The 72,089-nt window shown below is 35.0% G+C and overlaps 3 protein-coding genes across 11 annotated transcripts; all 3 read right to left on the bottom strand.

The window, feature by feature from the left end:
* Positions 1-18,179: 18,179 nt before the first annotated feature.
* Positions 18,180-30,430, bottom strand: LOC127423546 (basement membrane-specific heparan sulfate proteoglycan core protein-like). 7 transcript variants are annotated; one of them, XM_051667966.1, is made up of 7 exons: positions 30,086-30,212; positions 25,757-25,792; positions 22,333-22,608; positions 21,590-21,850; positions 21,401-21,495; positions 18,778-18,891; positions 18,180-18,650 (listed from the first exon to the last, which is right to left on the bottom strand). In XM_051667966.1, the coding sequence occupies exons 1-6, from the start codon at positions 30,114-30,116 to the stop codon at positions 18,820-18,822; spliced, it is 771 nt and encodes a 256-aa protein (XP_051523926.1). In that variant the 5' UTR covers positions 30,117-30,212; the 3' UTR covers positions 18,180-18,650; positions 18,778-18,819. The 7 variants fall into 7 exon arrangements, with proteins under 7 accessions (XP_051523926.1, XP_051523925.1, XP_051523924.1 ...); XM_051667965.1 differs by having other exon boundaries at positions 18,180-18,891; XM_051667964.1 differs by lacking the exon at positions 21,401-21,495.
* Positions 30,431-33,311: 2,881 nt separating this feature from the next.
* LOC127423540 (voltage-dependent anion-selective channel protein 2-like) lies at positions 33,312-44,839 on the bottom strand. 2 transcript variants are annotated; one of them, XM_051667931.1, is made up of 9 exons: positions 44,751-44,839; positions 41,859-41,930; positions 41,707-41,756; positions 39,988-40,140; positions 39,813-39,865; positions 39,499-39,726; positions 37,512-37,662; positions 35,826-35,883; positions 33,312-35,694 (listed from the first exon to the last, which is right to left on the bottom strand). In XM_051667931.1, exons 2-9 carry the CDS (start codon positions 41,923-41,925, stop codon positions 35,603-35,605), a joined length of 852 nt encoding a protein of 283 aa, XP_051523891.1. In that variant the 5' UTR covers positions 41,926-41,930; positions 44,751-44,839; the 3' UTR covers positions 33,312-35,602. The 2 variants fall into 2 exon arrangements, with proteins under 2 accessions (XP_051523891.1, XP_051523892.1); XM_051667932.1 differs by lacking the exon at positions 44,751-44,839 and adding an exon at positions 42,055-42,198.
* A 2,334-nt stretch (positions 44,840-47,173) lies between these two features.
* Positions 47,174-71,733, bottom strand: LOC127423530 (sphingomyelin synthase-related protein 1-like). 2 transcript variants are annotated; one of them, XM_051667916.1, is made up of 7 exons: positions 71,576-71,733; positions 66,381-66,719; positions 62,636-62,903; positions 60,226-60,321; positions 52,290-52,407; positions 52,033-52,183; positions 47,174-50,226 (listed from the first exon to the last, which is right to left on the bottom strand). In XM_051667916.1, exons 2-7 carry the CDS (start codon positions 66,679-66,681, stop codon positions 49,922-49,924), a joined length of 1,239 nt encoding a protein of 412 aa, XP_051523876.1. In that variant the 5' UTR covers positions 66,682-66,719; positions 71,576-71,733; the 3' UTR covers positions 47,174-49,921. The 2 variants fall into 2 exon arrangements, 1 of the variants encoding a protein (XP_051523876.1); XR_007894331.1 differs by having other exon boundaries at positions 50,081-50,226; positions 51,878-52,183.
* Between the last annotated feature and the right edge of the window lie 356 nt (positions 71,734-72,089).

The raw sequence follows: 72,089 nt of genomic DNA, 5'->3' as shown, positions 1-72,089 counted from the left end.
AAAAAAGTCAGAATTATGAGATAGTATCTCATAAATATGAATCCAAGTCAATTATGAGATAAGTCATAATTATGAGATGATGAGTCATATTTATGAGATACTAAGTCAATTATGAGATAAGTTAAATATGAGTTAAAAAGTCAGAATTATGAGATGAGTCATATTTATGAGATACTAAATCAATTATGAGGTAAGTCATAATTATGAGATGATGAGTCATATTTATGAGATACTAAGTCAATTATGAGGTAAGTCATAATTATGAGATAAAAAGTCAGAATTATGAGATAGTATCTCATAAATATGAATCTAAGTCAATTATGAGATAAGTCATAATTATGAGTTAAAAAGTCATAATTATGAGATGAGTCATATTTATGAGATACTAAGTCAATTATGAGGTAAGTCATAATTATGAGATGATGAGTCATATTTATGAGATACTAAGTCAATTATGAGATAATTCATAATTATGAGATGTCATATTTATGAGATACTAAGTCAATTATGAGATATGTCATAATTTTGAGGTAAAAAGTCAGAATTATGAGATAGATTCATATTTATGAGATACTAAGTCAATTATGAGATAAGTCATAATTATGAGATAAAAAAGTCGGAATTATGAGATAGATTCATATTTATGAGATACTAAGTCAATTATGAGATAAGTCATAATTATGAGATAAAAAGTCAGAATTATGTGATAATGAGTCATATTTATGAGATACTAAGTCAATTATGAGGTAAGTCATAATTATGAGATGATGAGTCATATTTATGAGATACTAAGTCAATTATGAGGTAAGTCATAATTATGAGATAAAAAGTCAGAATTATGAGATAGATTCATATTTATGAGATACTAAGTCAATTATGAGATAAGTTAATTATGAGTTAAAAAGTCAGAATTATGAGATGAGTCATATTTATGAGATACTAAGTCAATTATGAGATAAGTCATAATTATGAGATAAAAAGTCAGAATTATGAGATAGATTCATATTTATGAGATACTATGTCAATTATGAGATAAGTTAATTATGAGTTAAAAAGTCAGAATTATGAGATGAGTCATATTTATGAGATACTAAGTCAATTATGAGATAAGTCATAATTTTGAGATAAAAAGTCAGAATTATGAGATAGATTCATATTTATGAGATACTAAGTCAATTATGAGATAAGTCATAATTATGAGATAAAAAAGTCAGAATTATGAGATAGTATCTCATAAATATGAATCTAAGTCAATTATGAGATAAGTCATAATTATGAGATGATGAGTCATATTTATGAGAAACTAAGTCAATTATGAGATAAGTTAATTATGAGTTAAAAAGTCAGAATTATGAGATGAGTCATATTTATGAGATACTAAGTCAATTATGAGGTAAGTCATAATTATGAGATAAAAAGTCAGAATTATGAGATAGATTCATATTTATGAGATACTAAGTCAATTATGAGATAAGTCATAATTATGAGATAAATAAGTCAGAATTATGTGATAATGAGTCATATTTATGAGATACTAAGTCAATTATAGGTAAGTCATAATTATGAGATGATGAGTCATTTATGAGATACTAAGTCAATTATGAGATAAGTCATAATTATGAGATAAAAAGTCAGATTTATGAGATAGATTCATATTTATGAGATACTATGTCAATTATGAGATAAGTTAATTATGAGATAAAAAAGTCAGAATTATGAGATAGTATCTCATAAATATGAATCTAAGTCAATTATGAGATAAGTCATAATTATGAGATAAAAAGTCAGAATTATGAGATAGATTCATATTTATGAGATACTATGTCAATTATGAGATAAGTTAATTATGAGTTAAAAAGTCAGAATTATGAGATGAGTCATATTTATGAGATACTAAGTCAATTATGAGATAAGTCATAATTTTGAGATAAAAAGTCAGAATTATGAGATAGATTCATATTTATGAGATACTAAGTCAATTATGAGATAAGTCATAATTATGAGATAAAAAAGTCAGAATTATGAGATAGTATCTCATAAATATGAATCTAAGTCAATTATGAGATAAGTCATAATTATGAGATGATGAGTCATATTTATGAGATACTAAGTCAATTATGAGATAAGTTAATTATGAGTTAAAAAGTCAGAATTATGAGATGAGTCATATTTATGAGATACTAAGTCAATTATGAGGTAAGTCATAATTATGAGATAAAAAGTCAGAATTATGAGATAGATTCATATTTATGAGATACTAAGTCAATTATGAGATAAGTCATAATTATGAGATAAAAAAGTCAGAATTATGTGATAATGAGTCATATTTATGAGATACTAAGTCAATTATAGGTAAGTCATAATTATGAGATGATGAGTCATTTATGAGATACTAAGTCAATTATGAGATAAGTCATAATTATGAGATAAAAAGTCAGAATTATGAGATAGATTCATATTTATGAGATACTATGTCAATTATGAGATAAGTTAATTATGAGATAAAAAAGTCAGAATTATGAGATAGTATCTCATAAATATGAATCTAAGTCAATTATGAGATAAGTCATAATTATGAGATAAAAAGTCAGAATTATGAGATAGATTCATATTTATGAGATACTATGTCAATTATGAGATAAGTTAATTATGAGTTAAAAAGTCAGAATTATGAGATGAGTCATATTTATGAGATACTAAGTCAATTATGAGATGTCATAATTATGAGATAAAAAGTCAGAATTATGAGATAGATTCATATTTATGAGATACTAAGTCAATTATGAGATAAGTCATAATTTTGAGATAAAAAGTCAGAATTATGAGATAGATTCATATTTATGAGATACTATGTCAATTATGAGATAAGTTAATTATGAGATAAAAAAGTCAGAATTATGAGATAGTATCTCATAAATATGAATCTAAGTCAATTATGAGATAAGTCATAATTATGAGATGATGAGTCATATTTATGAGATACTAAGTCAATTATGAGGTAAGTCATAATTATGAGATAAAAAGTCAGAATTATGAGATAGTATCTCATAAATATGAATCTAAGTCAATTATGAGATAAGTCATAATTATGAGATTAAAAAGTCAGAATTATGAGATAGTATCTCATAAATATGAATCCAAGTCAATTATGAGATAAGTCATAATTATGAGATGATGAGTCATATTTATGAGATACTAAGTCAATTATGAGATAAGTTAATTATGAGTTAAAAAGTCAGAATTATGAGATGAGTCATATTTATGAGATACTAAATCAATTATGAGGTAAGTCATAATTATGAGATGATGAGTCATATTTATGAGATACTAAGTCAATTATGAGGTAAGTCATAATTATGAGATAAAAAGTCAGAATTATGAGATAGTATCTCATAAATATGAATCTAAGTCAATTATGAGATAAGTCATAATTATGAGTTAAAAAGTCATAATTATGAGATGAGTCATATTTATGAGATACTAAGTCAATTATGAGGTAAGTCATAATTATGAGATGATGAGTCATATTTATGAGATACTAAGTCAATTATGAGATAATTCATAATTATGAGATGTCATATTTATGAGATACTAAGTCAATTATGAGATATGTCATAATTTTGAGTTAAAAAGTCAGAATTATGAGATGAGTCATATTTATGAGATACTAAGTCAATTATGAGGTAAGTCATAATTATGAGATAAAAAGTCAGAATTATGAGATAGATTCATATTTATGAGATACTAAGTCAATTATGAGATAAGTCATAATTATGAGATAAATAAGTCAGAATTATGTGATAATGAGTCATATTTATGAGATACTAAGTCAATTATAGGTAAGTCATAATTATGAGATGATGAGTCATTTATGAGATACTAAGTCAATTATGAGATAAGTCATAATTATGAGATAAAAAGTCAGATTTATGAGATAGATTCATATTTATGAGATACTATGTCAATTATGAGATAAGTTAATTATGAGATAAAAAAGTCAGAATTATGAGATAGTATCTCATAAATATGAATCTAAGTCAATTATGAGATAAGTCATAATTATGAGATAAAAAGTCAGAATTATGAGATAGATTCATATTTATGAGATACTATGTCAATTATGAGATAAGTTAATTATGAGTTAAAAAGTCAGAATTATGAGATGAGTCATATTTATGAGATACTAAGTCAATTATGAGATAAGTCATAATTTTGAGATAAAAAGTCAGAATTATGAGATAGATTCATATTTATGAGATACTAAGTCAATTATGAGATAAGTCATAATTATGAGATAAAAAAGTCAGAATTATGAGATAGTATCTCATAAATATGAATCTAAGTCAATTATGAGATAAGTCATAATTATGAGATGATGAGTCATATTTATGAGATACTAAGTCAATTATGAGATAAGTTAATTATGAGTTAAAAAGTCAGAATTATGAGATGAGTCATATTTATGAGATACTAAGTCAATTATGAGGTAAGTCATAATTATGAGATAAAAAGTCAGAATTATGAGATAGATTCATATTTATGAGATACTAAGTCAATTATGAGATAAGTCATAATTATGAGATAAAAAAGTCAGAATTATGTGATAATGAGTCATATTTATGAGATACTAAGTCAATTATAGGTAAGTCATAATTATGAGATGATGAGTCATTTATGAGATACTAAGTCAATTATGAGATAAGTCATAATTATGAGATAAAAAGTCAGAATTATGAGATAGATTCATATTTATGAGATACTATGTCAATTATGAGATAAGTTAATTATGAGATAAAAAAGTCAGAATTATGAGATAGTATCTCATAAATATGAATCTAAGTCAATTATGAGATAAGTCATAATTATGAGATAAAAAGTCAGAATTATGAGATAGATTCATATTTATGAGATACTATGTCAATTATGAGATAAGTTAATTATGAGTTAAAAAGTCAGAATTATGAGATGAGTCATATTTATGAGATACTAAGTCAATTATGAGATGTCATAATTATGAGATAAAAAGTCAGAATTATGAGATAGATTCATATTTATGAGATACTAAGTCAATTATGAGATAAGTCATAATTTTGAGATAAAAAGTCAGAATTATGAGATAGATTCATATTTATGAGATACTATGTCAATTATGAGATAAGTTAATTATGAGATAAAAAAGTCAGAATTATGAGATAGTATCTCATAAATATGAATCTAAGTCAATTATGAGATAAGTCATAATTATGAGATGATGAGTCATATTTATGAGATACTAAGTCAATTATGAGGTAAGTCATAATTATGAGATAAAAAGTCAGAATTATGAGATAGTATCTCATAAATATGAATCTAAGTCAATTATGAGATAAGTCATAATTATGAGATTAAAAAGTCAGAATTATGAGATAGTATCTCATAAATATGAATCCAAGTCAATTATGAGATAAGTCATAATTATGAGATGATGAGTCATATTTATGAGATACTAAGTCAATTATGAGATAAGTTAATTATGAGTTAAAAAGTCAGAATTATGAGATGAGTCATATTTATGAGATACTAAATCAATTATGAGGTAAGTCATAATTATGAGATGATGAGTCATATTTATGAGATACTAAGTCAATTATGAGGTAAGTCATAATTATGAGATAAAAAGTCAGAATTATGAGATAGTATCTCATAAATATGAATCTAAGTCAATTATGAGATAAGTCATAATTATGAGTTAAAAAGTCATAATTATGAGATGAGTCATATTTATGAGATACTAAGTCAATTATGAGGTAAGTCATAATTATGAGATGATGAGTCATATTTATGAGATACTAAGTCAATTATGAGATAATTCATAATTATGAGATGTCATATTTATGAGATACTAAGTCAATTATGAGATATGTCATAATTTTGAGGTAAAAAGTCAGAATTATGAGATAGATTCATATTTATGAGATACTAAGTCAATTATGAGATAAGTCATAATTATGAGATAAAAAAGTCGGAATTATGAGATAGATTCATATTTATGAGATACTAAGTCAATTATGAGATAAGTCATAATTATGAGATAAAAAGTCAGAATTATGTGATAATGAGTCATATTTATGAGATACTAAGTCAATTATGAGGTAAGTCATAATTATGAGATGATGAGTCATATTTATGAGATACTAAGTCAATTATGAGGTAAGTCATAATTATGAGATAAAAAGTCAGATTTATGAGATAGATTCATATTTATGAGATACTAAGTCAATTATGAGATAAGTTAATTATGAGTTAAAAAGTCAGAATTATGAGATGAGTCATATTTATGAGATACTAAGTCAATTATGAGATAAGTCATAATTATGAGATAAAAAGTCAGAATTATGAGATAGATTCATATTTATGAGATACTATGTCAATTATGAGATAAGTTAATTATGAGTTAAAAAGTCAGAATTATGAGATGAGTCATATTTATGAGATACTAAGTCAATTATGAGATAAGTCATAATTTTGAGATAAAAAGTCAGAATTATGAGATAGATTCATATTTATGAGATACTAAGTCAATTATGAGATAAGTCATAATTATGAGATAAAAAAGTCAGAATTATGAGATAGTATCTCATAAATATGAATCTAAGTCAATTATGAGATAAGTCAGAATTATGAGATAGTATCTCATAAATATGAATCTAAGTCAATTATGAGGTAAGTCATAATTATGAGATGATGAGTCATATTTATGAGATACTAAGTCAATTATGAGGTAAGTCATAATTATGAGATAAAAAGTCAGAATTATGAGATAGTATCTCATAAATATGAATCTAAGTCAATTATGAGATAAGTCATAATTATGAATTAAAAAGTCATAATTATGAGATGAGTCATATTTATGAGATACTAAGTCAATTATGAGGTAAGTCATAATTATGAGATGATGAGTCATATTTATGAGATACTAAGTCAATTATGAGATAATTCATAATTATGAGATGTCATATTTATGAGATACTAAGTCAATTATGAGATAAGTCATAATTTTGAGGTAAAAAGTCAGAATTATGAGATAGATTCATATTTATGAGATACTAAGTCAATTATGAGATAAGTCATAATTATGAGATAAAAAAGTCGGAATTATGAGATAGATTCATATTTATGAGATACTAAGTCAATTATGAGATAAGTCATAATTATGAGATAAAAAGTCAGAATTATGTGATAATGAGTCATATTTATGAGATACTAAGTCAATTATGAGGTAAGTCATAATTATGAGATGATGAGTCATATTTATGAGATACTAAGTCAATTATGAGGTAAGTCATATTTATGAGATAAAAAGTCAGAATTATGAGATAGATTCATATTTATGAGATACTAAGTCAATTATGAGATAAGTTAATTATGAGTTAAAAAGTCAGAATTATGAGATGAGTCATATTTATGAGATACTAAGTCAATTATGAGATAAGTCATAATTATGAGATAAAAAGTCAGAATTATGAGATAGATTCATATTTATGAGATACTATGTCAATTATGAGATAAGTTAATTATGAGTTAAAAAGTCAGAATTATGAGATGAGTCATATTTATGAGATACTAAGTCAATTATGAGATAAGTCATAATTTTGAGATAAAAAGTCAGAATTATGAGATAGATTCATATTTATGAGATACTAAGTCAATTATGAGATAAGTCATAATTTTGAGATAAAAAGTCAGAATTATGAGATAGATTCATATTTATGAGATACTAAGTCAATTATGAGATAAGTCATAATTATGAGATAAAAAAGTCAGAATTATGTGATAATGAGTCATATTTATGAGATACTAAGTCAATTATGAGATAAGTCATAATTATGAGATGATGAGTCATATTTATGAGATACTAAGTCAATTATGAGATAATTCATAATTATGAGATGATGAGTCATATTTATGAGATACTAAGTCAATTATGAGGTAAGTCATAATTATGAGATGATGAGTCATATTTATGAGATACTAAGTCAATTATGAGGTAAGTCATAATTATGAGATGATGAGTCATATTTATGAGATACTAAGTCAATTATGAGGTAAGTCATAATTATGAGATGATGAGTCATATTTATGAGATACTAAGTCAATTATGAGGTGTCATAATTATGAGATAAAAAGTCATAATTATGAGATAGATTCATATTTATGATACTAAGTCAATTATGAGATAAGTTAATTATGAGTTAAAAAGTCAGAATTATGAGATGAGTCATATTTATGAGATACTAAGTCAATTATGAGATAAGTCATAATTATGAGATAAAAAGTCAGAATTATGAGATAGATTCATATTTATGAGATACTATGTCAATTATGAGATAAATTAATTATGAGATAAAAAAGTCAGAATTATGAGATAGTATCTCATAAATATGAATCTAAGTCAATTATGAGATAAGTCATAATTATGAGATAGATTCATATTTATGAGATACTAAGTCAATTATGAGGTAAGTTATAATTATGAGATAAAAAGTCAGAATTATGAGATAGTATCTCATAAATATGAATCTAAGTCAATTATGAGATAAGTCATAATTATGAGATGAGTCATATTTATGAGATACTAAGTCAATTATGAGGTAAGTTAATTATGAGTTAAAAAGTCAGAATTATGAGATGAGTCATATTTATGAGATACTAAGTCAATTATGAGGTAAGTCATAATTATGAGATAAAAGTCAGAATTATGAGATAGTATCTCATAAATATGAATCTAAGTCAATTATGAGATAAGTCATAATTATGAGTTAAAAAGTCATAATTATGAGATGAGTCATATTTATGAGATACTAAGTCAATTATGAGGTAAGTTAATTATGAGTTAAAAAGTCAGAATTATGAGATGAGTCATATTTATGAGATACTAAGTCAATTATGAGGTAAGTCATAATTATGAGATAAAAGTCAGAATTATGAGATAGTATCTCATAAATATGAATCTAAGTCAATTATGAGATAAGTCATAATTATGAGATGATGAGTCATATTTATGAGATACTAAGTCAATTATGAGGTAAGTCATAATTATGAGATAAAAAGTCAGAATTATGAGATAGATTCATATTTATGAGATACTAAGTCAATTATGAGATAAGTTAATTATGAGTTAAAAAGTCATAATTATGAGATGAGTCATATTTATGAGATACTAAGTCAATTATGAGGTAAGTCATAATTATGAGATGATGAGTCATATTTATGAGATACTAAGTCAATTATGAGGTAAGTCATAATTATGAGATAAAAAGTCAGAATTATGAGATAGTAGCTCATAAATATGAATCTAAGTCAATTATGAGATAAAAGTCAAAATTTTGAATGGAAATTTTGAGATATAAAATGATTAAATGATTAGGTTCCTGTGAGATTTAATTGAGATGCAGTACCAACAAAGACCATTGGGTGACACACAAATTCCATTATTGATCATGATTAGTATTTTATTTGTTTGTAATTAGACAAAATTTGGTTTGTATTTCATTGTAATATAGTGCTGTAAATTTAATACAACAAAAAGGCCCACTGGTAGGTTAGTGCAAGTTCACAGGCTAAACTTTCACTTGCACCTAATTGGGTTATGTTAACGTTATTTACACTGGCGTTATTCAACAAGGAATAGAAAGTGTGAAAACTAAGTTTCCTCTATTTTGTTTACAGGAAGTTTTTCAATCTCAGTGGTGATCATGACTGTTCTTACTGCCGCACAACAGTTACAGCCTCTGAAGATCATTTTTCTGTAAGGCATCTGAGATTTGCTATATACTTTCTTGAGGCTAGCACAAGTAAATAATTGTGCCAAGTTATTGTCACTGATTTTGAAAACACATTCTTGTCTTAATAGGCAAGTTTGCCATATCATGCTACAATAATAAACAGATCTATGGATTTCAAATCCCTCTCACAAAATCATGTTATGTTCATGCAAACAATTAAAATATTAGGCTTCTGACCTATTTGTAAGTTATTCTGCATTTTTCCAGTTAATAATTAAATTTCTGTGCAACAACAGGTCTGATTGTGACAATGAAACTTTCTGGTCAGTATAGAAAATTTTAACCTAACTTAAGTGGCAATACATCAATAATTAATAAATTGAAATGGTAATAAAGTCATAATGGAATGTGGCATTTATTTCTCATATTTGGAAGAAAAATCCCTACCCACTGTTGCAGATATACCAATTCAAAAATAATTAAGAATATGATTCATTTCACCACCACCTCCAACTTGAAAAGACATGAAAGAGACAAGTATGATGGACAGGAACCCATGGTGTGCATTGATTAAAAAAATGGAATATATGTGACAACAAAAGAAAGTCATGGTGTGAGAAAAATGTTTTTCAGCTCGACTTTTGATTGTGAAGTGGAGGCATATAGGGATTTTATGAATATAGCTACCCAAAGTGGGAACCCTGGTAAAGAATGCTATCACCTAGAGAGGACCAGGAAAAGCAAAAGCATACATTGCACCAGCAGCACGAAGCAATGAGTCTATAAAGAAGATGCTAGAAAAAGGTCAATGTTTGACACTCTACAATCAGGTTTACTCTGAGGAGGTAGACTGTGTGTTTCCAATTGTTTTGGGGGAAAACAGTTTGCCGGACAGATACATCTACTTCTCTGTGTACACAGGACAGAAGGACAACTGGTGTAAGTTTGGGAGGACATTTCCCACATTTGACACTGTCAGTGCAGAGGCACAAAGAACAAAATAAGCTTTGTAGTTTTGAGGTAAGTTGCCCTTACTGTCCTGGGCCGTGTCCTCCTGATCTACAGAAATGTCTCATTACCACACAAGCAACAGTGTACGGGACCTTTTTGCAGAATAAAGGTAAGATGCATTCTGAATCTGAACCAGTTTAACACTTATTATTCTTATAAGTTAAATGTATAACATTTAAGATGCCTAATCATTTCTGTTGATGTGTTTTTCATAAATATTTCTGTGTATGGAAAGGAGTGTCCAGTCTGCAAAAACACTGTCCGTTTTCAGGACTACAAATCAGACTTTCATAATTATAACAACACAGTCTTTCTTTCCATTCCCTTATGCTCTCTTTTGACAACAGGTCTTTTGATGAGTATGTACAAAAATGTCAGTACTGTGCAAAAGTTTTGGGCACTTAAGATGTTTAACAAAAGCATTTGTCTTAAGATGGTTATTTATAATTTCAGCTTTAGTGTGTCAATAGGAAATATACATTTTATACTCCCAAACATTACTTTTGCAAATAGAATAGAAGAACAGGGAGCCCTGCAACAGATGGCATGGCCCCCACAGAGTTCACCACTGAACATCGTGTCAGTCTGAGATTACATGAAGAGACAGAAGCAATTGAGACAGCCTAAATAGATAGAAGAACTGTGACGAATTCTCCAAGAAGCTTGGAACATCCTATCTGCCAACAACCAAGAAAAACTGTGTCCAGGTGTACCTAAGTCAATTAGTGCTATCTTGAAGGCAAAGGTGGTCACACCAAATATTGATTTAACTTTTTTATGTTTACTGGACTTTGCATGATGTTAATTGATAAATGAAAACTATTTATGAATCCTCAATATGCATTTTTTTTAAAGTGCATAAAACATTTGCACAGTTCTGTATATTGTAACAATCGGACATGTCTTAACCAAATTAAGCAAACATGAAAACATGTAAAATCAGTATACATAGGATCATATTGCCATAGGATGACTGTTGCAAACAATTGGATCACATTCTGGAATTACAGTGCCATACAACTTTCTCAGGAAAGCGTTTGACCACTTCTGCACTCTCAGGGACTACTCCTACAACTATTATCACTGTGGATACCACCCATCTATTGTCATTGCCGACACCAATTGGAAAATAGCTTTTGATTTACCTGGTGAGTTTAAAATCTGAAAGCTAATGCTTTTTTTAAATAAAGTACAAAACTTTGCATTTTATAGGGCAAAAATAAACCAACAATGTCACTATCACTTTTTATCCCACTCTACTACCAGTCCATCTCATGAGACGTCCAGAGATCCATGGTAAACATGACATACTGTATATGAGGACGAGTACACTGTGAAAATCTTAAGTTATTTGATCAAATTAAAAATGATTTTCATTATGATTATAATGCAATTATTAAATGTCTTTTGGTACAATTTGGTAATATGGGTAAAGCCATGTTGTGCTATTGTACTTCCGGAGCCTAAATAACACAATCGTAACCTTAATAATTCTGTACTTTAGCTGCATCTAGCAATCCATTTAGAAGCACCCTGTCATATTCACGATTTGCTCCACGGATTGGACAACACACACAAACCAGTGATTCACTTCCGATAAACAGAGGTTTTTAAAGGTCTATCTCAGAGTGACAGGGTGAGCACTGTAAGGCATGATGGCAAGGAAATCGACGAGGACCAGATTTTACAAATACTTGACTCAAGATCGGTACAGTCAAAAACTCATATTCTTCTGACTTTCACTTTAACATGAAACACATTGCCATTAACTTCTGTTTTCCTGAAAATAATAAATCTATAGTCATTTTTCCTGTGTGGATCAAACACAGACATGATAAACAGGCTTGAGGAACATCTGCTATACAAGGATGTTTACAATGAAACTAAAAAAGCTGGAGGTAAGATGGGTTCTGTTATTCAATGGAATGTGTTTTGCTTACAGTCGAGAACCAAGTATAAACCTGAAATGTTTGTACCTTCACTTGCATCTTTGGAGTACCACTAAGTGTTTTGTAACACTCATCCAAATGGTTTAACAAATGAAAATATTTGTTACAACATAGGTGGGGTGTTACTTATGGGCTGCACCCATGGAGTGGTCTACTATGCATCACCATTATGGTGGCAGGAGTCTGCACGGGATCATGGGGATGCACTCTTGAGTTTAAAACATCCTCCCACTGTATACATATCAGACATTGCTGGACGTGTTGCCAGACATGTTAACAACCGAACACAGCAAAGGTTCTTCCATCCCAATGATGTGCTCCAACCGAGGAAAACATATAATTTTGTATTTATTATTTTGTATGATTTTCTCCCTTTTTCTCCCCAAATTGGAATGCCCAATTCCCAATGCGCTCTAAGTCTTCGTGGTGGCATAGTGACTCGCCTCAATCCGGGTGGCGAATCTCAGTTGCCTCCATGTCTGAGACCGTCAATCCACGCATCTTATCACATGGCTTGTTGAGCGCGTTACCGCGGAGACATAGCGCGTATGGAGGCTTCACGCTATTCTCTACGGCATCCACGCACAACTCACCACGCGCCCCACCGAGAGCAAGAACCACATTATAGCGACCACGAGGAGGTTACCCCATGTGACTCTACCCTCCCTAGCAACCAGGCCAATTTGGTTGCTTAGGAGACCTGGCTGGAGTCACTCAGCACGCCCTGGATTCAAACTCATGACTCCAGGGGTGATAGTCAGCGTCAATACTCGCTGAGATACCCAGGCCACCGGTGGAATATTTTTTAAACAAATACTACATCTTGTTTGAAAGTTCAAAGTTATAATCTCACATTTAACTTACGCACCCCCTATATCCTTGATGTTTTGACCCCTGAGGTAAATGTACAGACACTGTTTACACTTTGATTCAACACATGGGACACTTACATTAAAAGATAATCACACTCTTTACACACTGTCTTCTTTTTGTCTTGAAAAGGTAACTATCTTAATTTTAAAAAAGACTGATTTAAATATTTGTTAAGGGCTTAAACATTTGTTAATCTTTAAACAAGTGTTCTCTTTGTCTTTTAAAGGATTAAAAGTTGCAGTCCAAAATGGTTCTGATGACTACTGATATCTGCCTTGTAGCAGCATGGTTCATCTGATGGCATCATCTATACAAGCTAAACAGGACTATATGCCAGCAAATTATACAATCCTCCTATTGATTCAGCTCACTCATTTGATTGGCTATCGATAGTTGGCATGTTCTCTTTTTACTTAAATTCAATATTTTTATGCTTTTTTATGCAAAATTCACAACAAGAGAGTATTTTTGAAGGAGACTTATTAAAGCAAGTGATGGTGACATACAGCAAAACTAGTAAACATATTATTTTCTACATATACTGCTTTTTGTGTTATTATTAGTGGAGATCAGCACAGAATCTTATAGACAAATAAAACAGGCTAAATAAATAGTGGTGGAGTGGCACACACACAAACACATAAAAACATGTCAGTGCTTTTGCAAACCACAAACACTTTGCCCACGAATATGTTTAATGTTTTATACGCTGTGATACACAATGACTGGGGTTTTTAAAAAGGAGTGAAAAACATTAGGTTACTGTCATAACAAAAGCTATATATTTTCACTATACAACACTGTAGATTTTAGATAAAGCCTGTCATATTGCACTGAGCCTCTGTAACTGAATATGGAAAGACCATAATGATTTTAATTCAAAACTTTTCTCAGATCTAGCCAATTGAATGTTAGATTTTGATTTATGTTATGTTATATTAAGGTTCGTGAAGCACATTGCATTAATTATGCATAGATTATTGTGAACATTGTGAGAGTGTATTTGTAATCCGGCCCCTTGGTAGAAAGGAGAAAAAAACGTTGGCCCTCGCCACCTTCAAAGTCGCCCATCCCTGGCCTACACTAACCCCTACCCCTAAACCTAACCATACCTTACAAAAATTAACCATGGTTAATTGTATCAAAACTATAGTTTCCACAAAAAACCTGGTTACTACAATATTACTTAAGTAAAACCATGGTTAATTTTATCTAGATTAAACCCTTCTCCCAACTCCCCAAACTTCACTGTGACTAAATCACTGGATAAACTTTTATTGATTATTTTAAGTAGTATTATAGGAAGTATTAAGAGTGGAGACATGGGAAAAAGTATGACAAATGGCAGGATTCGAACCCTGATCGCCAGCATGACAATACATCCTCAACACCTTTTTAACACTCTGAGCTACTACAGCAACATTTGGGGAGTGCAATTTGTTGTAAACTTGTGTGTTTCCGCCAGACTATTGGAGTACAAATAGTCACTCAGTTCTCTTAACCCACTTAAAGTCTGACCCATTAACCAATTCAAAGTCTCTGCCCCATCGTGAAAAATTCAAATGCCCGCCTTCATTTGACAAGCAGTTGACCCCTAAGAAATTTGTTGTGGCTGTCTTCAGCTTGGTCTCAGCAATGGTGGGTGGAGTTAGTGTAAAGAGCCTTTGCCAACAAGATGACACAAAAATGAAAATATTATAATGATGAAATCTACAGTTGTCGCTTAACAGTTGCAGGGCTGTTAAGCAACAGATTTGACAATGCAATCAATAAGTTCCAATTGAGTTTCAAATATGGCTGTATTGGAGGGGCTGCACGATGGGTGTGTCTAAATCAGCTCCCTAACACCCTATGTCATGAATCAGTATATCAAGAACACGAATTTGGGCACTTGCAAAGGTGTTCATCCACTAAACATTGGGACATTATGACTCAATCACCTGCAACACGTTAACAAGCTCGCACATCCAAGAGCAGCTGTTATTATTTGGCTGTCGGACATCGCTGTATAAATGGACACTATCATTAATTTGCATTTAAGATATTCAAATATACAGTGTTATAACAGATACATGACATAAAGAAATAAAAAAATAAAGGAGTGAAGTTTTGTAATGTTTGCAGAAACAAAAGGTGAAAGGGACTGGATCTAAGTACAGGCTTTTAATTACAACTAAATTAGGTAATTTTTCTTCTACTTTGGCTCAATTACAGTGTGGTGTCCCTCAAGGGTCAGTCTTAGGACCCTTGTTATTTTCACTGTATATGCTTCCTTTGAGCTCTATTTTTAATAAGTACGGCATATCACTGTTATGCTGACGATTCCCTATTTTATTCCCAGTGAGTGTAGACAAGAATTGTTCATCTGAGAACGCCCCAAAATTGCTTCAAAAATATTAAACATTGGATGGCAAACAATTTCTTACAATTAAATGTAAGCAAAACCGAAGTCCTGATTTTAGGTTCCTCCATGTGCTACTTACCTGGCCTGGTTGCCCAGTTAGGTCCTCTGTCGTCAAATGTACAAGATCATGTGAGGAGTCTTGGAGTGATTTTAGACTCCAGATTAGTGCTGTTGTTTTTTTTCCACCTTAGATCTGTCGCTAAAATAAAAAAAATTCGTTCCCATAAAGACTTGGAAATTGTGATCCACTCACTTATTACATCAAGGTTAGACTACTGCAACTCATTGTACATTTGTCTGCCCCAAACTGCGTTATCCCGCCTACAGCTTGTTCAAAACATGGCAGCTAGGCTTTTTACAGGGTCAAGAATGAGAGATCACATTTTCCCCGGTTTTAGCATCTCTACACTGGCTTCCGTTGAAATTCAGGGTCTATTTTAAAATTCTGATTTTTGTCTACAAGGTACTATCTGGTCTTGCACCCCAATATATTAGTGACCTTCTACACCTTTACTCCCCACCAGGGCGCTCCGGTCTTCTGATCAACTTTTGAGGGTTCCTCGTTGCTGCTATAGATCTAAGGGTGACCGTGCCTTTTCTGTGATAGGTCCTGATCTATGGAATAGTCTCCCTTTCCATGTGAGGTCAACTTCATCATTAGCCATTTTTTAATCTTCTTTAAAAACATATTTTTATTCTGTAGCTTTTGAATAGATCATTGAATAGGCTGAAATGGATTAATAGATGATGTTGTATTTAAATGTTTTTATATATTTTGTTTGTTTGATCTGTATAGCACTTTGGGTCAACTTCTGTTGTTTTTAAATGTGCTCTATAAATAAAGGTTGACTTGACTTTGACTTGACAAGAAACCACAAACATGAGAACAGAACAAACCATTTCAACCATGAATGGTTAAGAACTGACAAAGAACACAGGGACTAAATACACAGAGAACTAATGATGAAACGAGGGACACTTGACACTAATGAACACAAAGACCAATGAACAAAGACAATGAAAAAGAACTACAAAACCCATAAACCAACTAAAGACAAGGAAACAATGTGGTGACCTCTGGTGGTCGTCCGGGTAATCTTTCCAATTTTAAACCTTCTTTTAACAGCTCTAATACTTAAAAGATTGTTTCCCTTTCATTGTGGATGACAGATAAACAACCTCTCTTTTAAAGCAAAAATAAGGCTTTGACATCATATACACTTATGCTTGTCTTCTAACGATTTGAGAGGCTTCAGAAGACATGACAATGTTTCTGGTAAGGAAACATAGCGAGCAATGATGCTCCCTGGTTTTTATGGTGCATTGTGGGATTTTTTAGGTAGCGAACGTTTCAGTGCACAGGAACGATTTTGGGAATGAGACAGCCCTAAAAATGGACTCACTGATCAGTGCCCTGACGACTGAACTAGGGAACTGATGCGCCCGATGTTAGCCAATCAGAACAGTGGGCATTTACATTGAATACTTAAAAGGCCAGAGAGCTTAAAACTGAGCATTTCAGACAGAGGGCCAGAGACAGGGTGGAAAATTACTATATATTACTAAATTATGACTGTTTTGGTGCAAAAACTATTATAAGCGGACCTCAGGGAAGATGATAAAATTATAAAACAAGAATATGTCATGAACCTTTTAAAGTTCAATTTTCCTAAAGACGCTGACTACAACACCTGGAGTCGAAGTTCGAATCCAGGGCGCACTGAGTGACTCCAGTCAGGCTTCCTAAGCAACCAATTGGCCTGGTTGCTAGGGTGGGTAGAGTCACATGGGGTAACCTCCTCGTGATCGTTATAATGTGTGATTCTCGCTCTCGGTGGAGCGCGTGGTGAGTTGTGCATGGATGCCGCGGAGAATATAGCATGAAGCCTCCACACACGCTATGTCTCCGCGGTAACGCGCTCAACAAGCCACGTGATAAGATGCGCGGATTGACGGTCTCAGATGTGGAGGCAACTGAGATTCGTCCTCCACCACCCGGATTGAGGCGGGTCACTACGCCACCATGAGGACTTAGAGCGCATTGGGAATTGGGCATTCCATATTGGGGAGAATTCGGGAAATGACTATTTATTTATTTATTTATTTATTAAGATGATTATTCACATGGAAACCATCAACTATGAATGATACAAATGTGATACAAGTTTCTCAGAAAAATAACACTAGTTTATTGATTTCAAAACCCAGATAAGAAAGTAAAATAAAAGCAACATCTGTTACTAATAATGCTATTAGCATCCTTAATCTCTTCCTTATATTCTATTATCAAAACGAATATTGAAACAAAAACAACAATGCTGCAAAATGTTTAAGCAAGCATAAAGTCCAGAATATTTTAAAACCCAAAGGTACGCTTATTATTATTATTATTATTATTTTATTTTTTAAGAAACACAAGATCACACACATAATAAAACCTATATGTCTTACTAATTATATGAACAAGAAACAGGTTCAAACATGTAATAAATCACAAAAATAATTCTATGAAAGCAGGCTAACAAAATAACACCATTTTAAAACCATTTTTATGATAAATCAATAATAAAATAAACATGTAAAAAGAATTTCAGATTGAAGTCTCTTCCTCTGTTACTGCATACTGACTTTGGTCTTCAACAGATATAACTATAAAATACACACAAAAACAGTACTATAAACATGTCATTGAACTAGACGTTCATATTGCTCTTCTCTGCTGTTATTGTCTTTGTGAACAAACATTTCATCTGTGGATTATATTGATCTCTTTCACCTCTCGCTCTGTAGTATTTGAAAACCAGCATGACTGTCACAATCAGATATGGACAAACTGCCAGAAGAGAACTGAGAGTGTGTAAGACAGAAATCTGATCTGCTGAATGTGACACTGTAAAAGAGACACACAAGCACATGATGATGCAGTATATCTGAGCATGTGCACATGAATGTATTGAACATCCCAATCATTGCATTTTGAAAGTGATTGTTATACCTTGAAAGAGAAGGTGAAATTAAATTGTACAAAGTAATTTTACAAACAGGGCACAAAATCAAAATACATGTAACAGCAAATAAAGATTAAATAAAGAAAATATTTTCACAAAGGTCCAAAGCCTGTCAAATGTGTTTTTACTGATGGTACTGTGGTGCAAAATGCAATGCATTCCTAAAAATAGATTGAAATAAAAAATTGGAAAAAAATATTCATATTACTGTAACACTATATAAGAGAAAGGAGAACTCAGTTTGGATAATAATGAGCTGGATTTGCTTAAAATGCCTAACCCTATACATAGCATTTTTGCATCATGCATTTTAGCTGGAACACCTTTTTTAGATAACCATAAATGGCCAAAAGTTTGGAATAATGTACAGATTTTGCTCTTATGGAAAGCAATTGGTACTTTTATTCACCAAAGTGGCATTCAACTGATCACAATGTATAGTCAGGACATTAATAATGTGAAAAATTACGATTACAATTTGAACTTAAACTACTTCAAAGAGTTCTCATCAAAAAATCCTCCATGTGCAGCAATGACAGCTTTGCAGATCCTTGTTATTCTAGCTGTCAGTTTGTCCAGATACTCAGGTGACATTTCACCCCACACTTCCTGTAGCACTTGCCATAGATGTGACTGTCTTGTCGGGGACTGTCTTTCCTAATATTGTGTAGATCCCGTTTGTGCCACCAAAACAGCACTAACCCGTGTCTCAGAATAGCATTCTGAGATGATATTCTTCTCACCACAATTGTACAGAGCGGTTATCTGAGTTACTGTAGACTTTGTCAGTTCGAACCAGTCTGGCCATTCTCTGTTGACCTCTCTCAACAACAAGGCGTTTCCATCCACAGAACTGCCGCTCACTGGATGTTTTTTGTTTTTGGCACCATTCTGAGTAAATTCTAGAGACTCAAACCAGCCCATCTGGCACCAACAATCATCCATGCGATTATCTAATCAGCCAATCGTGTGGCAGCAGTGTAATGTACAAAATCATGCAGATACGGGTCAGGAGCTTCAGTTAATGTTCACATCATCCATCACAATGGTGAAAAAATTTGATGTCAGTGATTTAGACCGTGGCTTGATTGTTGGTGCCAGACAGGCTGTTTACTGCTAGACGTGCTAGTAACATTTTTGAACTACTAACAGAGGCTTGGATGCATCATTTGGTTTGAACCAGCAACGGCAGATTCTGATCCATCGCATAAGAAAGTAGTTCCATACACAAATGTGTTTTTTGTGACCATTCTCAGTTTTTCCTAATTTTTTAAAAACTTGTTCATTGAACTGTTGTATATAAGCAATATCTCACTCCTGCGGCCGAATCACAGCAGTGCTGATGCAGGCCCATATCGAACTCTTGCTTGTGTGATATTGCTTAAATATATATATATATATATATATATATATATATATATGTTCAGGATACAAAGTAAAACCCACAGGTAACCTCAGGAGAAATACAGGCTGCTCTGGAAAAAGACGGTGTGGTTGTTTCAAGAAGCACGATACTTGTTGACCCCTCTCCAAACATAGCGCTTATGTTTGTGACCATAAAGCTCTATTTTGGTCTCGTCACTCCAAATTACAGTGTGCCAGAAGCTGTGAGGCGTGTCAAGGTGTTGTCGGGCATATTGTAACCGGGCTTTTTTGTGGCATTGCCGCAGTAAAGGCTTCTTTCTGGCAACTCAACCATGCAGCTCATTTTTGTTCAAGTATCGTCGTGTTGTGCTCCTTGAAACATGCGTAAAATGTAGGGGCAAGGGCATATATTGGGTTTGAACACCATCACCCCTAGAATCTACGCCCCTATGATGCTGAAACATCAGCACATCGATTATGGCTATTTAATAATTTTGATGACTATAATAATATCCAATGTGTTACAGAGGCCGTCTTCGATTACATCTCGCAACAGGAGCAAATCACAAAACAAACACACACTTAATGTCCAAGTCTACTATGCATAGATGGTCTACTTACTGTTAGGTTGTTAGTTTGCATCAAGTCAGATATGACAATAACCATTATTCATTGCGGCTCAATAATTAACGTAAAATTACTATTATTGCTTTGCTTACTTTTGGCTGACACAAATGAACAAAACTTCCCCGTACGCATGTTTCTTATCCAAACTTAAGCTTCCAGGTCCGTGAATGTGAAACCCGGTGTATTTTTGTCCATATTTGTATCGTGCAAATTGTCCCTCCTTTTATATGTGTCTTCAACATATTTTGGAAATTAACTCTTAAGTTAGTTTAATGACTAAATATCAAGCCTAATATTTGGATACATTATCAGGCCTACCTACTCTGTTGATAAAAGTTTCATTGATTTAAGTCATTATAATGTAACATAATGGTAAAAAAATAAATAGTTCTTGCACACCCAGTTTTCCTGTGGCACACCCAAGCCTGGTTTCTGGCTGCCATTGTTCTGAATATGTTCATCGGGCTGTAAATGCACATCAGGTTTGAGTCTCTCTGTGCAAAGATCACAGAACACAATCTACATGTTTGTATATCATCATTGTTGTTGCATGACAGGGTTAGACAACAAAAGTAAAACAGCACTTACCAGTTACTGTTATCATAACTGTGTGACTGTAATGTGTGTAGTAGTTTCCTCTTTGAGCCCTGCAGTGATACTTTCCTCCATCAGAGACTTTCACATCACTCAATGTTTCAGTTTGTGCAGAATAAGCTTTTATGTGTTTTACGTTTTTATACCAGTGAATCTTCCATCCAGTTGAGTGTGTGAACTCACAGCTCAGATTAACTGTGTCTCCAATGAACACTGAACTCTGGGGCATCACAGTCAGAACTGGTTTTGGTGTGGCTGTGAGTATATAATGATATAGTGTAAACAATAAATGACATACAATAACTGGCATTCATGTCTGTATCCTAGCATTCATCAATGGGGTTTAAAGAAACGTTCGTTTCTTTAGAACCTCTGGTCATCCTACACAAAAAGTAGCATTTTCTTTACTGTAACTTTGTTTTGAGCTTAACTAATAATTGTAATCATTACTAATAGTTTTAACAGACAAAATAATGTAAAAATGGGTTGTGTTCCTGTGCAAGACGCTGAAAACATAGTGATATAAGGATGAACGGTGTCCATCTGGCCAGCACGTTTACACAGAAAAACACCACAGACTGTCGCAAAAACGCGTTTGTTGGGAACGGCCCTTTTTTGCTCCTGCAACAGATTTTCTCTACATCAGTGTCCTGATTCTACACTAATAGTAGAATGCGATGAACAGTGCACATCTTGTTAACAGAGTGACTGTGTTAAATCTGAATGTGAACACTCACCTGATACAGTCAGTGTAACAGCATCACTGATGACTGATATTGGTGGGTCACTTGATTTCTCTCCTCTACAGCTGTATTTACCAATGTCAGACTCATAAACAGTACTGATCCTGAACTCTTGAGTTGATGTGTTTGAGGAGCGAATGTCTCCATTCTTAATATAGCTGTATGTCCACTCAGTGTCTGTTTCTGTCTGTATGTCACATGTGAATGTGACAGTCTCTCCTCTGAACACATGTTCATCAGGCTGTACGTGCAATACAGGTTTGGCTCCTGCTGTATAAAAAACACACACAAGTAAACATATTTTGTTTAGGGGACTAAGACTTAATGTTTTTAATTTCGGTTCGTTCTGAGCAAAAAACATATTTTTTCATTCCAGTTCAGAACGTCCGCAGCCTCCTTTCCAAATGGTAACCAGTTAGAACAAAATAAAACAACGGTTAAAAGTAACTTATCATCATAAGTTCCTTAACAAATATAATATGATATAACATATGCCAGATCTTCCAATCTTGCTAATTCCGATCTGGCTAACTCTCTTCTTGGAGAGCACTTTCAAGTTTTGATATGATATAGGTTTGGTACCTTTGTTATTGAAAAGAGGAACACAAATCAATGCTAGAAACTATGATCAGGCATGCAGTGATTGGTAAAAAAAAAGTGGCCTCCACTAATATTGGCACCCTTGGTAAATATGAGCAAAGAAGGCTGTAAAAATATGTCTTTATTGTTTATCCTTTTGATCTTTCATTCAAAATATTCACAAAAATCTATACTCTAATGGATATCAAACGATTGCAAACACAACACAAGTTTAATAAAAAAAAAAAAATATTTTTGTCAAATATATATGTGGCACAGTTATTGGCAACCTTTTATTCAATACTTTGTGCAACCTCACTTTGCCAAGATAAAAGCTCTGAGTCTTCTCCTATAATGCCTAATGAGGTTGGAGAACACATGGCAAGGGATCTGAGACTTTCCTCCATACAGAATCTCTCCAGATCCTTCAAATTCTGAGGTCCAAGCTGGTGGACTCTCCTCTTCAGTTCACCACACAGGTTTTCTATGGGGTTCAGGTCAGGAGATTGGGATGGCCATGGCAGAACCTTGATTTTGTGGTCAGTGAACCATTTTTGTGTTGATTCTGATCTTTGTTTGGATCATTGTCCTGCTGGATGATCCAACCAGGGCCCATATTAAGCTTTCTGGCAGAGGCAGTCAGGTTTAGATTTTTTATCTGTTGGTTTTTGATAGAGTCCTTGATGCCATGTATCCGAACAAGATGTCCAGGAACTCTGACATAAAAACAGCCCCACAACATTAAAGATCCACCACCATATTTAACCGTGGGCATGAGGTACGTATCCATATGGCTACCTCTCTGTGTGCACCAGACCAATCTCTGGTGTTTGCTGTCAAAAAGCTCTATTTTGGTTTCATTTGAAGTTCCAATAGTGTCTGGCAAACTGAAGACGCTTGAGTTTGTTGTTGGTTGAGAGCAGAGGCTTTTTTTTTAAACCCTCCCAAACAACTTGTGGTGATGTAGGTGATGTCTGATATTAATTTTGAGACTTTCTGACCCCAAGACCCAACTCATTTCTGCAATTCTCCAGCTGTGATCCTTGGAGATTCTTTGTCCACTCGAACCACCCTCCTCACTGTGTGTGGAGACAATATAGACACACGTCCTCTTCCAGGCCGATTCGTAACATCTGAATATCTGAAGCATATTGCCATTCACATTTTTTATTTTTTAGTGCACCTGGGTGACTAGGAACATGAAATTGTTCAGCCATGACTTCCTGTTTCATATGGGTATAAATATGAGGTATCACACAAACCAAATTCCCTTAGTCATCCATCACAATGTGTAAGACCAAAGAATAAAGTTCTGATGTGCGGCAAAAGGTTGTTGAGCTTCACAAAATGGAAAGTGGCTATAAGAAAATAGCTAAAGCATTGAAAATGCCCATTTCCACCATCAGGGCAATGATTAAGAAGTTCCAGTCAACTGGAGATGTTACGAATCGGCCTGGAAGAGGACGTGTGTCTATATTGTCTCCACACACGGTGAGGAGGATTTTTTCGAGCGGCCAAAAATTCTCCAAGGATCACAGCTGAGAGAATTGCAGAAATTAGTTGGGTCCTGGGGTCAGAAAGCCTCATAAAAAATATCAGACATCACCTACATCACCACAAGTTGTTTGGGAGGGTTTCAAGAACAAAGCCTCTGCTCTAATCCAACAACAAACTCAAGTGTCTTCAGTTTGCCAGACACTACTGGAACTTCAAATGTGACTGGGTTCTATGGTCAGATGAAACAAAAATAGAGCTTTTTGACAGCAAACACCAGAGGTTGGTCTGGTGCACACAGAGAGGTAGCCATATGGATACGTACCTCATGCCCACGGTTACATATGGTGGTGGATCTTTAATGTTGTGGGGCTGTTTTTATGTCAGAGGTCCTGGACATCTTGTTCGGATACATGACATCATGGACTCTGGTTGGATCTTCCAGCAGTACAATGATCCAAAACACACATCAAAATCAACACAAAAATGGTTCACTGACCACAAAATCAAGGTTCTGCCATGGCCATCCCATTCTCCTGACCTGAACCCCATAGGAAACCTGTGGGATGAAATGAAGAGGAGAGTCCACCAGCTTGGACCTCAGAATTTGAAGGATCTGGAGAGATTCTGTATGGAGGAATGGTCTTAGATCCCTTGCCATGTGTTCTCCAACCACATTAGGCATTATAGGAGAAGACTCAGAGCTTTTATCTTGGCAAAGTGAGGTTGCACAAAGTATTGAATAAAAGGGTGCCAATAGTTGTGCCATACATATGTATATCTGACAATAATAATTATTATTATTTTGTATTAATCTTGTGTTGTGTTTGCAATTGTTTGATATCCATTAGAGGATAGATTTTTGTGAATATTTTGAATGAAAGATCAAAAGGATAATCAATAAAGACATATTCTTCACAGCCTTCTTTGCCCATATTTACCAAGGGTGCCAATGTTAGCGGAGGCCACTGTATGTCAATGTGACGATGGCAGATACTCCAATAAAATATATAAAAATCATATGTGTTTGTGTGCCAAGATTTTTAACCATTTAGAATTCAGAATGCCTTCTGAGTTTAGGTAGCAAACAGGATGCAGTATTGTAATTAGTTTATTAATTTACGAAGGTAGAATTAAAATGGACTGAAGTTAATTTAATTGATGTATGTGTCGTTTTTATTATTATTATTATTATTATTATAAATGTCATTTTTAAGTATGATTATCTATAATCATGCTATGGGTATTTTGATTTGCATTAGATGTTAAAAGTAATCCGTTTTTGAAATGCCACCTATATGAACTTATGATTTAGGATGTAATGCATTTATGATTTATGTTTCACCTTGAGTGTGTCCAGGGTAGCTGAGAGACATTAGCACTGAAAGAAAAGAAAAAAACACAGATATAAAGCAATTTATATATTTACTGATGGAGTGAATCATGTTTTTTGTGTCAACTTATGCAATACTTGAACGAGTGAAGATGAATGAACATGCTTTGTGGTTTGCTGACAAGTGAAGTTGCCGAAGTCTACCATGTATTTGCCTACATTCAGCATAGCCTACTGAAGATATGTTTAACACTGTAGCATCAGGTGGCACCACAAAAATCCACAAAACACAATCAAAAATAAAAATAAAAATTAAACCTTTTAATAATTTTTGACGGGCATGGTATGTAGATTATCTGAGTTAAAATGGGGGAAGATCAGATGAAAGTTGTAGGACAAGTTGCAACTTTGGTTACCTGGTTGGAGTGAGATTTTGGGGTGAGTCAATCACACATGCATGTAATTGAAACTAGAACTATGTTTAATTTGTAACACCACAACCTAATCAAACCCTACTATGCAAGTAATGATCAGGGATTTGTATGCTCACTTATGGCAATTAATGTGGCATTTGCTATTTCAAATACACACACACTATTGATTTACCTGGTCCAAAATGTTCTTTGGTGGTGGCAAAAGTACACAATCATCCATACACTCACACTGGCTGCACTTACTAAATAATAAATATAATTATATAAAGGAATATTCTGGGGTAAATACAAGTTAAGCTCCTCCTTTTCTTAAAAAAAAGCAAAAATCTGGGTTAAAGTGAGGCTCTTACAATGGAAGTGAACAGGGGCCAATTTTTGAACGTCAAAATACTCACTTTTTCAAAAGTATAGCCACAAGACATAAGCAATTTGTGTGCAAACATGATTTAGTGTGATAAAATCACTTTCTAAGCTTTTTGTGTAAAGTTATAGCCAATTTTACAACTTCATTGCCATGATTAGGGTGCAGAGTAGGACTTTCTGGCCCAGAGTGGCCCACCAAACCCGGCCCGCAACACACCACACCACACCATAACACTGATTGATAAAACTGGATTCTTTTTTATTTTATTTTATCCTCTTTTCTCCCAATTTGGAATGCCCAATTCCCACTACTTAGTGGGTCCTTGTGGTGGCGCGGTTACTCACCTCAATCCGGGTGGCGGAGGACAAGTCTCAGTTGCCTCCACTTCTGAGACCGTCAGTCCACGCATCTTATCACGTGACTCGTTGTGCATGACACCACGGAGACTCACAGCATGTGGAGGCTCACGCTACTCTCCACGATCCACGCACAACTTACCACACGTCCCAATGAGAGCGAGAACCACTAATCGCGACCACGAGGAGGTTACCCCATGTGACTCTACCCTCCCTAGCAACCGGGCCAATTTGGTTGCTTAGGAGACATGGCTGAAGTCCAGGGCAGCTGCCTATTTCGACTGTAGGATGGGACGGTACTTGTGTAGCAATGCGCCAGACGAAATTACCCCACATGAAAAACTCCCGGTGCTCCCGATGGCCAGTCCACCTCTGGCCATGATGTTGTAATGTCAACAAACCCTAAAACCCTAAAATGACTGTAAAAAATAACAATTTAATCAAGAAGATTTAACAGAAGAATTCATGTAAGTGCTTTTATAAAATTACAAGCTTCACGTTTCTGCCTTTAAACCCTCCAAAAATTGGCCCCATTCACTTCCATTGTAAGTGTCTCACTGGAACCCAGATTGTTTTCTTTTTTTAAAGAAAAAGAGGAACAAGTCAAAATAAATGTTTGTGTTAATCAATATTATGCCACAAATGCTGTCGACTGAGCTTAACTTGTGTTGAACCTGGAATATTCCTTTAATTGCATTACATGTTTACATTGGATTTAATGGAGTTACTTTTCATCACCTGAGCAACTGGGACCTTTTGAAATTATATATATATATATATATATATATATATATATACACACATATATATATATACACACACACATATATATATATACACACACATATATATATATATATATATATATATATATATATATATATATATATATATATATATATTTAAAGTACTAAGGCTATGTCATATGCTAACCTATGCTGTCATCCAGATGCTGTCCAGCAGGCCAGCGCCAAAACACATACTGGCTGAAAAACAAGTTAATGGCTGCGTAAGCAGAGAGTGCTAGATTCGCCTGCCTGCAATCTTGACCTGTCTCTGATTGAGAATGTGTGATGCATTATGAAGTGCACAATATGGCAATGAAGGCCCCTTACAATCTTAAAGCTGAAGACCTGCATAATGGATGAATGGGGGAAATTTCTGCTTGCTTAACTTGTGAAAAACATGTGTCGGGGGCCTGGGTAGCTCAGCGAGTACTGACGCTGACTACCACCCCTGGAGTCACGAGTTCGAATCCAGGTGTGCTGAGTGATTCCAGCCAGGTCTCCTAAGCAACCAAATTGGCCCGGTTGCTAGGGAGGGTAGAGTCACATGGGGTAACCTCCTCGTGGTTGTGATTAGTGGTTCTCGCTCTCAATGGGGCGTGTGGTAAGTTGTGCGTGGATCGTGGAGAGTAGTATGAGCCTCCACATGCTGTGAGTCTCCATGGTGTCATGCACAACGAGTCACGTGATAAGAAGCGTGGATTGACGGTCTCAGAAGTGGAGGCAACTGAGACTTGTCCTCCGCCATCCGGATTGAGGTGAGTAACCGCGCCACCATGAGGACCTACTAAGTAGTGGGAATTGGGCATTACAAAATTGGGAGAAAAGGGGATAAAAAAATAACTAATAAATAAATAACAATTTGTGTCTTCAGTGCCCAAACACTTAAGTATTATTAGAAGACATGTTACTCAGTTTTAAACACTTGACTGTCTCAACTTTTTTGGAGCATATTGCATTCATGTGTTTTGAAGCAAGTCTATAAAACAATAAAAAATAAAAAATAAAAACATTGCAAGGTGAAACATCAAATAATGTGTTGTTAAATTGCTTTGAATATAGCACAGGGTGAATAAAATGTATAAATCACTCCATTTTGTTTTTACAAACATTTTCCATACCTTCTGATTTATTTATTTATTTATTTATTTTTTGCATTGGAGTTGTAATTTAACGTAAACAACTTATTTCTGTACAGCTAGTTATAATATTGTGACTGTACCCATGAGGAGACTTTACTGATCTGGGACTGCCCTTCTATTGAAGATGTTTGTTTCCTAGTGAACTATTGTTTTACACTCATCATCAGGCTTTTACCCATTTACAGCTGGCCTACTTGGGTGCTGTGAGAGTGCGAGACTGAGCGTGAAAGCATTTCTCACGCCAAATGTGTGAGAGTTGACATCCCTACTGAGCCCCTAAGGAAAACTTAGTAGGGAGGGGAAAAAACAATCAATGCTTTTGCGTGCTCCTGCAAAACATTTGTGTTCCCCTGAGAAACTTTGCGTTTGCTTGCAAAACTTTGTGCTCACATATATGCATTACAGCGCTTGAATGCACTGTATGCACAAATGACTATTGCATTTAAGAGAGATCTTTTAAGATGACAGGTGTGGGTGCCTAAGTTTTTTTTGGAAATACTGTATCATGTAAACTTGTAAAGAGTGAGAAGATACAGTGACTCTTTATTACATCACAACATTTTAGAAATCTGATATATGGCATATGCAAAACACTTTAATAATAATAAATGTTCTTATATGGTTTTTGCTGATCCTTTCACTGAAAATTCACATCCTTGTACATATGCAAGATATTTCAAAATCCTACAAAAATGTCAATTATTATATATGCAGCATATGTTTTCCCAAATAACAGTGGAATTTGAATATTATAGAAGCACATATATCTGAACTGTTATTTTATATGTATATACAGTATATTGCCATTTATATATTCCCTCCATATTGAGGGAACACAAATGTTTTGCGTGAGCATGCAAAAGCATCCTTTTTTTTTTTCATCTCCCTACTATTTTTTCCCAAACACCATTAACCCTTCAGGCCTCAGTACAACCATGACTTCAATTTGCAACAAAATGTTAGTTTAGTTGGGAACGTTAGTAAAATGTTCATTGAACATAACATTAAAACAATTACAGCATTTTAAGACAAACATTTTAAAAGGCTGACAGGCAACATGACAGACTTTCGAACTTTGAGACCAGAATCATGAATTCTGGATGTATTATTGTAAAGTTATTTAAGCATATGTCAAATTCCTTTGTGCGTATGTGTGTGCATGAATACAGTCATTTGTTTTATTTTCAGCTGAATGTATTTTCTTAAACAAAGAAGTAGAAAAAAAAACATAAATTAGAATATATTTAATAAAATACTCACAGAGTAAAAGAGGAAGCACACTGGACTCCATACTGTCAAATTAATTGACTGTTTTAACACTTCTGTGTGTTCTTAACTGAACATTTTCTGTGTTCAAGCGTTTATTTCACACTTCAGAAAGTGACAGACAGAAAACAAGCATGCAAGCAAAACCACATGCAAAAATATATATATATATTTTAAGAAATTGTACTTCTCTTTTCATGCAATCCAGCTGTTTTCCGTAGTTCTTCCAACACTGACTGAAACTGCAGATGACAGAAACAGAGCAGAAGTCAAAGCACAACTATCAGATCAAATCTCTTATTAGACCCCTAAAATTGAAGGTGCTCCGTTTAGCTTGATATACGTATTAACTAAATGAAAATAAAGTGATTTAAAACACAATAAAATCAAACTTTAACCCTTGAGCAGTGTTCATTTTGTGCTAACACATTTTGTGTTCTAGGTCAAAAATGACCGGCCCACTAAGATTGTTTATAATTTATTACACAATTTTTCCTGCCTTTACCAATTCGAACATAACATTTTATTGAACTTAAAATTAACCCTCACCTACCCATTCTTAAATACAATATCATGAAATAAATACTTAAGAACAAGAGATAAGTGAGAGTTAAAAACAAAACCAATAAATAGGATGGATAAAATATTTGCACAATAAAACCCTAATAAATACTGAAAAGTTGAGTAAGATAATAAATAAGTTCATTGAACACATAAAAATACCGTAATGGAGATCAGTTCACAGGCTCTCCATCACAGTGTGCAAACACACATCCACATATGTGCTCATCTAAAGGATTGTGAGTGCTCCTGAACACTTAATATTTCTTTATTTTGTAGTCTAATACATTCACGTCCAATGGCCGGTCATTTTTGACCGGGAACACAACAAGTGTAACAAAGTGAAATAAATAACATTTAAAAAAATGAAAGAAAATGGTCCAAATTTGTTTTGTGTTTTCAGATGCCATATGTGAACAAAGTCAAGGAATTTTATTCAATTGGATTAAGTAAAAAAAAAAAAAAAAAAAAATTATTGTAAGAAAGAAAAGTCGAGGGTTAAGCACAGTATAATCTGAATCTCATACAGCTGTCTGCAGACATTGTTCTGTTGAGTTCTCATCAGTATGTCATGACAGTGGGGGTCACAACAGCCTTGTTAGTGAAAACTGCAAATCAAAATCAAAACCAAAACTTGGCACAGTACACAATACACTAAAAAATAAAAATGGCCCACTGGTCACGCAAGTGGCAACGGCAAGTGACGGAAATGTCACTTGCTCTTTCGGACCAGTGCTCTTATATTCGTGGTTGCATTAGTTGATCTCATTCATGTGTTCATATGTCTTTCAAATGTAAACGTGCTTTTCTTTATGTATAAGTTCTGGTGATTTAAATATGTCAAAAAGGTAACATTATGTGGTGTTGTTTAACTCTTGCTGTCTTTCAGCTATTGTCCATGTGCATTTCCTTGTAAAGGTCTCCAGTGTGCAAATAATTGCAACCATAAGCTGCAATCATTCTTAGTGAATTCCCACTTATTGTAAATTTCCACAGCTTCACAGCAAGTATCCAAATATGAAAAATAGATGGCTGGTATACAGTACTATTGACATTGGTCAAACCACAAATCTCACCAAGAATGAATTGCAAACACTGACAGAATTTTTTATTTGCATACTGTATGTTGTCAGACTGTGTTGTTATTTAAAAACCTCAGTTAAAATAATAAAATAAATAAATTACAACAATACTGTCAGAAAGCATAGGACAGAGACCAAATAGCAGAGGAACAGTTCAAACGAATTATTTACAACAATAAACTTTAACTTAAACTTGTGCAATGGCGATAAACAACAACCGGACCCATGCACCCACACAAAGCACGTACACGAAACACAAGACAGACAGGGGACGATGATGCCATGGTCCTCGTCAGACAAAAACCCAACCTGGCAAGATGACAGGACCATGACATCACCGGAGGGCGTACAACGGTAACTTGTGCATTGCTATAAACAACAACCTGACCCATACACCCACACAAAGCACGTGACGAAACACAAGACAGACAGGGGACGATGTTGCCATGGTCCTCGTCAGACAAAAACCCAACCTGGCAAGGTGACAGGACCGTGACATCACCAGAGGGCGTACAACGGTAACTTGTGCATCCCCATGATTGTGTAGCCTAGTGAACCAAACTGAGAGACCATTTTGAAGGCTCAGGAAACCTTTGCAGGTGTTTTGAGCTGATTAGCTGATTGGCATGTCACCATATTCTAATTTGTTGAGATAGTGAATTGGTGGGTTTTTGTTAAATGTGAGCCAAAATCATCACAATTAAAAGAACCAAAGACTTAAACTACTTCAGTCTGTGTGCATTGAATTTATTTAATACACGAGTTTCACAATTTGAGTTGAATTACTGAAATAAATGAACTTTTCCACGACATTCTAATTTATTGAGATGCACCTGTATATTCTCTAATTTAACGCCGCCCCCTTAAATTATTTGTCCAGTTCATGAATAATTTATTAGATTTTTTTTAATGATTTATTTGACAGAATAATAAGAACAGTTTCATGTCTATCGAGGTTGATCAGTATTTTAGAAAGTAATTAGTAATAATGCAATTACTTTTCAGACAGAGTAATTCGTACAGTAATCTACACTGTAGAAGATGTAATTAGTAGTTAGTAATTAATTACTTTTTTAGAGTAACTTACCCAACACTGAGATCAGCAGGGGGAGGGGGAGGAAACGAATACATAATTTTGAGATCAAAGCAATAAATATGAGATTAAAATGTCAAACACTTACATCAGGGTTTCTCAATCCTCCACTTGGAGTACCACATTTTAAATGTCTTAATTTAAACCACTCATTAGCAGAGACTCCATGACCTGAACTGGGTGTCAGACTTTACAAAATGTGCTGGAATAATCCTGGACCAAGATTGATAAACCCTAAATCACAATACTGTTATCAAATGGGGATTTTCTTTTTCACTGTGATAACTAAACTCGATTCTAATTCAGAGTCTCTACAGTCTCTAATTGCATTGCTGCACAATAAATAAAAATGCATTGCAATATCACATTTAATTCCAGCCTATGTATGATTAATATGATATCCGTTCAGTTTTTACCATTTCATGAGCAAATTTGACTGATAGCTTATTGCAGAGTCAGTTAATCCATCTAAACACAAACTAACTTCAGTTTAAAGACTTTATTGCAAAGGTTGACATACACAAAGGTTCTTGCATGGTTTACGTCACCCTCATGACACATCTATGCGAGTGTTTCGGGAGAGATTGTGTAGAGACGAGACACAGCTTTGGTTCCCCAAACAATTCACACAGAGAGAACAGGTTTTATCATGATGACGTCTGAATAAAGACATAACAGGACGATAAAGCCGACTACCATAACAGCCAGAAATCAGTACACAAAAGCCAGAACTACAGCAGCTCCAGACGTGTGAACATCAGTAACAGCAGCAGGAATAAAACACTCTTCATGAGCAGATTAATCTCTAAAGCAGGAGAAGATTGACTATAAATTCAAAACAATATTTATGGAATCTTTAGATATTTAAAAATAAATTCTGTCATTATTTATGCACCTTCGTGTCGTTCCAAACCTACTTTCTTTGGAACACAAGAGCAGAATATTTACGCACCTTTTTACAGCATCAGTAATTACAGTAAAAACCATAAATAAAGATATTTGAACTGTTGCGTCGTGTTCAGTTCCGACATATGTGAGGGGTTTTTGCCTCAAGGACGCCCTTCCTAAAAAATAAGGCCAGCTATTAATTTGAATGCATAAATTCCCGATTATACTGTGTGAGAAAAATATATAAATGATGATATAAACACAGCATGTTTTCAAACTTGTTATTGCACTAATGACAAAAAGAAATGGGTAAAATATTAAAATATCTGAAAATAATATTTACTTTATATTAAGTTGACAGCGTCTCTTTTTTTAAAACAATATCACAGTAAAATAAGATGTAAAAACCTGAAGAGAAATATTTTCGATTCAATTCAAAATGTATTTTTATAGCACTTTTCACAACAAATATCGTTCTAATGCCGTAAGCTACAGATAAAACACAAGTAATCTATTCTCATAAGTATGTATGTTGCAAAGAACACATTTTCAATATTTTTTTAAGAAATAATTTTTCACAAAACTATATGCAGATTTGTTTAAAACTGTGGCTCAAAAAAATAAAGCAATCGTGATTAACCTTGTAATTTTCGACTAGTCTTTAGAAAACAATAATTTTGTCAAAAGTTCGCTTTTTACTTAAAAATTAAAAAACAAAAATTGCACTATTTTTCCCTGAAATTATTCCCATTTTGAAAACCGGGAGGGAATTTCTGAAATTGTTTTGCATTCTCTAACAAAAAGATTTGCATTCCCTCGCAATACCTTAATCCATCCTTTTACTATAGTTTTACTATAGTAAGACCGTGATTCGTTTGTACATACCATGATAGAAAAATAAATACAAAATGGTTACATAGTTACTGCAGCTTTATTATAGTAAAACCATGGTTAATTTTTGTAAGGGCATGTTTTATTTGGTTTTCAATGCCATACTTGTACCACAAATTAACCATGGTGTTACTACAGTAAAACTTTAGTTACCATGCTTTTGTTTTTTGGCAGAATTATTACGATTTTCATTTCCATAGTTTTGGATTCCCAGTATTATTACTAAGGCTTTATTACGAATATCATGGTTAAAATATGGTCACTGTAGTAAAACCATGGTAAAGTGTGTGCTTACTATGGTTTTACTACAAATATAATAGATGAACTGAGGTTACCATGGTTAATTTTTGTAAGGGATGGATAAAGATATCGCATGGGAACACAAACTAATTTAGAAAGGGGGATCTGTAGATTTGAGCGCTGTGGTGGTGGAGAATAACGTGGTTTTCAGAGAAAACAAGACTACAATTTCAGTCTGTTCCTCACACAAAGCTGCTGTATAACTTCAGAAGACTTGAATATTTAGCGCACAAGTCAAATGCACGACTTTTATGGTGCTTAACAGCTGTCATTGTATAGAAAGCAGCTGCGTAATGAATCTTTAAATCTGTCCCTTTGTGTTCCACAGAATGCAGCTTTGGAATGACATGAGGGTGAGTAAATGATAACAGAATTATACCTTTAAACACTCATCTTCTTTCGGAATGAACAAGAGATGAAATGTAAATGTAAAGAAAGCACATTCAGATTGGAAGTGTTGGTTTGGAAAGATGTATTTCACTGACAATGAAAGAATTAGAGCAAATAAATAAGACAACACAATGTTTAGGTTTGGGTTCAGCACTCAGTTTAAACTGTAGGAGCGACTGTGATCTATCAGCAAACAGATGCATGTTTAGAAATCACTCTCTTCCCTATCCAGATGTTTCATCGTGAGCCAGAAATACACAACGGCAGAGACAAAGACTCCCTTCTTCTGGCGAACGGGATGGGGGGTTACGCCTCCAGCTCAAGTCCCAGACCCAGTTTATGGCCTCCAGAGTTGATGCTCTTTCCATCCACCAGAGCAGATAGAGTCAGCTTCACTCCTGAACACACACATATACAGTTACAGAACACACTCTGAAAGTATATTCCAAGGGAATGAAATAAACGAGTAAATATGGACCATATTTCATCCCAAAATCTTTTGCATAAAGAAACTGAGCAGCAAACTTACCGGGTCTTAATGTCTGAGTGTAGCCAACTCCAACCAGGCTTGAATTATTCACTTTAGCCTGAGAGGAAAAGACGGATGATGTTTCATAACTGATGCATTTCACTGACAGAAAAGTATCTTTACATTGATGCGTGTAAAAATATGTCCTTTGTAGTGCTTACAAAACAGTGTGTTTGAAATATACAGGGTTCCTACAGTCATGGCAAAAATTGGGAATGTGTTATTAACATCTAATAAGTCATGAAAAAATACGGAGCCCCTTAGAGGACAGGGCGGGAAAGTCCTCCCGCATTCCCTCGCTATAACAACATTACCATGGTTTTACTACAGTAACCATATTTTAACCATGATATCTGTAATGAAACCATAGTGATACAACAGGAAAAAGAAAACTGGTAAGAAAGCCCATCATTTTGTGGGTATTATAGTTTTACTATAGTAATATTATGGTAACACTTTAAACCCCTGGACTCACCCCTGGAGTCGCGAGTTCAATCCAGGGCGTGCTGAGTGACTCCAGCCAGGTCTCCTAAGCAACCAAATTGGCCTGGTTGCTAGGGAGGGTAGAGTCACATGGGGTAACCTCCTCGTGGTCGTGATTAGTGGTTCTCACTCTCAATGGGGCGTATGGTAAATTGTGCGTGGATTGCGGAGAGTAGTATGAGCCTCCACATGCTGTGAGTCTCCGCGGTGTCATGCACAACGAGTCACGTGATAAGATGCGCGGATTGACGTCTCAGAAGTGGAGGCAACTGAGACTTGTCCTCCGCAACCCGGATTGAGGTGAGTAACCGCGCCACCACGAGGACCTACTAAGTAGTGGGAATTGGGTATTCCAAATTTTCTGTAGTAATATTGTAGTAACCATGATTGTTTTATGCTAACCATTTTTTATTATTGTTATTATTTTATTTTATTTTTTGATAGAATCCATGGTTTTACTATAGTAATATTGTAGTAACTATGAAAAGTTAGTTAAGTACTCATGTGTTTTAGCAGAAACATTGGTTTTAATACAGTATACTGTATCCATATAGTAACCATGATTTTACTATAGAATAACCATGGTTAATCTTGTGGTTACTAAAGTTTTACTACAAAAAACACAAATAAATTCAGTAGTCAAAAAGTGTGTGAATCTTGCATATATCAATCATCCGATGGTTATATTTATGCAGGTTCAGAACAAAGAGAGCGCAGGTTTTTTTTTGGGGGGGGGGGGGGATTTTCCCCCCTTTTTCACCCAATTTGGAATGCCCAATTCCCAGTGCGCTTTTAAGTCCTCGTGGTCGCGTAGTGATTCACCTCAATCCCAGTTGCCTCCGCGTCTGAGACCATCAACCCACACGTCTTATCACGTGGCTTGTTGAGCGCATTGCCACGGAGACATAGCACGTGCGGGGGCTTCACGCCATCAACCGCGGCATCCGCGCTCAACTCACCACGCGCCCCACCAAGAACGAACCACATTATACCAACCACGAGGAGGTTACCCCATGTGACTCTACCCTCCCTAGCAACCGGGCCAATTTGGTTGCTTAGGAGACCTGGCTAGAGACACTCAGCACGCCCTGGGGTTTGAACTAGCGAACTCCAGGGGTGGTAGCCAGCGTATTTTACCACTGAGCTACCCAGGCCCCCCGAGAGCACAGGTTTCTGTTTGAGATGTGCCACAGTAAAACTCACACTAATAGACGTGTTGGAGTCCAGCATGTATTTGGCTCCAATGCCGAAGCGTGTGCTGTTATTGCCGGTGGTCCAGGCCAGATTCACTGCCGTCTCCAAATTATCATTCACCTTCTGATAAATAGAGCCGCCAAACTCTGTGCCATCATTTCTACAATGCAAAAACAAAATAAAAACATTCGTCTTTTTTCAATTCGTCATTTCTAACATTCTAAAAATCCCATTTAGCTTTAAGGACATTTTTCATTTCAAATATATGAATACTTTATATATCGCCCAGCTCTTTACATGCTGTGTTTGGTTTTAGCTACATTAAAGGAATATTCCAGGTTGACAGCATTTGTGCCATAATGTTGATTACCACAGAAAATAATTCTGACTTGTCCCTACTTTCATTGGAAAAAGCAAAAATCTGGGTTACAATGGAAGCGAATGGGGCCAAATTTTGGAGGGTTTAACCCTTTAAGCTCGGATGGGTCCACGAGAAAAAGATTATCGTCAAAATATTAAGAACTACAGTCTTGACCGACACAAAATTGGTATCGTTTGAAAGGTTATAAGCTCTACTTTCCAATGCATGTAGGCATTATGACCAAAACTGAACAAGTGCTTTGAAATTTGCAGATAAATCAGGAGTGTTCCGTCTGATAATTTATTAAAACAAAATTATTTGCACTGCACATATTATTGCAATCAGTAAAAACATCAGATGGATCAAATAGCCATGTGTCATATATTGGAAAGCTCTCAAAGAGTAGAATACAGCCAGCCTATTTGTTTTACTCACAGACAAAAAATATAGAGAGTAATAGTTAAGTATATGTCTTTGACAATTATGTTGGTGTTGCATATATGCCACGTTTTCGCTTATAACTTCAGGAAACATAAACAGATCATAAAATATCACATACCATTACTTAGAGGAGGCGATTATCTTTCAAAAGAGCCCACACAAAGGTAATCGGATGAATAGATCATTAAATAATTGTTACAAAGCACAATCTGGCTGAAAACACGTTAGCTTTCCTGGATCAGATGATGTCATCGGAAATGATGTAGCGTCATGGAACACTAAACCAATCAGATTGTGCAAAAAGTAATCCAAATTTGGGCACAAATACATGCGATTTGTGACTGTTACATATGGCCACCAGGAGATGGCGCTAAGTACATGAAACAGACTCAATGATGACACAAAAGGCACAGAATGAAACTCATTCTGTGAAATCTCAATACTAAAATCATGTCTGCATGCCTTTAGTCATTGTGTTTGCATGTATAATTAGTTTTTTATGTACACTGATTATGTTTGATTTGTTTGGAGAGGCTTTTGGACACATGGATATGTTTTCAGACACTATGATAAATTATATGTGTAATGCTATAACTTTTGATTGCTTTTGTCAGATCAACACAACATTTTTCTCAGATACAGTTGAAATGATTGGGAACAAAACAAAAGCAGTTTTTTTGGAGCCACCTTATTTACACCCAGAGATATATAATGTCAAACTGGAAAAATAAGATTTTTTTAATGATTTTTCAGCAGTTTCTTAGGCTGCGAGTCTCCGAATTTATCATAATCTACATATATCATTAAAACATTTTCTTTACAATGATACAAAACACTTAAGCCTTTAATTTTGGGTATGCCACTGAAACAGGAAATCTTTAAAAACACCTTCAGGGCTTTAAAGTTTAAAGGCAGAATTTTGAAGCTTATAATTTTATAAAAGCACTTACATTATTTAAAACTTGGTTATTATTAGAGCTGTAAAGTGAGCTGTCGTTTTAGGGTTTATGGCGTTACGTCGACATGGCAATGAAGTTGTAAAATTGGATATAACTTTACACGGATAAAATTAGTAGGTGAATTTTTCACACTAAAGTCATGATAACACACATATCGTTTACGTCTTGTGGCTATACTTTTGAAACAGTGAGTATTTTAAGATTAAAAGCCTCACTGTAACAGCGCAGTACTTACACATTAGTGTGCAGTTGGAAATCTTCGGTTTTGTATCCGATTGCAAAGTTGCTGCGAGTCGTTTTAGACTTGGCCGAGTCAAAAGTCATCTGGTAGCCGGCGAGCCAGCCCTCGTATCCCACCACAGCGGCTCCGTGAATCGCAGGACCGGCAAAGTCAAAATCCACGTCACAGCCCACGTTCAGATATTCACGTTTATAGGCCGTCTTCACCTTTCCACTCTTCTTTCTATTAAAGTAACAGAAATAAAAGTTAAAAATTACCTCATCTAATGCTCACGAGGCTCATGATGTGACATTCAATAGCCATCGTACCCAGTGTTTGGTGAGAAGGTCGTGTCAAAGGTCAGCTTCATTCCTTTAGTGATCTTTCAAACAGAAATGTTCCACAGGAAAACGGAAGTCATAAGGGTTTGGAACAACATGACGGTGAGTAAATGATGACAGAATTTTCATTTCTGGATAAACTGTGATGTGTGTGTTTTTGTACCTGGTCTTCCACAGTGATCTCCGTGCCGAGCGTGTTGTCTGTGTTCCACTTCTCAGTGAAGGTCAGTCCGTATTCTGCCCACTTGTACTTGGTCTCCAGGTTCCCACCAACCTTGTTTGTGTCCATGTTCGATGAGCCACATGTTTTGAACTCCTGTTAAGGAAAAGAGCAAGATTATTATGTGCTGAACACAATCATGAGGTGAGTGATTCTTAGTAAACCGCTTATAATAGAGGTTGGCCCGATAATCGTTTTTTCAATATTCAAGACTTTTTCCTTTATCGGATATCGTTTTTGTAATATTGGATCCACTAATAAATGTCCTCATCTGGTGGGTGTTTCAAAAATTGCATGAAAGACCTGCTTTTGCGATGTATAGCTTCAATTAATAAAAGTTTAATAAACATTGTTCGAGTATATACACGTGTCTAAAATCGCTCTGTGTCGGGTGACATCGCAACAATGTATTTACTGTTTATCACTTTCCCGAGAATGTATACTTATTCCAGCGAACTAGTTGTCTTTAGGCTAAAAAAACAAGTTTAAAACTAGTTTAAAATGGACGATTACATTTATGCAAAGTTGGTAGACTCCCTTGTCGTTTACATATGTTCTCAGTATAAAAACATTTGTCAATTTATTTCGCCTATTATAATTATTGTTGCTGCTGCTGTTGTTGCTATTATTATAAAAATAAAAACACGTTATGTTTTTATTGTTGTAATATAAAGATTTTGCAAATTTTTTACTCTCTTGGTGCCTCTTAATTAGTTTTTTTCCTACTTGAGTGCGAGCTCTATTTTTTAACTTTTCTAATATAAATATGAAATTAAATTAAAAATCGGTTCTGCATATCGGTTATCGGACATACAAATAATCGGTATCGTATCGGTTGTAAAAACTCAATATCAGTCAACATAATAATAAATAATAATAGATTTAATTATATATATATATATATATATATATCAATTATAATAATGTATTATATAATAATATTATATTATAAATATATATATATATATATATATATATATATATATATATATATATATATCAATTATAATAATGTATTATATAATAATATTATAAAAATATATATATATATATCAATTATAATAATGTATTATATAATAATATAATAATATTATAAAAAAATATATATATATATATATATCAATTATAATAATGTATTATATAATAATATTATAAATATATATATATATATATATATATATATATATATATATATATATATATCAATTATAATAATGTATTATATAATAATATAATAATATTATAAAAATATATATATATATATATCAATTATAATAATGTATTATATAATAATATTATAAATATATATATATATATATATCAATTATAATAATGTATTATATAATAATATAATAATATTATAAAAAAATATATATATATATATCAATTATAATAATGTATTATATAATAATATAATAATATTATAAAAAAAAATATATATATATATCAATTATAATAATGTATTATATAATAATATTATAAAAATATATATATATTATATTTTGCATAAAGAAAATGAAGCCTACCTTTAGGACCATTAAAATTTTCTGCATTGTGACAATTTAAAAATATTTAATAATCTAAAAATAGGCTTCATTTTCTATATGCAAAATATAATTTCTTTTTATATTTAATATAAATATAAATAATATGTATACTTACCACTCCATTTGCAGACTTGGTTTTGACATCGATTTTCACCATTCCAAAACCTTTAGTAAAAAATAAAACGGTTAAAAATCAAGAAAAATGTGAAAATAAATCAAATGTATTTTTTTTAGAACCACCAAAACTAGCTAAAAAAAATGTGTTACCATAGCCCTTATTGAAAACATCCTTTGCAGCCTTTCCAAGGTCTGCGTATGCTGGAGGAACAGCCATTTTATCTGAAAATATCAAATTAAAAATAAAGTGATGTAAATCATCAGCGCTCAGAGCTTGAAAGAGTTCAACATCAGTAGTTCACAAAATAGAATTAAAGAATTGTACACATTCTGCCACAAAACCAACCTAATGATCTTTATTGTTTTCATTGTTATGTTCAGCATATTATCTTCAGATGTATTTTCAAATCTTGTTACATTTAGTTTCATCTCAGTCTGTTTCTCTGCAGTGACTTCACAAATCCTCTCGAGTACACAGTAGAAACAGGCCAAGTAATCACACACACCCATCGTCTTTACTAAGGAAAAAATGGCATTAAATCATCTGGGCTACAGACCAAACCCCCCAGCCTATATACTGTTCACAGGTCATAAATTAAAAACTAGTACAATGGTGCTCACTTCAGAAATGCTTGACAGATATTTGTACTAAAAATAAAAAGATGACAGAGGTTTGTCCTTCAATGCAAATCTGATTTTTGGCCTGTTTTATAAACTGTCTGGTGAAAATCTTAAAGGGAAAGTTCACATAAAAATGAAAAACCTGTCATCATTTACTCACCCTCATGTGTTCTAAACACGTATGACTTCCCTTCATCCGTGGAACACAAAAAGAGTTTATGTTTAATAGAATGTTTTTGTCTATACAATGAAAGAGAATGGTGACTGAGGCCAACATCTCATTTTGTTTTCTGGGTCAATGACATGATGCACTTTTTTTTTTTTTTTTTTTTTGTCAAGATGTATTACTTTTTCAGAAAATTCATTAAAAATCCAATTTACACAAAACAATTTCTTGAATACACCTCTTCTTTGATTAACATGAATTCAAAAGTTATTTTGATATTATTTCAAGTCAAATATATCATGTGGTGTAACCGTCCGGGGAGTGTGAAAAAAAAATCTGTCTCATTAAAAGCTTTGAAATTCTTGCAAAAATAAAATTTGGCATGGCATGAGTAGTGCAGAAAAATATTGTATTATTATTTCTTAAAAAAATAAGCTGTGAAACTATTTTGTTTCAAAAAATGTTTCACCAAATCAAAGTCTGGTGGTACAGAGCAATAGTTTGCATTCCCTCCAAATAAGTTTTGCGTTCCCTCGCAATAATTTGTGTTCCCTCGCAATATGTTTTGCATTCCCTCGCAATACTTTTGCGTTCAATCGCAATACGTTTTGCGTTCCCTCGCAATAAGTTTTGCGTTCCCTCGCAATAGTTTGCGTTCCCTCGCAATACGTTTTGCGTTCCATCGCAATAAGATTTGCGTTCCCTCGCAATTAGTTTTGCTTTCCCTCGCAATAATTTGCTTTCCCTCGCAATACGTTTTGCGTTCCCTCGCAATAAGATTTGCTTTCCCTCGCAATAAGTTTTGCGTTCCCTCGCAATAGTTTGCGTTCCCTCGCAATAAGATTTGCTTTCCCTCGCAATACGTTTTGCGTTCCATCGCAATAAGTTTTGCGTTCCCTCGCAATAAGATTTGCGTTCCCTCGCAATTAGTTTTGCTTTCCCTCGCAATAATTTGCTTTCCCTCGCAATAAGTTTTGCGTTCCCTCGCAATACGTTTTGCGTTCCCTCGCAATAAGATTTGCGTTCCCTCGCAATTAGTTTTGCGTTCCCTCGCAATAAGTTTTGCGTTCCCTCGCAATACGTTTTGCGTTCCATCGCAATACGTTTTGCGTTCCCTCGCAATAAGATTTGCGTTCCCTCGCAATTAGTTTTGCTTTCCCTCGCAATAATTTGCTTTCCCTCGCAATAAGTTTTGCGTTCCCTCGCAATAGTTTGCGTTCCCTCGCAATACGTTTTGCGTTCCATCGCAATACGTTTTGCGTACCCTCGCAACAAGTTTTGCGTTCCCTCGCAACAAGTTTTGCATTCCCACGCAATAAGTTTTGCATTCTCTCGCAATACGTTTTGCGTTCCCTCGCAACAAGTTTTGCGTTCCCTCGCAATAAGTTTTGCATTCCCTCGCAATAGTTATGAAAAACCATGGTAAACTATTACGAGGGAACGCAAACCTATTGCAGAAAAAATAACCGCCCTGTCCTCTAAGGGGCCGTACTGATGGTTGACATTTTGTTTCATATGATTAAATATTTGTAAAAAATTTATGAAAAGGACAATTTTTTCAGGGTAAATGGTGTAACCCTGAGAAAAATTATTGATATTCTTGACTCAAAAATGAATGATAATTGTAATAAATAAATAAATAACACCTAAAAAAAAAAGTTTTGTACACATGCATTCAGTTTGCAAGAAAATTTTTACCTACCGTTTTTACTACCATGGTTACACCACATGACATTATTAAAGCTGTAATAAAAATGTTTATCTTTTAAACATTTATGAAACCAACATGGACACAAAAATTATATTTCTACGAACTTGATGCATATAACTACTTTATTATTATTATTATTATTATTATTATTATTATTGACCCTTCTACAGAAAAACAGAAGTCATGGGGGTTTAGAACAACATGAAGGTGAGGAAAAAAAATTATTTCTGGATTAAATATTCATTACAATTCAGAGTTAAGACTTATTTTTAGAGTTAAGCTTAAAAGTTACTCTTTAATTGCAGGTGTGTTCAAAGTTCGGTACTGTTCGTTTGCAGTTAACATCTATAAAGGAAACGATATGCCAAAATACATTACGCCCCCTTGTCTCGTCCTCGGGCCGAAATGAACCGAACCGGGACTTTGGCCTTGAGAACACCCGCCCGGCTCGAACCGACCTGAATCATTTTTAACCCAGAGCTTCACCACACCAAACGCACACAAAGCCGATTAGAAAAGTCCGGGCTGTCGGAAAAGCACTGACCTGATGATGTGTTTCAGTTCGGGTCACTACAGTAGAACCAAGGGTCACCTGCGAGAGATAAACGCTAATGCTAACCAGAGATCTTTTATATTAATATCACTGCCTTTTTTTGAAGAGAGCGTAACGGCCAACAAGCGTGTTACGACAGTAAGTCACCATTTGCGGATACCATTCAAACGAATAGGGAAAGCCGTAAACTGACACCTACCTGTCGCAAAATTATCCACGCTTTCTCTTAAAAACGGCAATTTTATCATAGTAAACCCCAAAAATAGTTCACTCCAAAAGTATTGTTTAGTGTAAAATATGTTTTAAATTAGAGTAAAGGCGGTAAATTTATTAAATGATGAGCTGTTTACTCACAAAAGCAGTCTATTCAGAGTAGTGAAGCATCTCCTCCATAGATATCCGTTCAAAATGAACGGCCTCTTGTCTCCTCGCCTGTGTACCGCGTTATGCTATTGTATGTTAAAAAAATGTACGTAGAAAGGCTCTGATGCTGACGCAGCAGCATCCATGCGAGCTGTCCGAAACTATGCCTGATTTAAATAACATAGTCCATAACTCTTGTTGTTGCAGTGATAAACTCAGTCGTGGTTGATATATTAATGTGTTCTCGTATTGAAAATTAAATGTTACATAAATACGGTCTGTTTCAAATAACGCGGTTGAACGGCATGATTCTGCTAGTGGTGTTTCTTATTCTAAAACTCGTTTGTATTTAACACACCTTTACATAAACAATAGTTCTAGCCAAAAATAGCGTAGTTATTGCTAATAATACGAAACTGTGGTAACTTGGTATAAGCCACAACTGTCACAATGTCATTAAAAACACTTTGAAAGCCACTAACAACAATTGTAATACTAATATAACATTTTAAGATGTACAACCATAGTATTTATTGAAGTACTCTGGAAATACCATTATCAATCTGATTTATATACCACTGTACCAATGTTTTTGTAAGTGTTTTAACACGGTTTAAAGGAAATCCCATTTTCAGTGGCGTAGCAGTCATTTTAAAAGTGGGGGGGACACAGCTGTCGCACAGACCCAACACTTACAGTGCATGATTAATATATTACAGTATATATTAATAAATATTATATTAATATATACTTATTATATACTTTTAATATTTGTAGTATTTTAAAGATTCAAGTATTGCAAAATTTAAAAAAAAAAAAAAGTAGCTGCAAAAATAAAAGGGCATCATGTGGAGCACTTGCTTCTATTTCACACATGACAATAAAAGACTGAGCACAAGCTGGTCTTGAATACATTATTTAATCAATTACAATAATCTGCACAATTTTTATTTTTTACTCTGTGCATTGTGGGATTTAAATGTATCCAAGTGGCTCGAGTGTTTTGACTACGTTCGCCAAAATTAGCTCAGATCCATTTCATGATTCAGTGACCATTTCTGGTGATGTCTTGTCTGAAATGAGTCACTGAATCAACGATCAAAAGACAATTGTAATCCTTTAAAATGTGTATGTCTACAGACCTACAAAGAGACTTTAGTGGAGGTTTTAAGCATTTTAAGAACAAAGCAAATCTATCATTTCCCTACAGTTTGTGAGCTGCTGAGCATGACTTTTATCATAAGACAACAATAATAGTCTTAAAATAATTATAATGAGTTTCAATAACATCTGTATGTTTTCATGTATAAAAAAGTGTGTCTGCATATCTATTGAAGTGTTTTAAGAACACAGCAGATCTTTCTTTTCTCCTACAGTTTGTCGCACACCAACATAGAGGTAAAAAACAGGAGCTGATATTAAAAATAGCTTTACGTATTTAACACAGATCTAGTAATCTGCTTAAATTGGCAAAAAGAACCGATCAACTTGACTGACGGCCTGTTATGTAAGGGTTGTTCCGGCTCATGAAACTCACCTGTGATTGGCTGGATGGTCGCTCGATCAGCCCAAAGTAACAAAACGCAAAGAATACTGTATACAAATCCACCATTTGGACTCGATATGGGTTTAGTTTGGAAAAGTGCAGGGGACAAAAATCACCTTTTTAAAGAGTGTGGCTGCTACTCAAATCAAATCACTTTATTGTCACTCAGCCATATGCACAAGTGCAACAGTGGGTGAAAGTCTTGAAATTACTCACTTGCCCATTTGAATTATGGTTTTATGGCAGTAACAATACATTTGGTGGAAAATAGGTAAAGGGTAAAATGAAGAGAAAAAAAAAACCTCCATTAAAAATTATTTTATCTTTTTTTGGAGGAGTCCGAGTGTAGTACAATGAGAACACAGAGGGCCGAATCTGAGCAGAAAAAGACCAACCACTGGGGAATCAATGTGCTTCAATATGCATTTTTTTTTAAATGGTTTATTTCCTATTACCTGTATAAAACACTGTATGGCAAGTACAGGAACACCACTTTTACAGTGTAGATTAATTTTGAAATTTTATTGATGACGGCAGACACATCGTGTTATACACTAAGCACACTCAAACATTCTCCTGCATCTAATACAACACAATATTCCACCGAAATCTTCGAAAAAAATATATAAAGTCCGTAAGTGGCTTAATGGCATGTTCAAGCACTGCACAATGAACATGTGAAATTATCTACTAATGATCAGTGTTGGGTGAAATACATTTCTAAGTAATGAATTACTGTAATTACGTTTTCATTTAAAAAGTAAGGGATTACTCTTAATTTTCCAGTAATTACAGTTACTTCTGATGTAATTGTGTTAAATACTGTATAGACTATAGAACAATTCTATATAAAACAATAGTGAAATTCAACGTCTAATGTTAAAATATATATTTTCTAATTGAACGCCGCCCCTTTAAATTCTTTGTCCAGTTCATGAATAATTTATTAGATTTTATATGATTTATTTGACAGAATTAAAAGAACGGTTTCATGTCTATCCTTGTGTTTTCCATCTGGTCAAGGTTGATGAGTTTAATTATTAATAAGTAATGCATTACTTTTCAGACAGAGTAATTAGTACAGTAAGATGTAATTAGTAATTAATTACTTTTTTAGAGTAACTTACCCAACACTGACTATGATGAGCATGTATCTGTCATATTAATGTTACTTATAATGCTGTTGATGTTCGAGCGTGTTGTGCTACATATGGAGTGATTGAAAGACAAGATGGAAATGTCAAGAGGAAAAGTTGAGCATTTTTGCACGTTATAATACAATTAAACGACCAATAGTATTTGAATTCTTTATGGCTCTCTACATCTCCATTAAAAACCATGAAATCAAAAGTTACACATTTCAATGTCTTAGCAAGTGTAATTTTTTTAACTCAATTAAATTAATTAGACTTAAAATATGTACTCAATTCAATGTGATGGAATTTTGTTATGAAATTAAAATTTGTAAAATCATAAAATATGTTTTCTCAGTACACAGAGACCTATAAATACACTGAAAACCACCTTAAAACTAGCCCCGTTTCTGATATAAACATCACTTTACTCCATATATAAACCTGTTAAGACAATAACATAAGATGAGCAAAGGGAAACATTGCTGTATATGCTTTCATGTTTTTTTTTAGTCAGTTACATACTTTTTTTGTGTGCGTAAACTTTCAAAAAGTAACTAAGACCCCCTTCACCATCATATACGTTAAATCTGAAAATAAATCAAATATTTAACGGCAACGAAAAATAACATTTGTACAAAGACACGTATGCATCTAAGCTCATTGGCAATGACGCAGTTAAAAAAGTTATTTTCATTTCATCAATTCAAAGTTTTGGCAAGACTTTTCACATATACTCATTAAAAATGAGACAAACATATAGAAACAGCGACGGCAAAACAGGAGAAATAGGGCGAACCTCACGAAACCTTTAAAGAACGTCATATTTCACCTCAAAATCAAAAGCAACAAACAAGAAATTAAGTATTTTCTTTTTGCTTTATGAAAATGAATTTTAGGACTTTTTTTTTTTGTTGTATTTTGACTATATTTTCATGACAATTTAGCACATTTAACCTCCATTCCTCTCATTTTACCATTACAATTTACAAACATTTTACTCTTATTAACACAATGCAAAATAAATCTCATTCTCATTACTGAAATGCGAAAAAACAACGGTTTAATATTGAAATTGTACAGTATTTGGAAGTATTTGTAGTACCTTTGCCATACATTTTTGCTACAGTAATTTAAATATGTTTTACAGCAATACAGTCACAAATTACTGTAGTAGAATAATGTATATATTATTTAAGAATAAATAATAAATATAATAAAAATCAAATGAGAATCACGATTGAGAATAAGAACAAAAACTCACCTAAATACATTACGTTCAAGAGAAAATGTGCTAAATCTTCATGAAAATAATGTCACAATAATAATATGGTGCAAAAATATCTTCAGAAAAAATATAATTAATTTTAAGTACTTAAAATTATTATTTTTTTTATTATAAATAATTTTAAGCAATTTTTAATTATGGGGTGAAATGTGACCTGGACATGTTCTCATGAGATTTACCCAAAACCGGAAATGTAGGGGCAATTTTGAGTCTTAAACACAGTATTAGCATTTTGTCATTCCACACAGATATTAACACTGACAAAACAAATCCTGCACAATACAAATCAATTAAGAGGCCTGACGCATAACAATCATGGCAATGAGAGGAAAGCCTGCGTATGCAGAGATCATCATTTCTATTAAAACAATAGTTTCACAAAAAACGTTTGAAACATTAAGACTTTTCATATTGCTTCAAGAAGGCTGACAATACTTAAGTTGAAATGTCTTTGGAAGAAATAAATTAATACTGCCAACTGTGTCGTGCGAAGGGTTAAAAGACGCCTAAAAGCTTCCCTGCCAAGCACCTTAAAAGACCGCTCTATGGGAAAAAAAAGCAAGACTTTCACAGTTCCAGTGTAGTGGTTTTTGTTTCTAGCTAAAAAATAAAGTCTTAAAACCCTAATGAAATGTCTTGGTTATCAGTCTGTTTCCACAGTGGAAAAACAAGCCAAAAAAAAAAATATCCACAATAATGGGCACATTTTATTCTAATCCCTTTAGAAGACCGACGCCTACTAGAGAAAGTGGGCAGAAATGTCTGTGTGTTAGACGCAGTCTTTGACGTCCATCATGGCAATGTAAGAATCTGTTCAGAATCAGCAGTAGTGTTATCCAATAAGTCGTTTAAGTATGGTGGGTCGCGTGAACGGCCAGCAGTACTCGTTCGGAACGGGTCCATTAACGTTACACTCAAAGAAGGAGAACATGGGGAACCAGATTCGCGCGCGGCGGCTCTGTTGGTACGCGCGTGTGTTGGCCAGCGTGTGGTAATAGAGGAAGAGTCTGGTGGTGATGTAGAACGCGATGAAGACGTCGATGGAGTAATGCTCGTGAGCAGCCAGGATGAAGAAGATCCCGAACAGATTGAGAACCCACGAGAGTGTGTGGATGAAATTCCAGCTGCGCGGCGTGTCTGAAACAGAGCAAGACGGGAGATTTCAAACTGAATATCACACAGAAAACAACATGAATACAATCTCAAAACTGAAACTCTTCATCAAGGGTAAAATCAGCATGCACAATGTGTCCAGCTTCAAAACTAGGACCATTTAATATATTATAAACAAAATAAACAATTTTAGAAAATGTTTTAAATAAATGTACATTATACCCAAGATCCAACGGTAAAAAAATACTTCCTTCGGTGTTCCAAACATCTGGATAACAGAATATAAATGCATGCATGTACCAATGCCAATATCTAGAAAGTTGGTATTTAACTAGATATTGTAAATAGTTTTCATTATCGCAACTTCATTACTGAAACATGTACCATTATCTTAAAATATTTATACATAAAATAAAATTGTAACAATTATTTAATTCCAAACCTGTTAATAGAGCGCAACAGTCTGGTTTCAGAAGTAAAAATCCCATTAATTTATCCCACAGATGAACTGATTTTCAACGATAACATAAAAATGTGTTCATCGATGGTATATGCTTCCGTTGAAGCCATCCGTTTGCGTTATCTCAACTTCAGTGTTTAAAAATCATGTTTGATAGCGGAACTCATGGTAAACAACTACATTACACATGGTACCGCAGAAAAAGATCCACCAAACAGAGAACCACGCCCAATGAAACCCGCGAAACGTGGCTCGGAGCGACCGCGCGCTCCCATGATGCACTTCCGGAACCCAGAAGGCTGAAAAAAACCCTTTTAAACTCTGTATTACAGTGGTATAAGAAATAATGCAGTCCAGACCATTAGAGGGCGCCGCCTGCTCACACAGCGCTGACTGCAGAAACGCAGTCTTTTAAGGTTTAGTAATCACACAAGGCTATGTTGTGATTTCAATCTTAATTCAATCAATCATGTAGAATTAATGGATATCAAAGTCTGCTGGTTTCAAAGTGTTTTGAATGGTTTCCCTCATCATGTAGTCTATTGGCAAGTGCCGTTTTTACAACTGTCACGTCCGTTCATGGCATTTCTTCTGCATTAATGTGAGAATAAAAATTAAATATGACATGTTCTTAGGAGTGCCAACCCTTCTACATATTGTGGCTATTTGTATTTCTGGAATGTGCATTTGAATTCACAGAGTTTTTACAAAGTGTATTACTAATAAATTATAAATAAAAACACTGGTTTTTCATGTCAGCGTTTTCATGCTTATTACCGATATGCCGATGGTTTAATTTGGTCAATAACTGGCCGATAAATACCGGTAACCGATGCATCGGTGCAACTCTAGTTTTAATTATTTTTCAAAATACTCAGCTTCTATGATTTTTGGCAAGGATTTTGCATCTGGCGGTGCTAAGAATATTTTGGAACAGAACATTTTATGTAATCTAAATACTGATTTTTTAAATTGTTTTTACTACAAACAAGTGTGGCATGGGAGGGCGTGGTCATGTGTCGGTCTGCGGGAGAGTCAGAGTGGTAAGGCTCGTCACCTGGGTTGTGAGAACTCTAACGCCTGTCTCTAATTATAGTGATGGCGGAGGGAGAAAAGGCACGATAGAGAGTGCTTTCATTTATTTACATCTTATTTTATCTTAACGACGGTTACCGTCAATTGTGTGCTGAAAACATATAATTAAAAGAGACTGACCTTGAACATGCTTCGCTGTCTCCTGACTCCTCCATTGCCCACGAATGTAACGTATCACAACAAGATTACTACTTCTTTAACTTTTCGTTTATGGTTAGGGGTTAGGTTTAAAAAAACAAACAATAGAAGTCTACGGTGTGTGTGCTTGTACTAACATTCTGTAACGAAGAAATTGAGCATGGTGATAACGACAGTGTGTCCACTGAACATGTAATCTCCACATGTATGGACTCCAGTGAGGGTCATTCCAAACCCGCTCCATATGGCCACGGCACGCTGAAGCTTCGCCCACATATCACCGTATATCTAAAACACACACATAGAAAAATAACACCAACCATTACAAACTTGCTGCACAATGTCTTTAGTTTACCATGGTGAAAAACACTGAGTGTGTGTGACGCGTCCGTACCTTCCCTGTGCACTGCAGGTGTTGACCAGGTACAGAAAGAGACGTCACAAACATAGTGACGCACCGCAGCATGAAAACCGTCCCCATGAGACTACACAAACGCCTCAACAGTATTGACCTGAAACACAAATGCATGTCTTTGATGGACTGACCTTTCATTTTTATTGAGTGATGCTAACTGGTCATTATGAAAGTGATTTCATGTCAACTGACCCTCTGCACTCTTGGCCTGACTTTAAGGAATGTTCCGGGTTCAAAACAAGAGCAACAGCATTTGTCATCCTTCAGTTTAAAAAAAGGCACTTACAATGGAAGTCTATGGAGCAACACAATAAACATGAAATACTCACTGTTTTAAAAGTATAACCACAAGACTTGTATGATAGAACCGCTTACTGACTGTTATATTTCAGCTTACGCCATGAGGATGTAAAGTAGTATCTGAAAATCTACACATTTTTTATTGTTTATGTCCAAAATATTTTTTAACAGATTATTCATGTGTCTTCATGTGTCTGTGTGTGGTTCCCACATCGTTTGACCAATGAATTTCCAAGATAGATTTACTGGGTATTAAAACATTTTTTTAAATAATTTATAGAGACCGCACTCACAACAAGAAACTTCTAGCCAATGAAATGCTTTAGAGCATAGCATAACTTCAAGAATTTATATTCACTATAAAATACAGCTGGGCATCAATACAGATTTCCAGATTCGATTCGATTCACAAGATCTCAATTTGATTCTATTCTGATTTCGCTTCGATTTCAGCTGTAATGTCCATTTTGCTAATATATGAAAGCATATTGACGATACCAGTATTTACGTACACCAATACTTTGATTATTGCAATATTCAGAGTATAAGGAATAATTCGATTAAGATGTTTACATGATTTGGGCAAACCTTCAATCCCGTTTACATGCTACATGCCAATACTCTGATTATTCGCTGAGAAATGTGCTGTTTTAATGCTTTTTATAAATGAATAATTATTACAAAAAACTTCTTGTTGCAAATACAGTTGAAGTCAGAAGTTTACACTTTAGCCAAATACATTTAAACTCAGTTTTTCACAATTCCTGACATTTAATCGTAGAAAACATTCCCTGTCTTAGGTCAGTTAGGATCACTACTTTATTTTAAGAATGTGAAATGTCAGAATAATAGTAGAGAGAATGATTTATTTCAGCTTTTATTTCTTTCATCACATTCCCAGTGGGTCAGAAGTTTACATACACTTTGTTAGTATTTGGTAGCATTGCCTTTAAATTGTTTAACTTGGGTCAAACGTTTTGGGTATCCTTCCACAAGCTTCTCACAATAAGCTGTTGGAATTTTGGCCCATTCCTCCAGACAGAACTGGTTTGTAGGCCTCTTTGCTCGCACACGCTTTTTCAGTTCTGCCCACACATTTTATATCGGATTGAGGTCAGGGCTTTGTGATGGCCACACCAATACCTTGACTTTGTTGTTTTTAAGCCATTTTGCCACAACTTTGGAGGTATGCTTGGGGTCATTGTCCATTTGGAAGACCCATTTGTGACCGAACTTTAACTTCCTGTCTGACGTCTTGAGAAATTGCTTCAATATATCCACATAATTTTCCTTCCTCATGATGCCATCTCTTTTGTGAAGTGCACCAGTCCCTCCTGCAGCAAAGCACCCCCACAACATGATGCTGCCACCCCCATGCTTCACGGTTGGGATGGTGTTCTTCAGTTTGCAAGCCTCACCCTTTTTCCTCCAAACATAACGATGGTCATTATGGCCAAACAGTTAAATTTTTGTTTCAAACCAGAGGAAATTTCTCCAAAAAGTAAGATCTTTGTCCCCATGTGCACTTGTAAACTGTAGTCTGGCTTTTTTATGGTGGTTTTGGAGCAGTGGCTTCTTCCTTGCTGAGCAGCCTTTCAGGTTATGTCGATGTAGGACTCGTTTTACTGTGGATATAGATACTTGTCTATCTGTTTCCTCCAGCATCTTCACAAGGTCCTTTGCTGTTGTTCTGGGATTGATTTGCACTTTTCGCACCAAACTACATTCCTCACTAGGAGACAGAATGCGTCTCCTTCCTGAGTGTTATGATGGCTGCGTGGTCCCATGGTGTTTATACTTGAATACTATTGTTTGTACAGATGAAAGTGGTACCTTCAGGCATTTGGAAATTGCTCCAAAGGATGAACCAGACTTGTGGAGGTCCAAAATTTTGATTTTCCCATGATGTCAAGCAAAGAGGCACTGAGTTTGAAGGTAGGCCCTAAAACACATCCGCAGGTACATGCTCCAATCCAGTACACCATTCAGAAGCTAATTGGCTCATTGTCTAAAGGCTTGACATCATTTTCTGGAATTTTCCAAGCTGCTTAAAGGCACAGTTAACTTAAACATCTGACCCACTGGAATTGTGATAAGGTCAATTAAAAGTGAAACAATCTGTCTGCAAACAATTGTTGGAAAAATTACTCGTGTCATGCACAAAGTAGATGTCCTAAACAACTTGCCAAAAATATAGTTCGCTAATATGAAATCTGTGGAGTAGTTATAAAATTAGTTTTAATGACTTCAACCTAAGTGTCTGTAAACTTCTGACTTCAACTGTATGTATCTTTAAATACTTGGCATAAGGAAAATTTGTCAGTATGCAAGTCTTTTTGAATGATTTATTAAAAGGAACTGGTTTATAAGAATCATTTTCAACTATGCTGGATCAAAGGTCTGTTTTATCATTCACTAAAAATAATCCATTCATTAGAGTCATTTGTTTGTTGAACTACACTGGTCGCTCGGTCTTGATTCACTAAAAAGAATCAATTCATTAGAGTCATTTGTTTGTTGAACTACACAGGTAGCTCGGTATGTTTTAATTCACTAAAAATAATCCGTTCATCAGAGTCATTTATTTGTTGAACTACACTGGTCGCTTGTTCTTGATTCACTAAAAATAATCTGTTCATTATAGCCATTTTCATCTACACCGGTTGCTCGGTCTGTTTTGATTCACTAAAAAGAATCCGTTCATTAGAGTCATTTGTTTGTCGAACTGCACTGGTCGCTCGGTCTGTTTTAATTCACTAAAAAAAAGAATCTGTTCATTAGAGTCATTTGTTTGTCGAAATACACTGGTAACTCGGTCTGTTTTAATTCACTAAAAAGAACCCATTCATTAGAGTCATTTGTTTGTTGAACTACACTGGTTGCTCGGTCTTGATTCACTAAAAAGAATCAATTCATTAGAGTCATTTGTTTGTTGAACTGCACTGGTCGCTCGGTCTTGATTCACTAAAAAGAATCAATTCATTAGAGTCATTTGTTTGTTGAACTGCACTGGTCGCTCGGTCTTGATTCACTAAAAAGAATCAATTCATTAGAGTCATTTGTTTGTTGAACTACACTAGTCGCTCGGTCTTGATTCACTAAAAAGAATCTGTTCATTAGAGCCATTTTCAACTACACTGGTTGCTCGGACTGTTTTGATTCACTAAAAAGAATCCGTTCATTAGAGTCATTTGTTTGTCGAACTACACTGGTTGCTTGATCTTGATTCACTAAAAAGAATCTGTTCATTAGAGCCATTTGTTTGTTGAACTACACTGGTTGCTCGGTCTGTTTTGATTCACTAAAAAGAATCAATTCATTAGAGTCATTTGTTTGTTGAACTGCACTGGTCGCTCGGTCTTGATTCACTAAAAAGAATCAATTCATTAGAGTCATTTGTTTGTTGAACTACACTAGTCGCTCGGTCTTGATTCACTAAAAAGAATCTGTTCATTAGAGCCATTTGTTTGTTGAACTACACTAGTCGCTCGGTCTTGATTCACTAAAAAGAATCCGTTCATTAGAGTCATTTGTTTGTCGAACTGCACTGGTCGCTCGGTCTGTTTTAATTCACTAAAAAAAGAATCTGTTCATTAGAGTCATTTGTTTGTCGAAATACACTGGTAACTCGGTCTGTTTTAATTCACTAAAAAGAACCCATTCATTAGAGTCATTTGTTTGTTGAACTACACTGGTCGCTCGGTCTTGATTCACTAAAAAGAATCAATTCATTAGAGTCATTTGTTTGTTGAACTGCACTGGTCGCTCGGTCTTGATTCACTAAAAAGAATCAATTCATTAGAGTCATTTGTTTGTTGAACTGCACTGGTCGCTCGGTCTTGATTCACTAAAAAGAATCAATTCATTAGAGTCATTTGTTTGTTGAACTACACTAGTCGCTCGGTCTTGATTCACTAAAAAGAATCTGTTCATTAGAGCCATTTTCAACTACACTGGTTGCTCGGACTGTTTTGAGTCACTAAAAAGAATCCGTTCATTAGAGTCATTTGTTTGTCGAACTACACTGGTTGCTTGATCTTGATTCACTAAAAAGAATCTGTTCATTAGAGCCATTTGTTTGTTGAACTACACTGGTTGCTTGATCTTGATTCACTAAAAAGAATCCGTTCATTAGAGTCATTTGTTTGTCGAACTGCACTGGTTGCTCGGTCTGTTTTGATTCACTAAAAACAAAACATTCTTGTTCAAGACAAGTAAACAGCTTGCAATAAAGTAACAAGCAATTGAACAAATAAAAAAAATAGAACAATGATACAAGTTAACAAAACAGTGCTTGAAGTTTTAACAACATTATCACGTATTAAAGCAAACAATTGAAAAAAGTCATGAATCTACAGAGCCCTTTAGAGGACATGGCGGGATTTTTTTTTTTTCTAAAATATTTTTGCATTCCCTCACAATAAATGTAGCATGGTTTTACTACAGTAAACATATTTTAACCATGAGATTCATAGTGAAACCATAGTGATAATTCAGGGGGAAAAAAACTATGGTATAACAATAATAATCTTGTGGTTATTAGGGATTTACTGTAGTAATATTGTAGACTGTAATAAGAAGAGTTTTGGGTGGAAACCATGTTTAACTATAGTAATATTGTAGTAACTATGAAAAGTTAAGTAACCATGTTTTTTGGCAACAACCATGGTTTTAATACAGTATACTGTATCCATATAGTAACCATGGTTAATCTTTTGGTCACTATGGTTTTACTACAAATACCATGGATAAAATACGGTTATTGCAGTAAAACCATGGTAAATGTATTGCAAGGTCACGCAAAACTATTTCATAAAAAAATTCTCGCCCTGTCCTCAAAGGGGTTCCGTATAAAACTATGGTGTTTACTGTATGATCTTAATACATTAATACTTCTTAAAGCTACTAAAAGTTATCCCGCCAAAAGTAGCGAGTGGTTTTCTTGTTACTGTTGTTTGATTAATATTAATGACACACTAGACAGCAGCAGGTTTATTATGATGCATTTAGATTTCAGGTCTAATATTTTGATAAAAATCTGCTTTTTGTCCTGCTGTTTACGTTCACTTTAGACATAAATGAATGTGTTAATAAATCATCAAGATGGGTATTTTCACTTAATTTTGAAGTGTATTTTACCGTTTAGCTGTGTATCAGAATACGCACGTTCACATAAAGCGCACACACACGGGTGTCGAAACGAGGAAATAAAAACTGATCTTTAAGATTGTCGTTATTTGTGTTGTTTCTCTCTCTACTCTCTTTTTCTTTTGGCCTGTTAACGAGATCAACCAGTTGCTGTCTTGCGATCGACGTAACGAGCACCCCTGTCATAAAAGATCAAACATGTGATATCATGAATGTTCAAATGAAGCTTGCGAACCTTTTTTGTTTTTTAATTCTTTAAGCTTGGTGAGCCCACGAGAAAAAAAGTTTTTTGACAAAATATTAATACCTACATTCTTGACCAACACATAACATGTATCGTTCGAAAGCTTAGAAGATCTACTTACCAATGCATGCAGGCATTATGATCAAAACTGAACAAGTGCTTTGAAATTTGCAGACAAGTCAGAACGTGTTCCGTTTTGATAATTTATTTTTTTTAAATGCACCGTAAATATTGCAATCAGTAAAAACATCAAACTCAAAAATAGCCACGTGTCATATGTTGTTGGAAAGCTCTCAAAGAGTAGAATACAACCAGCCTATTTGTTTTACTCACAGACAAAAATATAGTGAGTAATAGCTAAGTATATGTCTTTGACAATTATGTTGGTGTTGCTTATATGCCGCGTTTTCACTTATAACTTCATAAAAAACAAATGGAACTTAAAATATCAGCGATTATCTTTTCAAACAAGCCCACGCACAAGGTAATTGGATGTATAGATCATTAGATAATCCACATGAAGCACAATGTTACATATGGCCACCAGGAGATGGCGCCAAATACATGACACAGACTCAATGATGACTCAAATGGCACAGAATGAAACTCATTCTGTGAAATCTCATTACTAAAATCATGTCTGCATGCTATGCAAACCTTTAGACACTGTTGTGTTTGCATGTGTAATTAGTTTATGTACAATTATTATTAGTGCCCAACCGATATATCGGCCGGCTGATATTATCCTTTCACCGATATATCGGTATCGGCGTATATGTTTACCAATATGCGTAGATATGAAAACTTTTTTTAGAACATATAATGCAGAAAACAATGCTTTAGAATTGGTGTCATAACATAGTTTGTCCAGCAGAGCATGCTCTGACTCCACTTTTTACAGAGCTGAGCTGATGGTGGCTCTGCAGACAGGGCGGAGTTAAGCAGTGTCTTCTCGGTAAGTTGTTAACTAGTTTGTGAAATACATACTGGAAAGTTTATAAACAATGACCCCATCATTTTCCCTTTTCAATATAACATTAACCCTGTCCCTGACAACCATTTCACTCATGTTTATCACATCTGTTTGATATGTTAGACAGCTATAGTTTGTCAAGAGCATCTTTTTGCAGCTCAGAAGACAACGGGCGGTGGTGGATTGTGTCTGTTGAGTGTTGATTTCACGCTACGTTGTTACCTAGTTGGTGAGACGCAATGCTGGAAAGTAAAATAAACAACATCCGTCCTTTACTCTCCGTGACAACGAGCTTACAGCTAACTAGCTAATCACGTAGCTACTTTCATTGCTTGTCAGCTGAGTGAAAGCTAATGTGTAAACATGTAGTCGCCAAACTGTTTTGTTCAGGATTCGCAGTTTGGCACCCCCTTCAACTGAACAATTCCAGTCGTTGCATTTATAAAATGTAATATTTAAAAGTCTGGTTTTCCACCATTGAAAGTTTCCCCTGAACTTGTATAGCAGAATACGGTGTAACACCGCTGGCGCTGTTTATCTCTTGACTCGGCAGGTGTAAATGCTTCTTGTTTTACAACCTGCCCCTAATTGACTGGCAGTATTAAAATAGTCAGCATTTGACTGATACTAAACAGTACTACTGATGTTTATTTATCTATTTATTGTATTTTTATTTATTCTTTATTTTCTCAGTGTTCATTTCTAGAATTTGTTGACAATGTATAATAATAATGTCAAATATTCTTTGATACAAATATTTAAGAAAGCAGCCTTCTGAGTACCTTTGCATAGTCATATCGGTGCAAAATCGGTGCACAATCCACATAGAAAAGGTCTGTTTTCATTCCAGCTCAAAAATTAGCTATATATATATATATATATATATATATATATATATATATATATATATATATATATATATATATATATCATAATCGGTGAATTTCCCCCCTCTAAAATCGGTATCGGCCTCAAAAATCCCATATCGGTCGGGCTCTAATTATTATGTTTGATTTGTTTGGAGGGGCTTTTGGACACATGGAGACATTTTTGGACACTTTGATCAATTATATTTGTAATGCTATACATTTTTATTGCTTTGTCATATCAACACAAACATTTTCTCAGATACAGTTGGGAACACAACAAAATGAGCTTTTCGGAGCCACCTTATTTACACCCAGAGATATATATAATGTCAAATAAGACAAACAGATTTTATTAGAGTGTGTTTATACAGTAAGTGTTACCTGTGTTTATGAAGCAGCAGCACTAGCAGCCAAATAGAGCACAAGATAACGCCACACGCCTCCGCCATCGCAAAAGCCCACGGGATTCTGGGTACACTGGGGAAAGAGAGAGCAACAGGCCAAAGGTCAGAGAGCAAAATATAACCCTGCAGAACAAACAGATGGTGATTTCTGCTGTTGTTTATGTATTTTCATGCTCGTGTTCAGCTGTGACCTATAACCATCTGCTCTGACGTAATTCAACATATCAGAGATGTTAAGAATCACTGCAAAAAAAACTTAAATTTCACAGATGTTTATGAAAAAAAAAAAAAAAAGGTTTAACAGTCACCCTTTACATCAGGGCTACCTACATTTATTTATATGCCAGAAATCTAAAACATTAGAAAGTGAAAACAATTTTATTTTATTTTTTAAATCAGTTTTAATTCCTATTTTTATTTTTGTCATTATTTTTGACTTTTGATAAAAATGTTCTTTAAATTAAGTCAATATTTAATCATGTAATACTCTTAAATTTTACTCTGACTAAAATGGCATATAATATTAGTTGACAGAAATAACATTTTAATTGACAATAAGTGAAAAATAACAAAAACATGATCAAACTGTAACAGAACAAACTTTAACCAAATATTCCAATATTTTAAAAAAAATGTATAAATTATTTTAAACATATTAAAGATTAATAAAGATTTAATGTGTAACATGAGAAAACTGTCCTGAAAACTTGAGCTAACCCTGACTGGATTATTTCAAACAAGTCTTTATCAAAATAAATACAAGAATAAAAAAAACTTTTTGTCAACAGCATGTTTTCATTAAAATGTTTGATTAACACCAAGATGTGTCTTTTTCATATCATCTTCATTATCGATGCCAAAATAAATACAAAAACATTTGTCAACGAACATTTTTGTCACTAATTTTGTTGACGAGATTATCACTGTACTGCAGTAAAGCAGATCACAGGTCAAACACAAAAACAAAAAACCTGGTTATTTATAATTAAGAACAAACTTTTAATACAATCTGTTTAACAGTATACTGATTGGAGAGTTTTCCGTAATTTACATAATTTTAAAAACATCGATAGATGGGGGCCTCAGCATATATATATATATACTCAGCGAGTATTGACGCTGACTATCACACCTGGAGTCGCGAGATCGAATCCAGGGTGTGCTGAGTGACTCCAGCCAGGTCTCCTAAGCAACCAAATTAGCCCGGTTGCTAGGGAGGGTATAGTCACATGGGGTAACCTCCTCGTGGTCACGATTAGTGGTTCTCGCTCTCAATGGGGCGTGTGGTGAGTTGTGTGTGGATGTCGTGGAGAGTAGCGTGAAGCCTCCACACGCACTACGTATCCACGGTAACGCGCTCAACAAGCCACGTGATAAGATGCACGGGTTGGCGGTCTCAGACGTGGAGGCAACTGAGATTCTTCCTCCGCCACCTGGATTGAGGCAATACGTCACCACGAGGACTTTGGGAATTGGGCATTCCATATTGGGGAGAAAACATTTACATTTACATTTTTACATTTATGCATTTGGCAGACGCTTTTATCCAAAGCGACTTACAGTGCACTTATTACAGGGACAATCCCCCTGGAGCAACCTGGAGTTAAGTGCCTTGCTCAAGGACACAATGGTGGTGGCTGTGGGGATCGAACCGGCAACCTTCTGCTTACCAGTTCTGTGCTTTAACCCACTATGCCACTATGATGACTTCCGTCATTTTGACAGACAGAGAAGAAGGTGTTAGTCTGGTCTTCTGCATCTGCCTACCTCAGAAACCACAGAAAAGGATGCTATTGCTAACAGGGATTAAAAGTGAAGAAAAGAGGACAAAATAAGTTTCAAAGCACCTGTTAAAAAAAAATATAGCTGGAAAGAGACGCGAGTGAGGATTTGGGGATAGAAATGAGAGATTCAAATGTGGTCCAGGAGAATAATTCATGGTGTATCGTTCTTTAAATTGGGTGATCAGATCACAAGACCAAAGAGTTGTTTATTCACAATGTGAGAGCAGAATAAAAAGAAATAGCCAAAAAACTCTCAACAAAGCACTTGGTAAGACTACAACAGCTCGTGTCACAGAAGTTCTTGTGATATCGATGTCACTTTTCAAACATAAACAAACATTACAGTATTTCAGTGATGGATAAATATAGAGCCAACTTAAAATGATGATTTATAGCACAACCTCTGTAATAGTGATGCTTACCTTTGCAAACACCCCTGATAGTGAAAATTCAAATTCAAAATTCAAATTTATTTGTGTAGAGCTCATCACAAAACAAATCATTTCAAAGCAGCATTACAAAGAACTGAAGCCTTACATCTCGCTTTGAGCTCCACAGCAGAATTTTCATTTCATTTTCAGCTTTATATTAACTTAGACTCACCTGTCCAGGAAGATGTCGGGTAGTGGTGGGTACGTCCTCATGTCTGGCACTCGCTCGTGTACGATCACCATGACGAATGATGTGAAGCCAAAGACGAAGACCACGTAGACAGAGCTCATGATGGTTTTCCAGTACTCAGGGTCCAGTCTCCGCGGCTGCTGCTTGTATTTGCCATTGTTGTACTGGTGATACTGGTCACCACTCAGAGTGTCCAGTACACCGTCACAATCACGCACAGACTCGCCATTACACAACCAATCCACTCCACCTGTACATGAGCACACCAAGAAATACACTGCATTTAATTAAACTTCTACACTGTGTCTACACTGATAAAGTCGCAAACGATGAATCCCTTCTTGATAAAGCTCAGTTTTCAGACTTGAAAATTACAAGCGACACGCAACAAGACATTTAGAGTCATTCCGTGGTCTGTGGCTCAAAATTGTGTTTTTGATCATTTTTACTGGTGAAAAAAATCATAAATATTTAATGTCATGGATCAATATTTACAGAGTAATCCATTATTTTGTAGAGGGGGGTCAAAATGACAAGTTCCATCTATGATTTTGGAGCAAAACTACAGGTTAAAAAAAAATACCTTAGAAAAGTGTCAGCATTTTTATTTTTATTTTACACAGAGATCGGTAGGTCTATTTACTAAAATGGAGTGGAGGTGGCGTAGTGGACTAAAGCACTGAACTGGTAAGCCAAAGGTTGTTGGTTCAATCCCCACAGCCACCACCATTGTGTCCTTGAGCAAGGCACTTAACTCCAGGTTGCTCCAGGGGAATTGTCCCTGTAATAAGTGCACTGTAAGTCACTTTGGATAAAAGCGTCTGCCAAATGCATAAATATAATATAAAATCAGTCAACTTCAGCACCCCTTGTTGCATTATATGCCAATTGTGATGGTCCGAAAATGGGAAAATGTGCCACTTTGTCTTATTCTTAACAGTGTATTTTTGTAATCTCATAAATGATGATTTTGACCTTATTGTTTTTATGTAAAACAATAAATGTAGATTTCTGGTTTCAACATTATTTGTACTTCAGAACTTGGTCTTGTTGGACAAGAAAAGCTAGCTTCATACCACGTGACCTAAATTTGGTTTTCGACTATTGAATATTAGTTAAAATGTAATAATTTACAGATGGAGCCACATTGAGAGCCCCATATCTCTGGGATTTAACCATATAGGGCCTTAGAAATTAAGATACAAAAAGGAAAGTTTGTTTTGAACAAGAATCTTAAAGGACATTAAGATATCTTTTAAACATGTGGAGTTATAGGTACTTAAACTATGGAAAAACAACACAAAAAAAGTGTTTTTTTTCACATTTTGTGGACTCTCACGATTGCTATTTAATGCAACAAGGGGTGCTGAAGTTGACTGATTTTAGTAATAGATCTACCGATCTCTGTGTAAAAATAAAATCATGATGCTGACACTTTAAGGTTTTTTTTACACACCACAATCATAGATGAAAATTGTCATTTTGACCCCTGGATTACTCAGTAAATAATTAAATCAATGGTATAATATTTTGGCTTTCATCATTATGTATGTTTGCTTTTCTTCAGAAAACATTTCAGCCAAGGAAGTTTCTGAAATTTGATTGATTTACATGGAATAACCCTTCTGTTGTTTGCCTGGTTTCTGTTTTTGAAGTCTCATTGGTCCCAAATCATTCTCCACATTTCTGTATAATAAATAGAAAATGTTGTCACATCTGCTTAAGACATAGAGTGGGGTCCAGACTATGAGAGTGACCAAGTGAGAATCCTTATATTTAGCTTCTTTTTTATTATTATTTAATAACTAAATTGTCGTTACTAATTATATTATCATCATAACTGACGGAGAGAAAAGTTACAATGAATAATGTACATGAATTTATGAATTTGTAAATGTCACATTTTTAAATGTGCCTAGGAAATAGAGCAAAATCTAAAAAGAATTTTTCAATTTACATCATAACGTTTCTTTGTTTTTGTTTTGTTTTGTTTTTTAAAAGAAAAAAAAAAGTTATTTCCAGGCAAACATGAAGGTAAAAAGAAAACTGATTTTCCATGTGGATTTAGACTTTTGGGCTCCACTGTATACCCTTTCAATTTACCTGCATTCATGTCTAAATTTGTCTTAAAAATCTGGTTTGATCTTCATCTAAGTTACAATAATGAACAAACACAATCTGTTTTAACTAATAACACACAAATTAATGTATTGTTCTTGTACATATTGAATACATCATTTAAACATTAAAAGTAAGTGAACCTCTAGGCTAATGACATCAATAAAAGCTAATTAGAGTCAGGAGTTGGCAAATCTGGCATCCAATTAATGAATCTGGCATCCAATTTTTGATTTGGAGATACTTGAACTTATAAAAAGCACTCGAGCATTTTGAGTATGCAATTCACAAGAAGCATCTGCTGATGTGGACCAAGAGATCTCAGAAGACCTACGATCAAGAATTGTTGCTTTGCATGAAGCTGGAAAGGGTTGCAAAGTTATCTTGAAGAGATTAGATATTCATCTGTCCACAGTTAGACAAACTGTCTATAAATGGAGATGATTTAGTACTATAGGTACTCTCACTAGAAGTGGCCGTCCAGCCAAGATGACTCAAAGGGCACACTGCAGAATGCTCAATTAGGTAAAAAATAACCATAGAGTGACAGATAAAGACTTGAAGGAATCACTGGAACTGGTTAACATCTCTGTTCATGAGTTTACTATACGGAAAACATTAAACAGGTATGGTGTTCGTGGCAGGACACCACGAAGGAAGCCAACAAAATCATTGCTGCACGCCTGAAGTTTGCCAAAGACCACCTTGATACTCCACAAACGCTACTGGGAAAATGTTTTGTGAACTGATGAAACTAAGGTTGAACTGTTTGGGAAGAACACGCACCACTACGTATGGAGTAAAGAAGGGCACCGCATACCAACATGTAAACATCCCAAAGATGAAGTACGGTGGAGGGAGCATCATAATTTGGGGCTGCTTTGCTGCATCGGGGCCTGGACCGTTTGCCATCATCGAAGGAAAAATGAATTCCCAAGTTTATCAAGATATCCTACAGGATAATGTCAGGGTGAATGTGCGCCAGCTGAAGCTCAGTTGAAGTTGGGTGATGCAGCAGGACATCGAAGTAAATCCACTACAGAATGGCTTAAAAAAAAGAAAATCCACCTTTTGGAGTGTCCCAGTCAGAGCCCAGACCTTAACCCAATAGAGATGCTGTGGAATGACCTCAAGAGAGCTGTTCAACACCAGACATCCTAAGAATATGTCTGAGCTGAAGCAGTTCTGTAAGGAAGAACGATCCCAAATTCCTTCTGAACGTTGTGCAGGTCTAATCCGCAGCTCCCGGAAACACTTGGTGGAGGTTATTGCTGCCAAAAGGAGGATCAACCAGTTATTAAATCCAAGGGTTCGCTTAGTTTTTACACAGAACTGTGAATGTTTAATGGAATGTATTCAGTAAAGACATGAATGATTATAATTGTTTGTGTGTTGTTAGCTTAAGCACATTGTGTTTGTCTATACTTGTGACTTTGATGAAGATGAGATCACATTTTATGACCAATTAATGCAGAAAACCAGATAATTCCAAAGGGTTCACATACTGTTTCTTGCCACTGTAGGTGCAACTTGCTTATTTCCTGCAGTTTTAAGCATGTCTTTCAAGCGTGACCGCTATGACAACATCCCTCAGGACCTAGTAACGCACCTGTGCTGTTCTGAGGTGAATGTCCATCGTAGGACAGTCCGAGCTCCTCTAAAACATCAGCGTTCTGCTTCTGGAGCTTCCTGAGAGAAACCATGAGCCGTTTGATGTCTCCCAGCACCTTGAGCTCCAGCGGAGGGGAACGCAGGTCGTACTCAGTCAGTGACAGCAGACTGGTTCCGTCCAGACGATGTTTGTTACACAGCAGGTCCACGTAATCACAGAAACCCTCCTCACGCAGCCAGCGGCCCACGTGCTTCGGAGTCCAGTGTCTCACGCTGAGCTGCCCGCCGTTACCTGCCATCTTTCTCAATCTCTCTCTCTCTCTCTCTCTCACAAGAACTAAACAGAAAAGAGAAAATCATAATCATCATTCACATTCACAATTGTACCTTTAAAAATCGACATGAAGTCAAAACTCAACCTATTTATAGGTTCTTGCAAGCATTTGCTGATGATCTAAATATCCAGAACTGCCCACAAAACCATGCTGATATACTGGTAAAGCAGGCTACATCAACGACCCAGAAATCTCATGATTTTTCTCAACTGAGGATTTAAAACTCTGAATCCCAGCTATGGCACTCGACTTGAGATTTGAAAGAGTGTTTGGCAGGTAACCAACTCATTCAGATACAGCTTACTCAATCTGAGTCCAGAGACGACAGAAGTGAAAAACAACTTCTAATATGTTTTACCAAGTGAGTGATTAACCCGTTCACGCACAGCGATTACTGGGAGAAACTACTGATTACTTTTCACACGTCTAACTTTGCGTTAATAGTTTAAAGTAGGAATCTTTACTAGGAATACACTGACGTATCGGCTGCTGATATTTATCGTCCAATTACTGAGTAAATAAAAACCATCAGCATATCGTTTAGAAGCATGAAAACGCTGATATGAAGAAAAAAAACGTAAGTGTTAAGTGGCCAAAAATCGGTATCAACCTATAGTTTTTTTGTTAAAACCTGTATCTGTATCAGCCAAATTAAAACCATCAGCATTTCGTTAAAAAGCATGAAAACGCTGATATGGGAAAAAAAAACGTAAGTGTTAAGTGACAAAAAAATCGGTTGCTGCCTATAGTTTTTTGTTAAAATCGGTATCTGTATCGGCCAAATTAAAAGCTAATAAAATATCGGCTGCCGATATATCGTGCATCCATATATTTAAATAAATAAAATACAACATTAACAAATTAAAATGCGGTGGTTATAGAGTAACCATTATGCATAAGGGTGTTTCTTCAACTTCGCGCACTTTCATGGCACAGATGTTTAAAATAAAAACTAAAGAAACTGATTTAAATTGTTTTATTTATTTTTTGTTATATGAAGTTCTCAATAAAACTTAATTGTAATGGCCTTCATTTATTTTTGGCACTTTTCAAATGTCTTTCATGAATAGATTTTACTGTTTTAGCCCCCGACCCAGACTTTCAATATTAAACTAGAAAATCCATTATAAAAATACAAATTACCAAACAATTTTGCCCCTAATAAAGTTGTTTTCAAATGTTAGTGTACTTGTTAACCAAGTGGACAAAAGTGCATACTTGAGATAAAATATAAGACAAAACTTATGAGCACAATAAGACTTCATTTCCAATCAAGCGGTAATTGTGCCAAATTGTGCCAAAAAACAAAGTGAGAAAATATCATTTAATTGTGTGTATTTTATTTAAAAAAAATGTCATTTCCATTCCATTCTATGGACATTGTTAGTTGACTAATTTAAAAATGTGCATTTTTTTTTAACGAGGCTTCACTTTCTTGATATCTACAGCGCTACAAGTGCCCGACAAACAGGATGTAAAATGTGGTGTTTAAATATAATGCATTTACACTAGGGATGCTCCGATCGATCAGCCACCGATCGGTATCGGCCGACATTCACGTTCTATGACTCGATCGGTGATCGGTAATTTGGCCGATCACTCATGTCAAAAGACGCGCGCTCCTTTAAGACTTCAGCAGCACTGTCGTGGCATCAGGAGTGTTGGGAACACTGGCATAGTGTTGTAAGACAACAAACTTGATCCAGCAGTTAAGAACGATGCAGTAAGAGTTTCTGTACTGCACTATTAATGTGACGTTCCACACGTGACAAGGCAAAAGGAAAACGAGCTGTAAAATGGTCCATATTATTAGTCTACTGATAATATTATCAGAGATACTGATAAAAGCTGAAATGATCAGTATCGGCTGTAAAAATCCTGACTGGAGCATCCCTATTTTACACTTTTAGCCAAATAAAAAAAAACAGAACATAGAGGTGCATAGGGCTCCTAGGAAAAACACCCTCAAAAATGACCTCTGACCCCTAGCCAAAGTAATTGAAACCCAGACATGTCGGCCTATGTTTTAGTTTGTTACCCTTTCATTACAATATAATGAATATCTTTAAGAATACTTGCGCCTGAAAGGGCACAAAACAAAACAGCAATTTCCGGAATTCCGGAAAAAGTCTTTTCCCTCTGGACGATTGTAAATTCCCCTTCAAAGCAACAGATCACAAATGCACAGAAACACATGCAACTTTTACACCGATACAGCTGTTTGACTGTCTAACACACTACAGAAAGAGGAACAGAAGGTTCATTTTGCTGATGTCTCAAACTGAACTCAAAAACATTTGTGCTGGCATCAGCCCTGGATATTGGGAAACAACCTCTTTTTCTGATTAAAAGACTAACCGCAGACTAACTGACACATCACAAACACACTGTTCCACCACGACAAACACACACTGCTCTGTTCCTACTGCAGCTTTACAGGAAAAGAACCGTGAAACTGCAAAATTTGGTCCTTTCTTCTGCTGAACACAATTGAAGATTTTTAGAAGAATATCTCAGCTCTGTAGATCCTCACAATGCAAGTGAATGGTGACCAGAACTTTGAAGCTCCAAAAAGGATATAAAGGCAGCATAAAAGTAATCAATAAGACTCCAGTGGTTATATCCATGTCTTCTGAAGCAATATGATAGGTGTGGGTGAGAAACTATTGAAACTAATCAATATTTAAGTCCATTTTTATTACAAATTTGCCTCCCTGCCCAGTAGGTGGCGATATTCACAAAGAAAGTAAATCGCCAAAAATGAAAAAACAAAAAAAAAAACAAGACTGTGAGTGGATTTAACCACTGGAGTCTTGATGAAACAGCCTACAGAGAGGGGGTGCACAACCTCTCCCTCAACGTCAGTAAGACAAAGGAGCTTGTGGTGGACTTCAGGAGAAGAGAAAGAGAACACAGTCCCATCACCATCAATGGAGCACCTGCGGAGAGAGTCAGCAGCTTCAAGTTCCTGGGTGTCCACATCACGAGGACCTCACATGGTCTGTCCACACTGAGGCCGTTGTGAAGAAGGCTCATCAGCGCCTCTTCTTCCTGAGACGGCTGAGGAAGTTTGGAATGAACCGCCACATCCTCACACGGTTCTACACCTGCACTGTGGAGAGCATCCTGACTGGCTGCATCTCCGCCTGGTACGGCAATAGCACCGCCCACAACCGCAAAGCACTGCAAAGGGTGGTGTGAACTGCCAGACGCATCATCGGAGGTGAGCTTCCCTCTCTCTGGGACATATATACCAGGCGGTGTGTGAAAAAAGCTCGGAGGATCATCAGAGACTCCAGCCACCCGAGCCATGGGCTGTTCTCACTGCTACCATCAGGCAGGCGGCATCGCAGCATCAGGACACGTACCAGCCGACTCCATGATAGCTTCTTCCCCCAAGCAATCAGACTTCTGAACTCTTGATCTCCCACGATCAATATACATCAGCACTGCACTTTATTACTCTTATTATCTCACACTGGACTGTCATAATTATCTCTCTCTTAATAACATACTGGCAACTGACTATTAACCGACAGCCTGAATGTCAATACAGTACAATACAACCTACTGTACATTTTATATATACTATTTTTATTGTATACTGTACAATATTCTATATTGTGTGTATTGTATACTATACATTGTATATTATTATTTGTGTGTTGTGTGTAATTATGTGTATATTAGATATGTAAATTGTGTTGTGTAAATCTGATGTTTCTTGTAAATTGGTATACACCAATGTGACATCACTGTCACAACTACTATGTTGCTCGGAACTGCACCCAAGAATTTCACCCATTGTTGCACTTGTGTATATGACAATAAAGTGATATGATTTGATTTGAAAGTGGAGATTTATAGTAAAAAGGGTCTTAAATATTGATCTGTTTCCCACCAACACCTATCATATCACTTATGAAGACATGGATTAAACCACTGGAGTCATATTGATTACTTTTATGCTGCCTTTATGTGCTTTTTGGAGCTTCAAAGTTCTGGATTAGCTGCATTGAATGGACCTACCGAGCTGAGATACTTTTCTAAAAATCTTAATTTGTGTTCAGCAGAAGAAAGGAAGTCATACACATCTGGGATGACATGAGGGTGAGTAAATGGTGAGAGAATTTTCATTTTGGGTTGAATGGTTCTTTTAAGGTCAGAACAAATGGCCACACCCGACAAAGCCACGCCCACATCCAACCACGCCCCTTCTGTGGTAGACAGAAATAAAGCGACTTAATCAGGCACAAGAAAATAATAGAAAAGTAATCTGACTCTGTTACTAAAGTAGTTCCGGTATAATTGTGTCTCTGAGGACTTTAAACGATACCTGATACAGAGAGACTTGTTGATAACCGAATGGACCCAGAACTTGCCAAATAGACACAATCACACCCTTTGAACCACAATAACAGAATGGTGGCACATACTGTATTTACTGTAACTCCATAGATCTCTTGACAGCATTTTAGCCACAAGATGTTACCAAGATAAGCAGCTCACTAGGTTTGGAGAGAGAGAGAACTATTTGAAATCAGTCCAGAAATCTGGGTTTTGTGACCCAAATGATCATATCTGGGCCTGCCTGCAGTGATTAAGACATCAAACACGTCACAGAATAACAAGGCTTTTACAGTGAATATGTAAACAAAAAGCAGCTCTGAATGACTAACATTTCTCATGTCCAACCCATTAATCAATATGAATATGGCACAACTGCGAAAATCATATTGAATGAGTTAGACAATGTTTTTATAAGCCTGTTATTACTCTATGCGACACTATTATTTTGATATTTAGATGCGTGTAAGTGTATTAGCATGCTAGTGGTTAGCCTGTTCGCTTCACTTACAGTAAACATGAGATTCTTCACTCCAAACCGCGATAAACCTTCGGAAATCTCACTGTGTCGGGATATTTGAGGTAAATCATTGCGATCGAGCTGACAGCTCTTTGTGTTTCAACACTGAGTGTATGAGTGCGTGTTTAAACGCTACTGCTGAGGTCACATCCGCTGCACCACACCAAAGAATCAAAGTCTCTCGAGCGAGTCAGTCCACTTGCGGCCCTTTAGGCACACTCTCAGGAGGTTATTTCCAGTCATGACAGTGCAGCTCGTATCTACTTGAATGGGGGAACACTGAGTTCTCAAAAACGGTTAGTCAAGATTACGTTCAAAGAGCATATTTTAAATCAGCAGTAAAATATGGCAATACTGGTGTCATAAATTGGTCTTCTTTACCTCATATTACGCAAAATAAACGCAATTTTCCCGGTTTGTATAGCTAATGCGCATGCGTGCTCTCGAGTTGATTGACAGGCGATGTCTGTATCTAAAAGGTGATTGGCTCTTTTACTTTCAAGGC

Source organism: Myxocyprinus asiaticus, chromosome 32, assembly GCF_019703515.2.
Source record: "Myxocyprinus asiaticus isolate MX2 ecotype Aquarium Trade chromosome 32, UBuf_Myxa_2, whole genome shotgun sequence".
Lineage (NCBI taxonomy): Eukaryota > Metazoa > Chordata > Actinopteri > Cypriniformes > Catostomidae > Myxocyprinus > Myxocyprinus asiaticus.
This window is presented reverse-complemented; position numbering and strand designations above follow the sequence as displayed.

Bases quoted from the DNA above. Each gene is read 5' to 3' on its own strand.
- LOC127423540 (XM_051667931.1), bottom strand. From the start codon at position 41,925: ATGGCTGTTCCTCCAGCATACGCAGACCTTGGAAAGGCTGCAAAGGAT. The intron at 37,663-39,498 runs GTAAGTACTGCG...TTTGCATTGTAG, and splicing joins TTCCAACTGCACACTAATGT to AAATGATGGCACAGAGTTTG. The intron at 35,884-37,511 runs GTGAGTTTTACT...TTTTCCTCTCAG, and splicing joins ACTCCAACACGTCTATTAGT to GCTAAAGTGAATAATTCAAG.
- LOC127423546 (XM_051667962.1), bottom strand. From the start codon at position 30,116: ATGGAGTCCAGTGTGCTTCCTCTTTTACTCT. The intron at 25,793-30,085 runs GTGAGTATTTTA...CTTTTCTTTCAG, and splicing joins TGTGCTTCCTCTTTTACTCT to TGCTAATGTCTCTCAGCTAC. The intron at 22,609-25,756 runs GTGAAACATAAA...TTTTTTATACAG, and splicing joins CTACCCTGGACACACTCAAG to CAGGAGCCAAACCTGTATTG.
- LOC127423530 (XM_051667916.1), bottom strand. From the start codon at position 66,681: ATGGCAGGTAACGGCGGGCAGCTCAGCGTGAGACACTGGACTCCGAAG. The intron at 52,408-60,225 runs GTAACACTTACT...TTTGTGTTTCAG, and splicing joins CTGCTGCTTCATAAACACAG to GTCAATACTGTTGAGGCGTT. The intron at 52,184-52,289 runs GTACGGACGCGT...TGTGTGTTTTAG, and splicing joins ACCTGCAGTGCACAGGGAAG to ATATACGGTGATATGTGGGC.